This window comes from Notamacropus eugenii, chromosome 1 (genome assembly GCF_028372415.1).
Source record: "Notamacropus eugenii isolate mMacEug1 chromosome 1, mMacEug1.pri_v2, whole genome shotgun sequence".
Classification (NCBI taxonomy): Eukaryota; Metazoa; Chordata; class Mammalia; order Diprotodontia; family Macropodidae; genus Notamacropus; species Notamacropus eugenii.
In genome coordinates this window covers 691,423,535-691,495,623 of record NC_092872.1, presented here as the reverse complement: position 1 = coordinate 691,495,623, position 72,089 = coordinate 691,423,535, and the positions used below count along the sequence as shown (strand labels likewise).

General features: G+C 37.1%; 1 pseudogene; it reads right to left on the bottom strand.

Moving 5' to 3' along the window:
* Positions 1–71,107: 71,107 nt before the first annotated feature.
* LOC140528391 (adenosylhomocysteinase pseudogene) overlaps positions 71,108–72,089 on the bottom strand; it is a 1,295-nt pseudogene continuing 313 nt past the window's right edge.

The following is a 72,089-nucleotide window of genomic DNA, read 5'->3' as shown; positions in this document are numbered from 1 at the left end:
AAACATAACAAAAAATAGAATCAACAAGATTAACTACTGAGTGGATATTTGAACTGAAAGACAGGAAGTAGTTGAGGAAGTAGTAGAAGAAGGATGTGGTTTTCTTTAACAAATAAGAAAGTTCAGAAAAGGTATATAGGTAGGGAAAGAATTTAATGTATTCTATTTTAAGACATATTGAACTTAAGATACCTTTGGGACATCCAGTTGGGAAAGTCTACTACATAGCCATATATGCTGGAATAAAGCTTAGGAGAGAAAGACTAGAGTTCTACACATTGATCTGGGAGATGGTTGTATTAAATGTGATTAAGCCCATGGTACCTGATGAGATCAGTCATATAAAGAGTATAGAGAAAGATGAGAAGAGGACCTTGAATAGAGTATTGGGAGACAACCATATTAGGGGATGGAATGTGCATGACAATTGAGAAAAGGAAACTGAGTAAGAGCAATCATATAGGTAGGAGGACAGTCAAGAATCAAAAATGTTAGAACATCTCAGAGAAGAGAGAGTATCTAAGAGACAAGAGTCTACAGTGTCAAATGTTGCAGGAAGATCAAGAAAGCTGAAAAGGGTCAACAGATTTGACACTTTAACAGATTTCTTTGCTAAGAGATCTTTCATTTGAGTGAAGAGGTTGATAGACAAATTGTAAACAGTTGAGGCATGATCAAGAGAAAAGAAAGTTGAACAAATGAGGAGATCTTTTTTCCCCCTACAAGTTAGAGTAGGAAAGGGAAGAGAGATACAAGATGATGAAGAGAATGTTAGGATAAAGTGAATTTTGTCTGTTTGTTTGTTTTGTTTGTTATGAGCGCGACCTTTAAGCCGGTTAGAGGATATCTTTACAAGCAACCAGAAGTCCCCAGTAGATAGGCAGAAATTGAAGCGGAAGAGCAGTAATTGTGGTGTCAGTCTACTGGAGGAGATAGGAGAAGATAAATGAAAGCCAACATCGAGAATGGAGTTGGCCTTCACAGCGTGAAAAGCCATTTCTTCATCAGTTGCCAGAATAAGGAAGAGAGAATGGAGGGACAATCCCAAGATATTTGGGGATCTTGAGGAGAAGGAATTTATGGTGAATGACCTTTATTTTTCTCAGTAATGCATGGGGATAACCCATATATAACTAGGACTGATTTGGCCCCCATTGTCTGAAGTCAGGTATGTTACATTCCATCTCTCCCCAGGTACTGACATGGTTTGCCTTTAAGGGCATTGAGGGATTTCTACTATTAGTGATTGTTTCAAGCCCCCACCAACTGCATTGCTCCAACTTTAGTATATCCACAACAGCCTGGTTACACTGAACATCTAACAATCAAGTTAACTTTAACAGAGAAGTATTGACTTCAAAGAAAAACACTCCTCCCAACACCTGGAGCATATTCTCTCAAACATGACTTGGTCTCTGGGGAGGGGAGGGCATTTAGTATTGCAGCTTAACTGAGTTACTGTGTAGAATAACCCCAAATTCCAAGTCCAGAGCCTTCATTGGGTACTTTGGTTCCTCAGGGCTTATACCAAATCCCAGTTATATAAATAACAGGGAGATTAGCCAATGAATCCAATTCTTGTGACCATTTTCAGGGGCTCTGTTGATGTAGTCCCCATGTGGACTTCAAGGAATGGAAAGGCACTGTTTCTGAGCTGCTACCATGTGAAAAAGAGAAGACTTTTGATGGGCTTCTGAGCTGTAAGTGATAATGGATTCAAGAGACTCAAACTAGAAAAGTCCTTTTCTCTCTCGAGTGAGAGAAATATACAGTAACTCTCTGGATGGGGAGATGTTTCTCCACTTCCGTCAACCCTGAACTGAGGTTGACTTGCAGCCTATGAATATAGACTTCTGTCCTTTTTTCTTTGTGTCTTCCTTTCTTTTAGGTGAATGGGTGGGAAATGCCTATGACTTTGTAAGTTTAAGAGTTTCCAGTGATGAGCCACCGAAGACCCAGGAGCTGAAGTACATGACAGAGTTTATGGCCAGTCAAATCCAGTCCTCCTCCACTGCTATAGAGAGGTATTGGGACCCATCCCAGTGTAGTAACAGGAATATTGGAGCCAAGATGTTGGTTCTGTCTACTGCCTACGCCAAATTCAAAAGTGATCCTGGAGAAGTGACTGTCTTGTAGCAACGACTTTAAATTTAAGACCACTCCTCCCAGGTCATAAGTAGTAGTAATAGTAATAGCAGCAGCAGCAGCAGCAGCAGCAGCAGCAGCAGCAGCAATAACAATGAGCATTTATATAACACTTCAAGGTTTGCAAAGTGATTTGCATATATTAAATCATTTGATCTCCACAACAGTCTTGTGAGGTAGGCACTTTTATTATACTTACATTAAATATGAGAAAACTAAAGCACAAAGAGGTTAAGTAACTTGCCAAGGGTCACACAGGTAGTGAGAATTTAAGGTAGGACTTGAACTCACATCTTTCTGATTCCAAGCCCTTTGCTCTTTCCATTGTGAAGGTGACCCAGGATGGGGGAAATGGTTTGTACTATGGTTCTTGCTATGTTTTCTCAGTAAATATTCATTCATAAAAGCTAATTGTTGCTAATTGGTTAAATGACACTAAGGTATTTATCACTATAAGATATCAAAGATTTAAGTGAGACGAGGGCTTGAGTTGATCAATAATATTAGAGAAATATATTCTGAATCCTCAAGGATATCGTTAAGATCTTGAGAGAAAGGGTATAGCTAGTCATGCTTTAGGAACCTAGTTCATCAGAGTGGGAGTGGGAATATGGATTCCCAGAGTTTATGTTCATTCTCATTTCTGGTTCAGTAGACAGTCAAAAGGCTGCCTACTTACTCCACAGTTTAAGCATTACTATATATGACATGAAGTACATATGGGAACACATCAGCAGAGCATACAGCACAGGCCTAGATGGATCAGTCTCATTGGCCAGTCCCCTCTTTACATATAAGTGTAAAGTAGTAGTAAGAATATTGAATGTTATGGCAGAAAGAGGCCCTAGAGTCCACCTAGTCCAAAATTCACATTTTATAGATTAAGAAATTCACCCTCAGAGAGATCAGTTAATTTGCCCCAAATCACCCAGCTAATAAGCAATGTATTCAGAAGGAAGCAAGTCCAAACAAACAAACAAAATAACCAGGCATTTTTACTTTAGGTATAGTTTTCTTTTCATTTGCTGAAGAATATAGTCTCTTATTTCACTTGCCTGAGGACACAGACAAAATAATAATATTGAAAAGTAAATATACCTTAGTCTCATCATAAGTATTTTGAAGTATCCTATTAAAACAAAAAGAAAATCGAATCTTATTAACAGGATTAACTTCTGCACAATACGTTTCAAAATGCGTTAGAAAGGGAAGTGATTATGTCAGCCATAAGACTGAGAAATCATTTAATTAATAAGTTCTTATTTTCATCAGGGTATCACTTTTGCATTCATAGGACTTTGAACATTATGACCTGTCATAGTGGATAATCAATGGAGAACAACCATCACTTGCAGTATGTTTGGGATAGAATGTTCCCTGAAGTCATCTGTCCAAATTCCGGTCTATCTGGCACTAGCAACTTGATTTATACTTCAAAGAAAACATTTATAAAGAATAAGCACAGAAGTAGAGGAAATTAATACTATAAACCTGTCATGAAACATTTTAAGTCAAAATAGAACCTGGGTAAATTGGAGTCTTTACAGAGGGAGGTAAAAATTGCTTCTACCTTCCAGTCACGTAGACTCAGATTTATCCAAACAAATCTCCAAACAAAGACTAAGCTTCCTCAGTAGTTTCTGAGAAACAGAGAGAGCACATGGCCAACAGCCAGGAGAACTGTGTTGTAGTCAAGGCCCTACAATCCATTTCCAGTGTTTTTAGAGCTTTTGGCACATAATAGATAATAAATGTTTATTAATTGATTGTTTTGATTAATTAATCATGTGAAATTAGTAAGGTGACTTCTTGGACATCAGTTTCCTGATTTATAAAAAAGAGTTGTTCTAGAATATTTTAGAATGATCAAAAAATATGATTCCTTTTAGTCATAATGTTCTATGTTATGTGTTCGAAAATTCTATAATCTCACAACAAATGCAGGTAGTCCCTTACAAAGAATGGGTAGGATCCAGGAACTTGGTTTGAAGTCCATCACTTTATGTTTAAGTCCACTGAGGAGATGTACCCATGCTATTGCAACGATCTTCTAATTCTGTCCCTGACTCTTCTCTCTTCTCTTCATCCTGTACTTCATACAGTTGCCAAAGCAATTTTCCTCAAATGGGAATCTGACCATGTCATTCCCCCTCTCAGTAAATATGAGTGGCTCCATATTGCCTCCAGGAAATTAAAAAAAACAAAAACAAAAACAAAAAACAACAAAACACCTCCGTTGTTTGACTTTTAGAGCCCTCCTAAACCTGAACCCAGCTTATTTTTCTAGTGTCATCATAAATTAATTTCTTTGTCATCACTCTTGCATTTAGCAAACTGGCCTCTCTTTAAATATGGGACTCCATCTTCAATCCGAATTTCCCCCAGCACACAATACACATCTGAAATGCACTTCATCTTTACCTCTGCCTCAGGCTGTCCTCTTCCTTCAGGTTATAGCAGAAGGCTAACATGCTATCTGAAGCCTTCTCCATTCCCCCAATTCCCTCCCAAGTGACCTTGCATTCATTAAACTACTGTCTATGGTATTTGTATTCCTTCTGTATATATTAATTTTATATATAATTATATAGGCAATTGCTTCTTCATTAATGAATACATGCCCCTTAAGAACTGAGATTGCTTTGGCTAGGATTTTTCTGTTCCCAAAGTCTAGAAAATGTATCTGGTACATGGTCAGTACCTAATAAATAAACCTTTATGTCTGGTTGATCAAGTGGTTGGTGGAAGAGGTTCAGTATTTGTCTCTAACTCTGAGTCAAGAGTGGAGTGCATTTGATGGCAAGCAGGACTTTATGGTTTCCTTGGAAGTTGAATATAAATACCACACCCTCAGCAGGCTCCTGCATTTAAGCTTTTCAAAGCTGCAGATGCAGAAGCAAGAGGTGAAATGGTGACAAGCAATGAATAGCAATGAGCTTCAGCTGCAAATGTAGTATCGTGCTTCTGACATCACAAGGTAGTTTGGGTGCCAATTATTTGTCTCTTTGGAGCATTGCCCTCTAATTCGATCTTGCTTATTGGGTTTTGTGATGAAAGGCTTTTATTGATCATCACTGGGCACTACAAAGGTAAGTGTCTCTGCTGAAAATAGGGAATTAGATGATCATTATTTTTATCTCCCTTGAAAAGTGCAATTTCTATCCAGTCATCTGAACGAAGAACACCCAGGACTGCACAATGCCCAAAAGTGAGAGGAGATGTGTGGAATGGAGACTCAAATGCTGCATTTCAGTTTGATTGGATTTAATTAAACTCTTCAAGCAAACCTGGAGATGAGGAGCAAGGTCTCCTAGGAAATGGGAGAGGGAAGAGTTTTCTTTGATGATTTAGTCAGTTTAGGATAGATCAGATGACAGTAAACAAACCGGCTTCCTTGACCCCTTGGATAAAATGCTTGAATATGGACCAAGAACACATGGAATATGTCATAGTTATGTAATATTAGAACTAAAAGGGAACTCAGTAGTCATATAGTATAACTCTTGTTTGAACAAGAATCTCTTCTTTTACCCCTTAGACAATTGATCCTCCTGTCTGATTGAAGACCTTCAGAAATGGAAAACTTACTACTTTCCAAAATGCCAAAGAATATAGGACAATTCTGTTATTAGAAAGCTGTTCCCCAATCCAACTTGACTTATTTTGTCATGTTGATGAAGCACCTTGCTTCTTTTGTAGGGTCCTTACATCCTAGTATTTTGTTGTTCATTCTGAGTTCTCAAAGAGGACCAAAAACTTCACAAGGGTGATGTCTTGGCTTGAACGTGAATTGGATTTAAGTGAGGCAGAGCTGGACAAAATCCTAAGCCTCACTCTTTCCTCCAGAGTCATTAGAGTCCAATGACAAGACAAAAGTCATGAGGACTGTCCATGACTCAGGATGCAGTAGGTTACCTTAGACTTTTTAAACTATGATCTTTCCCAGGTCTCAGTTTGTTTGGGGCAAATGCCCATTCAGTGATTAAAGGCTAGGTAAGAATTAAGACAGAAGATGGCATAGTTTGTCATCACAAAAGAATCAAATCTGAGAGGGGAAGATCATCAGAGTTCTGGTCAGAACAGAAAGCAATTATTTTTACACTTGCTATGAGCCATCAGAACCCAAAAAATAAGCAAGAGAACCTTGTGTTGGAACCTAGTATTGACCATTCAGTGAAAGCAGGAGTGTTCCCTATTACCTCAAGAAAGAGGCACAATGTCCCACATGTGGTCTAGGCAATCGCAGAAGATAGCAGGACTGCCATCTGCCTGCTTTGGCTGCCCAGTGTCCTTGCACATAGCTGACAATTGAATTCTCTTTTTCAGTTTCTACGTCAAAACACTTTCTCATTGACCCTAAATGCCAATGGTAAATGAAAAAGAACCAAAGCAGGATCTGTCTGAAAAGGGTTCATTACAACATGATGCCCTCCATGGTCAGGGAAACCTTTTCAACTCCACTAGTGAGATGATGATGGTGAGACAGATATTAATTAATAACCAACCCTCCAGAAGGTGTTATCTAGCCTGATAAGTTTAAATATGCTTTATTATCCGACATCCGACATATGGTGCATTGTTATGTGGGGGATGACACTAGCTTTAAAGGTCATCATTACCAAAATGAGCAGATCTAAAAGAAAAATTAGTTATTTCTTTCATTGGCTGATTTAGTGTGAACAGATCTAAGACAACAGAGAAGCTCCAGATGGCTGGCAGCAAAAATAGCTAAGAAAGATAATGTGTTTTAGCTGTTTCTTAATGACACCCGTAGCTCATTGTGGGGAAGGAAAATGGATTTTTTTTCATACTTTGAGGCAAGATTACAGTTTCTTTTCACAAATCTTGGAGAATCAAATTTGGCTGCAGTGAAAAGGAGGTTGTCTAGGTGTGCCAAGGTAGCATCCCAGATGATTGAGTCGACCAGTTTAGCATGTCCATCCTACAAGGGAGCTTCATCTCAGTTGAAAACTGTGCTTGAGACAAAGCCATCATCCAATGATGTCTGGTTCCATACTCTTCCAAAATGTTGCAGAATGGAATTCTTATCAATCACTCACCCTGCTTGCCACTAACTTTTAGTTGTGGCTCAGGTCTCTATTTAAAACATAGAATGTTATCACTTAAAGATCATGGACTCCAACCCTCTCTTTAAAGATCATGGACTCCAACCCTCTCTTTCTATAGAAAAGAAAACTTAGTCACAAAGAAGAAAAATGATCTCTTAGGATCTTTTCCTAACTCAGTTAGGAAAGAGCTGAAACAAGATGGAACCAATGCTTCTTGATTCCAAACTATCCTAATATTTTCTCCTAAGGAGGCCCTCTTGTTTAACTATTTGGATTTATTTGCCCAAGTAAACTTTTTATCTTGTCTCTGGCATGATGATCTGTTGGTCCTTTGGGATCATTGTTTGGACCATTTCTCTCTTCTCCAAGGTATATTCTCTGCCCCACCTTTTTTTAACTGCTTAAAATCTCTGAGATCATGACCCATCTTCAGAGTTTTGATATGACAAGAACTCAATAGAAGGAACTATCCTGAAACTGGGGCAGCTAGGTGATACAGTGGATAGAGTGCTAGGACCAGAATCAGGAAGACTCATTCATCTTCCTGAGTTCAAATCTGACCTCAGTCATTTACTAGCTATGTGACCCTGGACAAGTTACTTCACTCTAGTTGCCTCAGTTTTCTCATCTGTAAATAATCTGGAGAAGGAAATGACAAACACCTCCAGTATTTTTGCCCAGAAAATCGCAGATGGGGTTATGAAGAGTCAGATGTGACTGAACCACAAGTGAACAACAACTCAGAAACCATTATCTACTGGCAAGTTTCACCTTCACCTGACCCTAGAAGGTCTGCTAATGAAGATCAACTATATGGATAAGTAGTTCAGTAGATAGAGTACAGGACTTGGGATCAAATCATGACTGAGATACTTATTGGGTCTATAACCCTGGGCACATTATGTTTGACTTGAACTCAAACAGATTCAATTTTCTCATCGATAAAGCAGGGATTAATAAAAGCACCTACTTCACAGTGTTGGAAGGATAAAATTAATATATATATATATATAGTTTTATATAAATACTGCTTCTACTGCTACCTCCACTACCACCACCATCACCACCTGCTACTACTACCACTACTGCTGCTGCCACCACCACTTCTACTACTACTACTACTACTACTACTACTACTACTACTACTACTACTACTACTACTACTACTACCACCACTACTACTATGACTAACACTAGTACTAATTGAAGTCCTAATCCCAATGGTGTTCTGGGCATGTCACTATCATTCCTCTGAACAATTCTGGAGTATGGACATAGTCCAGCCTCAGATTTTAAATGTAAAATTAATTTAGGCAAATATTCTTTAGTTCTTATTGGTAAAGAACCTAACTACAGGGGCATTTATTTATTAACTGATCCTTTTTCTGACATCCTACTAATGTAAATTTATTATTATTTGACATCCAAAAAGTAGAAGTCCGTTGAATGCCAGACTGACAATTCCTTGAATAGTATCTTTCTTATATTTTTTCTACATAAAATTTAGCTTTGCCCCTTCTATTTGGCCATTTGGAGTCCTTTACTCACAGTCTTTAAGTTGGGGGCAAATATTAAAACCACTAACTCCTTACATTTGCTTGGCACTTCATGGCTTCCAAAACATATTTTTTTACTACATCCATGTAGCATTTAGCACAGTGCTTGGCACATAGTAGATGCTTATTCCTTTCCCCTTTAATTTTTATATAACAAATATATGTACTGACAACATACATAATATGCACTATCTCATGTGATCTTCATAACCAGCCCATGAGTTAGAGAGTCCAAACATTATCCCATTTTTACAGGAGAAAAAAATATTAGAGAACCTAAATGTCAGTTAGTAAGAGGCAGAACTGTAATCAAACCAATGCCCTCTGACTCAAAGTTCAGTGAATTTTCTATGACACCACACTTTATTTCTGAGAGTTGCTACATTTCTCGTCATAACAAACTAGCTTCCATAAAGTTTCTTCTCCTTTGTTATACAGGCAGATTCTTTGAATAATTCCTTCTACCGTATTCTGGATGATCATAAAGTCCATCCCTTGTATCTTCTCTCTAGACCATCATGCACACTGTTGTAGAAATCCACATATACCAATTAATCAATAAACAGTGATTAAATGCCTACTATGTGCCAACCACTGTTCTAGGAACAAGAAATACAAATACCATAAGTGGAACAATTTCTCCTCAAAAAGAGCTCACACATTTTCTTCACTAAAATCCTAAGATGCCTTGTCATGTAGCAAAGGTGACCTTGACTCTTGAAATTGATTTCAACAGAGAACAGTTTCCAACAGGAAGAAAAGGTAATGAATATGGGTCAGCTGATGTACTGGGGCATATGGAACAGCTCAATTGACTATGAAGAAGCTCATTATCAAAAATTTGGCTGCCAGCAGTGGCCTTTGGGGGGGGGGGGGGAAGAGAAACAATCAAGAAAATTCTTGTAATATGAGGTTGTTATGGAATTTTTTGTTGGATGGAATACATATACTGATAAAATTGCAAATAAAATCTATAATCATATTAAATAAAATTCTAGACAGATAGATGGATGGATGAATGATAGGTGGATAAATGGATGGATAAAATTAGGTTGTAAGCTCCTTGAGGTCAGGGACTATCTTTTTTCTTATTTGTATCCCCAATGCTTAGCACAGTGCCTGGCACATAATAAGCATTTGATAAATATTTTTTGTATCATATTATAGGGGATGAATAGATATGGAACAGATTTATTATATTGATATAGGAACCTTCCAAGTGAGGAAACACCTTCAATAAATGAAATTCAGCTCCTTTCTCTTCTTCAGAGAGCTACTAGTATACCTACAAATCAAATAATGCCCAGGGTCTTAAGAACTTTTAGGTATGAGGAGTAAGACTTCAATCTTTCTAACTCTGAGATCATCTCACTAGATTGTACACTCATATAAGACATGTCTATACATACATGTATGTATACTATATGAATATGCACATATGTAGTTATAGGTTATAAATATATACTATATGCACATATGGTATATTTTTATATTTATTACCATATATATATATGAGTATTGGGATAGATGGATGTGATATTTTAATTACATTTTAAAAAAATCTTCATGAAAAATGAGGAAAGTTTAATTAGAGGAGTTGTTTTGTAGGAGTGTCCCAAGTATGTTTTGTTTTTTCTGTTGAGGCACTGGGTCAGAGGGTCTTGTCCCCTGGCTATGAAAAGTGTATAAATACTCTGAGGGTGAGGTTTACTTTGAGGCTTACTGACTGGAAGTATTTCTTTGACCAGATGAGACTCTGGAAAGCCACTATGGAGCCCACCGACTCTCTGGTAACTGTGGTCAGACAGATGACCATGTCTGTTGATTTGTGACATATGTGTTGATTATGGTCAGACAAAGGAAGCCATGTCTGTTGATCATTGATTTCTCTGTATTTTGATTTTCTCTAATACAAATGTTTGATTAAAGGAGATTATGGATATAATGTGTGCATATATGTATATATATATATATATATATGTGTGTATATATATACTGAAACATAAATCATATTGCACATATAAATACATATTGCTATAGTTTTAAACATTTCCTATAAATATATATCTGTTGTTCAATCATTTTTTCCTTCTTGTCCAACTCTTCAAAAAACCCTATTTGGGGTTTTCTTGGCAAAGGTATTGGAATGGTTTGTCATTTCCTTCTCAAGCTCATTTTACAGATGAGGAAATGGAGGCAATCAGGGTTAAGTGACTAGCCCAAAGTCTCATAGCTATCCAGTTTCTGAGGCTGGATTTGACCTTAGGAAAATGTGTCTTCCTAGATGTAGATCTGATGCTTTTATCCACTCCACTCACCTTGCTGCCTGAAGCCTTTGCCATCTGATGACTATTCTTTTAGTGATAAGATTTTATGAATTAGCATCATGCATGGTTGCCATAATTCCTTGGAACCATCCTTAAAGGTTTTTCAGTTGGTACTAGTACATACCATAATGTGTGATCCTCTGGAATTTTACTTGAGAACTTGGTGAATATTCTACCCTTTGATCAGTAGTACAAGCTTTTAGTAGGGAAGAGTCCCTTCAACACTTTAATATTTTGATGAATCTGGGATTTTGTCAATATTTGCCATTCCTCTGGCTCAAAGCTCACATCTCATGCTTTTAAATTCTTGTTTATGTGTTTATATAAAGATACAGGTCTACCCAATGAGCCAGTGGCTTCTTCCTATTTTTTTAATATAAAATATGCATGAGGGCATATATATATATATGTATATATATATATATATATATATGTGTGTGTGTGTGTGTGTGTATGTGTGTGTATGCATATGTAAAATTTAATATATATATATGTATATGCATGTAATTTTTTTCTTATATTTATACTCTGGGAACCTATTCTATCATTCTGCCTGGACAATTGCATTTTCTAGCATAATGGTAAATCCCACAATTTCAAATTCATAATATTCTCATTTTAAAGAATTTTTCCCTAAGGAAGGAGAAAGCATAACTTCACATGCAAAAATGCTCTTGATTCATCTGAAGCATGACTGAAAGCAACATAATCTCGTGGTGAGAAATAGTCTGGGAGTTCCCATTATGTCTTCTGCCTGAGTGAATTTCCATACCTGGAAACTCATATTCTTGAGGATCTTCTTCTAAGCCTATAAGAACTCAGCCACTTTATCCCTTTTAATAAAGAAAACTGTATTTCTAATCAGGATCTGGGTTCAAATTCTACATTTATTAGTTAATGCTTGTGTGACTTCAGGATTTTTTATGTCTATTTTTTCTCAGCCTTAAAATAAATTGGGTGGATTATACAATTTCTAAGGTTTCATCCAACTTTTTTTTCCAACTCCTATCATCTTTTATATGGAAAGTCATAATATCTAAACTTTTTTAGAGGCAGAGTCCTGTCCCTCCATATGTTAGATCATTAACTTTGGGAAAATCTCTATCTTTTTGAACCTCTGTTTCTGAATTTGTAAAACAGGGATAAGTCTTATAAGTTACCCAAATGCAAGAATCAGGATTTTTCTCTCTTTGTATCTTGACAAGCCTCTGTCAACACATTTTATAAACTGCATATTTAAAAAAAATGATTGAATTGAATTAAATAGGGATAAATGACTGAAATGATATGTGTAACACACTGTAAAAATAAACCACCACATAAATACATGTTGTCATCATTTATAATATTAATATTTCATTATGGAAAAATCTTCTAAAGTCAGGGGAGCACTGTCTATTCTTCCAAATAAGAAACTCATAGGCATTCTTTTTCTTCTTTTGGCAGAGAATGATCCATGGGTATTATACTAGGAATAGAAATAAGATTGATTCTTCAGGCTCTTCAAACTCTGCCCATTAGAAAATACAACCCAGATGACTGATAGAGCATTTAGTATCATTTTATTTATGGTAACACCTCATCTGTCAAGAAGTGAAACTTCCTGCATTCTCAACCATTTACAATATAGCCATGGACTTGTAAAAGGTTGAGTGTGGCAATCCAAAGAATCTCTCCTTCTATCTACTACCTACCCATCTTTTTTTAACCATCCTCCCTATAGCAGCTTGGAATTCTAGACCTAGCCTCCACATATCTACCCTCCCTCTAAGATCCTGACACAATTTTGTAAAAGATGGGCAGTTCTGTGTCCCTTGCTATCAAATTAAGAAACCAAATCTAAGGGGAGAGAAGGGAGAAAGAGAGATAGAAAGGAAGAGAGAGAGAGAGAGAGAGAGAGAGAGAGAGAGAGAGAGAGGATAAAGAGAGCAAAAAGAGAGATTTAAAAAGTAAATTCAAATTGATAGTAAATTGGCAGCACCCATCATTGAGGCAGAAGATTGTACGTATTTCAGTAAGTCTTAATGCCATTGCTGAATTAGGGTTTGAACATGAATGGATTTTTCTAACAATGCCCTCAATTTATGAGGAAAAGAAAAGAAAGAAAGGAAAAGAAAGAAAAGGAAAAGAAAAGAAAACAAAAGAACTAAATGCTATTTTAGCAATCAATGCAGTCAAGGCAATGCAATGTCCATTTTGGAGTCAAGAAGATGTGGATCTAAAAATGGCCTCAGTCACTAGCTATGTGAGCATAGGCTTAATCTTTATCTGTCTCAGTTTCATTATGTGTAAATTGAGGATGATAACAATAGTGCTTGTCTTCCTGGGTTGTTGTCATGATCAAAGGAGATATTTATAAAGTGATTGGTATAGAGGGATTCATTTTTTTAATTTAATGTTTTATTTTTCCCTAGATATATATAAAAATAATTTTAACATTCATTTTTAAAACTTTAAATTCCAATTTCTCTCCTTTCTTCCCTCTACACTCCCTCTCTCATCATTAAGAAAGCAGGAAAATTGATATAGGTTATATATGTGTAGTCATGCAAAACTCTTTCATAATAGTCATGCTGTGAAAGGCACTATCTTTTTCTCCATCCTATCCCCCCTCCTTATCCTAGTCTCTCTCTCCTTTCACCCTGTCCCTCCTCAAAAGTGTTTTGTTTCTGACTACTCCCTCCCCCAATCTGCAATCCCTTCTTCTCCCACCTTGTCTTATCCCCTTTCCCACTACTTTCCTGTAGGGTAAGATAGTCAACTTTAATAAATCCCTTATAGTTTCTCTTTCCTGTTTACCTTTTCATGCCTCTCTTTAGTATTGTGTTTAAAAGTCAAATTTTCTCTTCAATTCTGGTTTTTCTCAAGAATGCATGGAATTTTTCTGTCTCATTGAATATCCATTTTTCTCCTGACTATTTATACTCAGTTCTGCTGGGTAGGTGATTCATGACTGTAACCCCAGCTCATTTGCCCTCTGGAATATCATATCCCAAGTCCTCCAGTCCTTTAATGTAGAAATTGCTAAATCTTGTGTTATCCTGATTGTGGCTCCATACATTCAAATTGTTTCTTTCTGGCTGCTTGAAATATTTTCTCATTGACCTGGGAAGTCTGGAATTTGTCTATAATATTCTTTGGAGTTTTCATTTTGGGATCTCTTTCAGGAAGTGATTGGTGGATTCTTTTAATTTCTTTTTTACCCTCTGGTTCTAGAATATCAGGGCAGTTTTCCTTGATAGTTTCTTGAATGATGAGGTCTGGGCTCTTTTTTTTTGATCGTGGCTTTCAGGTAGTCCAACATTTTTTTTTTTTAATTATCTCTCCTGGATCTATTTTTCAGGTCAGTTTTTTTTCCAATGAGGTATTTCACATTATCTTCTATTTTTGTTTTTTTTTTTTTCATTCTTTTGGTTTTGATTTATAATTTCTTGATTTCTCAGAAAGTCATTAGCTTCCATCTGCTCCATTCTAATTTTTAATGAACTATTTTCTTCAGTGAGCTTTTGAACCTCCTTTTCCATTTGATTAATTCTGTTTTTTAAAGCATTCTTCTCATTGGCTTTTTGGACCTTTTTTGCTAATTGAGTTAGCCTATTTTTAAAGGTGTTATTTTCTTCCGCAATTTTTGGGTCTCCTTTAGCAAACTGTTGATTTCCTTTTTGTGATTTGATTGCATTTCTCTTTCCAATTTTTCCTCCACCTCTCTTACTTGATTTTCAAAATTCTTTTTGAACTCTTCCATGGTCTGAGATCATTGCATATTTATTTTGGAGGTTTTGGATGTAGAAGCCTTGGCTTCCTCTGATGGTATGCATTGTTCTTCCTCATCCAAAAGGATGGAAGAAAATATCTGTTCACCAGGAAGTAACCTTCTATAATCTTATTTTTTCTCTCTTTTTTGAACATTTTTCTAGTCAGTTACTTGATTTTTGAGTCCTTTGTCAAGAGGAGGGTTTGCTCTGGGGACATGTAAGTTCTCAGTTCCTCCAAGGTAGTATAATCAAGGGAGAGTTTACTCCTCTCCTGGCCTGTGCACTGCTCTGGGAGCAACCAAAAACTTTTCTGCCAGAATCCGTGAGTAGAATTCCCTCACTACAACTGCTTCCAGCTCCACCATGCAAGCACTCCTCCTCAGGACTGAGATTCAAATCAGCTGCTCAATTCCTCCAGGAGCTCTAGGTGGAGTGCACCAAAAATGAACACTTCAGGTGCAGTGGCTGCTTTGGTCCAGACCTCACTCCCCTCTCATGATTGAAGGAGCCCTCCCACTGACCTTAGAAGTTGTCTGTGGCATTTGTGGGTTGAGCAATATGGGAACTGCTGCTGATGGTGGCTCCCTGAAGCCTGCTCTGTGTCCTGTCCCTGCTTTGCCTCATGGCCATCTCTGAACTCTGCTATGCACCTAGTGTAATATACCCTTCTTGTTGGCCTTCCAGGCTTTTTGGGCTGCAAATCTCCTTTGATCTGTTGTTTTGTAGCTTCCACTGCTCTAGAAGTTGTCTGCCTACAGGTCTGCCTTTCTATTCCACCATATTGGCTCTGCCCCCTTCTCTTACCTGATTTTCAAAATCCTTTCTGAGATCTTCCATGGCTTGAGAACAACCTTTTTTTTTTTTTCTTGGAGGCTTTGGAGGTAGGAATTTTGATTTTGCTATATTCTCCCAAGGGTGTGTTTTGATCTTCCTTGTAACCAAAATAAGTTTCTATAGTCAGAGTGTTTTTCCATTGTTTGATCACTGTCCCAACAATTACTTGATTTTTTAACTCTTTGTTAAAATAGGACTTTGCTTTCAGTATGTAGGGCAAACTACCCCAATGTTCAGGGATTTTGTGTAGCTACTTTCAAAGATACTTCTAGGAACTTTCAAGTTTTTGGTTCTTCCAAGGTGGTTTGATCTAAGGAGAGGTGTTTACTCCTCTCCTAGCCTGGACTCTGGTCTGTGAATGACCCCAAGCACTCTTTTCTGTCCTGCAACTCTGGAGTTTCCGTATCCAATGTTGCCACAAACTTTCCTATGTCAATGCTCCTCCTCACCCCAGGACTGCAACCCAGGACTGCAACCTAGGTCCAAGTATGGACAAAGACACAGAGTCCTGCCTGAGTGGTAGAAAAAACCCCTGTAATCTCCAATTGCTCAATCCCTTTACAGTCTGTGGCCTGCAACCTCCAGAAGCAGCCACTGCAGCAGATTCAATCTCTCCCAATGCCTGCTCTTGATTTTTCTGAGAGTGGGGCTGTGCTAACAGAGCTTACACTGAACTGTGCTCCTCTCTCACCCAGATGTGACAGACCTTTCCTGTTGAACTTCTAAGTTGTCTTTGGTGTCTGTGGGTTGAGAAGTCTGGAAACTGCCATTGTTGCACATGATTCAGTTCCCTGAGGCCTGTTCTGGGTTTGCTGGGGCCAGTTTACAATGGAATGCACTCCTTTCTTAGTCTGGTGCAACAAACTCTTCCTGTCGACCTTTCAGGTTGTCTTAACTTGGAAATTTGTTTCACTCTGTCTTTTTGTGAGTTCTAGTGCTCTAGAACTCATTTAGAGTTATTTCTAAATGTATTTGAATGGGTTTTAGGAGAGAACTCAAGTGAGTCCCTGCTTTTACTCTGCTATCTTGGCTCCACCCTCCCCACCCTCCTCCCTAACCCCCCCACCAGAGGAATGTTGAAGGAAGTAGGTGAGTGAAGTATAGATTCAAAAACAGGAAGAAAATAAAGAAAAATACATCAACGAAACCATAAAAATATTCAGAAGAGAGTGAATGGTTTTGTTATTGCTGCGTTAAATTTGAATATCTCCAAATAATAGCAAAAATTCACAATTTTATTTGAAATATCTTTCTTCTGCACATAGTCTCTGGGCTCACTTTTCCAACTCACATCCAGACTAACAGGTTGGGTCCCCAAAGCAAAGTAATTCTTATTCCCCTTTCAAAAATTTCAGACGCATAGGGATATTTAAGCAATCAACTCAATGTTACAGAATCCAATTAAAAAAGGCTTTTGGTCCCCACACAATAAGCCACCAGCAAATAATTAAAGAATATCTGCACATACTTTGAATTAGGAAAGAGATTCCTTCATTCCTCATTCCTGGAAGCTGGCTCACCGAAGTGTCCATATGGATTGATACCAAAGTTTACTCTGAATCAAGGGGCTGATATATCATTGACCAGTCTTCCATTACATTCTTTTCCTTTTTAAAAATTTGACATTTTTATCAAATCATCCACTGTGCCTTTTAAACACACAGACCATACGATCAATCTAAAACATCCCGTTGGAGTCCCTAGGAGGAGTATTTTTCTTCTACTTACTTTCCTAATGCCATATAGGAAACAGTTCATATGCAGTTTTCCAGACCACACATGTCTCTTTGCAGGACCTGAGGATCTATGTGTAGTTCATAGGCTCTGGGCTTACTCTCCCAATCCACACTCGGTGTATTAGGTCTCTAAATGGTTAAGGGAATATAAGATCTTCTCTGCCCATTTATAGGCCTATGTGGCCACATGTATTACCTTTATTACCTTGTAATAGGAGCTGTGTTCCCAGGTGTAAAAGTACATAGACATTTTAATCATAGATGTTTTGCTGCTTTGACCTCTAGCCCAGTGACACCTTCTGTATTGAGTCACATAGGTTTTCACACCTTTTGGCACTGAGACAATTAGTCACTGAGTCATGTGAGTTGTGATGCTTTCTGGCTCTAAGCCTATTAGTTGAAAACTATATAAAATGGTGCTCCCTGATCTGGTGATTATATATCTTATTAGTCCGTTTAGACAGTTGAAGCCCTGTCTATCAAATTCTTGGTTGGATTCTCATTTCTCTCTATTTATACATCTTTCTCTTTGTTAAATTAAAGTAAGAATCCTAACCTCTTTGAATTTGTCTTTCCTTTAGAAAAATAAATCAAAAACCTACGTTAGCAGCCCTCCTGTGTGCTAGTATTATTGATCTTATACCTTCACAGCAGCTGTTAGTATCATTCCCACTACAGTCCCCCACAGCAATGTTGCTACTACTCCCCTTCAGTCTTCTAGATTGGGAGATTGGAAGTTTCTCCAATAGGATCATGCATGAGCCCCCATCCCATGTGTTCCCTGCAATATCAATAGCCAATTGAAATCTTCCCCTAATATCAATTAATCAAAGATTGCTACCTAATCAGTTATCATCAATACAAAAAGTTATTAATTATTAATTAGCTTTTACCATGAGATATTTATTTATGGAGTTGTATTAAAAACCATTTTTCTCAACCATGTTGGTTCCTTAAGAAAAGTAGACTTAAAATTATAGCTGTGACTATCCACCTTTCACCTCATTGAGTTCACTTTTGAATATGGCATAATGGATGGATGAGTCACTCCTTTGATAATAGAACAGGATGTCTTTTCCATGCATTGATTTGCTGCTAAGCTGTTTCCAAAAGGTATCTCCTCATGGTCCTCAAGACCAGCTTCTGTGGCAGACTCTGCTATGAACTCCAATGGCTGGAATTCCAGTGGTTCTTCTCACCTTCTGAATTTCACAAACTTGCTACATGATCTCTGATACCCATTCCCCTATGATCAGAAAAGAATAGGCCAGACATAGCAGAAGAAACTTCAGTACCATGCTTTCATAACTATACACCTTCCAGGTGGGGAGAGAAGTTAGCCTCAGCAGGGCATGCTTCTGTTGCCCCACTGCCTTTCCCTTGGAGACCTATATTTCTCACTCTAAAACCACAAGGAACAGTGATAGCATTCATCTGTCCAAGCCTACACTTGATTCCTGCTCAGCAGCCAAAAGGCTTCTCATCACCACACAACACACTGACAGAAAACAACAACCACTTGCTAATACTCTCAATCTGTGAAAAGATCCTCCCAATAGGAAGGCCTGGAGGTAGGCTCCACATCAGTTGGCACCAGCAAAAAAATATTTCAGGTTCTCTAAGGACTGAGCCTCATAGGCTAGCCCCCCCCCTTACATCTGTATTTTGAAATAGTAGTGTTTGCAGATGTTAATATTCATAATTAAAAGAACAGGAACGTTTTTTAAAAGAAAGCTCAATGATGTAGAACAGCTCATTTCCCATTTTTTTTTTATAAAAGGGATATCACTACCTTAGCTATTTTTGAGGAAAGAATGTTTGCAAAGAACACTTCAAGAGAGCACATAGGAGCGGGGTTTGGGTGATGGCATTTTATTTACCTTTTTTCTTTAATCGCTGTACTAAATGGCCTTTCTAGGCATGGTAGTGTTTTGCTCCCTGTGGTTCTTTCAAGATGATGAATGTTTCTATGCATTTTGCCTAATCAATTAAATAATTCAGTTCCATCATGTGAATAATAATTGTCTCATATTTATATAGCACTTTATAAAAATATGTATTTCACACAACTAGGTAAGACATTATTCTCTTCCTCTTATAGGTGATGAAACAACCCAAGATGTAGAAAATGAAGGGATTTGCCCAAGGTCATATGGATATGAAGGGTCAAAAGTAAGATTCAGACTTCAGTATGACGACCACACTAGTATTCTGTCTGGTGTATCACACTGCAGTGATGTCGGCATTGATAAAAGTCATGGATGATAATGACTAGCTACTTCACTACTCAAATACCTTTTACAATCTCAGGATTTCCTATTAAAATTATGTTTTGTTTTGTTAAATAACATGCCCATTAGGATAACTGTTGATTCTCCATATAACTGTGGCCAACTCTGGATTCATTTTGTTTCACTGATTCAAGTCTGTATACCATTAGAATGTTAAGAGCTAGAAAGGATTTTAGAATACAAAGTCATAAGAGTTTAAAGTGACTTTTGAGCATAGAATGTCAATAGCTTATGGGATACTAGGTCTGGAAGGGATACTAGAGCAGAGTGTGTTATAAGCTAGAATTTGAATTTTGGAACACAAAATGTTAGAGCTGGCAGGACCTTATAACACAGAGCATAGAATATTAGAGTTGGAATGCATCTTAAAAGACCATAAAATTGGACCTTTTCCGATAATATCAGTACACTACCTTTAATACCATACAATGCAGAAAAGATGATTTGGAAGTTCTCTCTCATGTCTGAAGTAGTCATTTACAAACCAGCTTCAATTATATTCTGGTTAAAAAAAAGAAAAGTCTTATACCAGTCTTTAGTATTAGAAGAATATGGCTTCTCTAATCGTATACTAACTTACTGATGAGACTGAAAACATGTGCAGTGAATTATGTTCCCGGAGGTCAAATGAAAGCGTGTGAAATATTTATTTTTTACTTTTGTTTTTCCAGGGGAAAAATGACATTTACACAAAATCTAGGCATTCACATTAATATTTATATATCTAAGCATTTTTTTTGTACAATGCCTATCAAACTGTCACATAATCAGGGTATTCAGTATATCAAAAAGCACTGGGGAGAGGAATTTGCCAGCTCAAGTCCCCCTAAATATTTTTCTTTTCTGCTGGATTAAGATTATCCTGATGGTAGGGGTCCTGGCAGAAATTCAAGACACTAGCATTTTTTAACAATTTTAAAAAAATAGACACTGAATCTTTCATGTATTTTTATGTTGAAGTTTAGTATGGAGAAGAATTTAATAACTGTTCCCATGAAGCTTTAGAAGTTTGTATGCCCTGAATTTATTTTTGTTAAACTGAGATCTGCTTTCTGGTGAGATAATTATTTGGGGTTAGGGATGTGGGTAGGGTAACAACCAAAGTCATTCTTTGTTGTCAGTAGAAAAAGTTTAAAAGTAATGGCTGTTACATTTCCCTTCTCTTCTCTAAGCTTTGGAATAGGTCTCTAATCTCTAAGGTACCATAAATTGCAAAAATTCTATATTCTATCATGATTTCTTCTAAGGTCCCTTCCAGCTCTAACGTTCAATACTGTAATAGTTTATATTAGAAACTTCCTTCCTACTCAGGTTCTGTTCCCCATGATCGTATGACCTCTGGCTAAAGAAGCCTTACTTTACGTAGCATGTTCCAATCTATCCCTTCATTGACATTCTCTTTTGAAAACTGCCACCATAGGTTTCTTAATTCACAGTTCTGATTAGGCTACTCACTTATTCCAACCCTTTTTGCCTGTGAAATTACCTACAAAATAAAATAAAACCCTCATTCCTTACCCAAGGCCTTCTACAATCTTGCCCTAATCTAGCTTTCTGATCTTGTTACCTAACACCCAACTAAAGCACTTTATATTCTAAATAAATTGAACTACTCACTGTTTCTTGTTCCCATAATATGACCAGAATATACTCCCTAAAGATCCCTGAAAGTTCTTAAAGATTTAATATCTCCATAGCTCTTTCCAAACGTTCCTTCTTCTTGCCATTACTCTGCAACCTCTTAACTCAGTCAGCTCAGTCCTATCATCAGGCTTTGTCCTTCTGTTCTCCATTCCAATTGTTTTCTTAAAAAATTCCACTGCTAGTTCAGCCTTCTCTGCTTTTCCTATTGCTATGTCTATGCTTGTGCTCATGAATGTTCTTGTAGAAAGTCATGCAAATATGCAGAATGCATTCATTTCCAACTTCAAGTGGTTCCTCACTGATACCAAGGTAATATATTCCTTCTTTCTCTCTCTCCCTTTCTCCTTTTCTTTTTTCTTCCTCCCTTTTTTCCTTCTTCCTTCCTTCATCTTTCTTTCTTTCCTTCCTTCTTTCTTTCTTTTTTCTTTCTCTTCTTTCTTTCCTTCTTCCTTCTCTTCCCTTCCTTCTCTCTTTCTTTCTTTGTTCCTCCCTTCCTTCCTTCCTTCCTTCCTTCCTTCCTTCCTTCCTTCCTTCCTTCCTTCCTTCCTTCCTTCCTTCTCTCTCTCTCTCTCTCTCTCTCTCTCTCTCTCTCTCTCTCTCTCTCTCTCTCTCTCTCTCTATTTTACTGATAAAACTGTGAATAAGTGATTTGTGCTACCTGTTCTTCTCTACTCCATACTCCCAAAACCTTTCTGTAGCATCTTCTAGCCTCTTTTCCTTTTCAAAGGGTTCAGATATTATCTCTGTTCACTTTCAAATCTACATATTTATAACCAATTTCTTTCCTGGACTCTAGTTCCATATACCAACTAAATTTGTATAATGAACACATCCCACTGATGTTGAATATACTTCTAAAACTGAGTCTTTATGGCATCATGGGGAGAGTCAGTCAGTGAGTAAACATTTATTAAATGCCTACTATATACCCAGCACTGTGCTAGCCTTGGAATCATAAAGACATTTTGTCTAAAGGACTTTGTAAATTTAAAATCATTATATAAATGACAGGGATCATCACCAGGATCATAATTATCTTTACCTCAAGTTCAGCTTAGCAAAAATAGTACCCATTATCTTCAGTTCAAATATATATATCACTTCCTAACTTTCTTACTTCTGTTGATGGCATGACCAATCTTTTAGGGACTCAAATTTGAAGCATCAGAGTCCTCCTTGATTTATCTTCTCTTCTTCCATATATCCAATTATAGATACGTAGCCCTGGAGCTCCATGGGACCTCAGAGGCCATCTATCATAACCCTATCAGGTCCAAGGATTTTAAAATGATTTGCCTAAGGTCACATATATGCAATGTCAGAAGTATGAGCTGAACCTAAATGCTCTTCTCTGGAGTCAACATTCTTTCCACCATGCTACATGAACCCCCTTCTGTTCACTTACAGGGCCATCACTTTAGTTCAAACTCTCATCAGTCTTTTTTTTTGTCTAGACTTGAATTAGCTTCTAAAAAAAGTCTCCACGTTAGACCAAATTCGATCTATCCAATACATCTTCCACACAAATGATCCTCCAACATCTTGGATTTCGATCAGTTGAGTATTTTTAAAAAAATTGTTGAATAAGAATGTGATAGAATATTACTAAGCTCTAAGAAATGGTGAATTATCAGAATTTTTGAAAATATGTAAAGACTATGAACTGTTTCAGAACAGAATTTGGAAAACAATATAAAAATGATTGCAATAAGGTAAATGAACTAAAACAAAGCCAAACTCTGAATGATTCTAATGACCAATTTTGTCCATTGAAAGTCAATGATAAAATGCATCTGTCTCCTATTGAAAGAGAAGTATGGGACTATGGGCTGTGGACACATATCATTGTATAATCCTTGAGATGTTGTTACTATTAGTTGGTTTTACCCAGTATTTTTATTTTTTATGGACATACAGTGATCAATGAGTAGGGAAGAGAATATATCTAGACATTACTGTGATTCAAAAGAAAAATGTAGCAATTAAATAAATTTGGGAAAAAAAAAAAAAACAGCCTTCCTAAGATAGTCGTCACTTTTTAGCTCAAAAATGTTCAATGACTTCTACTACTATTACTACTACCACCACCACCACTACCACTACTACTACCACTACTACTACTACTACCACTACTAATATTACTACCACTACTACTACTACTACTACTACTACTACTACTACTACTACTACTACTACTACTACTACTACTGCTACTTCTACTACTACATAAAATAAAATGATAATGGTAATAGTAATAACTTTTTACATCAAATACAAAGTTCTTAGCTTGGCATTTAAGACTGAGAGTTCATTGATAGCCTACATCCTCAGCCTTAATACATTTCCTGTAATCTTCTATTATATACTCATAGAAGTAGGCATACAATAACTTGGTCTATGTTTAACAAATTAATGGAAACTAGTTTATCAATTGTTTTTCTACTATGTTAAGCACAGGGTGACAGGATAACAGATGAAGACATTTTCATTTTGAAGACACTAAGAAAGATAAAAAAATTAAACAATATTGGAGGATTATGATATTGTTTTAGAGTGATGAGTAACATGTTTCAGATAAGAAGGTTGTTATTGCTACCAAGATTTTAATGTCCCCGAATGATTTCTAAAAGTATGCAATAAGATTTTTATGAAAAACTACCTACAGCATTCTATCATTAAACTGTGGCTACACTGATGACATATCACACAGTACACTTCTAAAACGTAAAAGGAGAATATTGCTTTTCCTCTATAGGGAAGCTGGAATTTCCATAAGAAAAGAAAAGAAAAAGATTCAGCAACCTCTCAGCTTGTAGGCTTTCTCTTCTTGACCTTTGTTGTAGAAATTAGGAGGTGACAGAAACAGGTTAGACATGATTAATTTCTTTAACCTCTTTAAGATCCACCTTCCTCATCTGTAAAATGGGATTATAATTATTAAACTACTTACCTCACACTGTGTGTGAGAAATACGCATTATAAATTGTAAAGCACTGCAAATAAAATAAGTAATAATGTTGATGACATTTCTAGAGCACCTTAAGATTTACCAAGCATTTTGCTGATAATAAGTCTATGAGACAGAGGATTCTAATAGTTTCGCTTTTTTAGGGGGAAGTGGGTAGATACAGATGTTCTAATGGTTGTTCCTTCAGCTATTCAGCTGAAAAGTGACAGTTAGGACAAGAAGAATCCACACTCAGAACTCCAGATTCAAGTCTCAGTAGCTTCCTGCTTCTTTTATGATATTCATGCACTATAGCATGAATATATTCAGGTGTTCAGTCCAAGGAAAGACTTTGAGATTCTGCTAAGTATACCCTTCAGTATATGGTACATCACGGAATTTTAGATTTAGAAGTCATCTGGTCCCACCTCCTCATTCTATAGACTAGAAAATCTATAAAGAGTCCCAGATAAGAGAGGCTACATGTTCAAGATTATACAGCTAGTGAATGGTGGAATTAGAGGAAGAACCCAATTTTCCTGATTTCCAGTCTTTTCATTATATCTATATCTATATCTATATATGGCTATATAGCTAGCTAGCTAGATATAGATATAAACACATATGCATATGTGTATATGTGTATGATATAAAGTAATATATATTAATAATATGTACACAAATACTATCAATGCATGTACACATGTCTATATATACATATATGTGTCTTTATGTACTTCTGAGTGTATGTGTATATAGATATATCTCATGTATACACACATATCTATTCCATAGCTATCGAAAATCTCATCTATCTCTCTATCTTTCTATCTCCCATGGAGTAGGAGAATGGAAAGCAATTTCCTCTGAGCCCTTGGCTTAGTGAAAGATATGACCTTTTTGTCTTTCCCTGGCACCCACTCCTCCCTGAACTGAAATACCTGGTTCTCATAATATAGGTGAAGAATAAACATCACCTTTTCTTAAATCAAACTGAACCATGGGTTGAATTGAAAAACAGTAAATGTGTGATGTTATAAATGCAGACTTTTCCTCCAAAGATGCAGATTAAAATTCATCCCTGCCTGCCCATTTTGTGGAACTATTATCTATGTCCTTCCATAAATGTAACACAATGAGTTCACCTACCGTGTTAGCAGCCTGCCCTGTATTGCTTTGATATTCCATGGATATCAATGAAATACCATCACTCTTGTAACATGACCAACTCATCAATTCAGTTTTACTTTAAAGTCATTTATTTTTCTGATGACATCCTTTATTTACACCGTATCTCCTGTGTAATTCCTCACTGGTAATGTGCTGCTGCCTGCTCACACTCATGTTTTTAAGTGTCAAAGAACAGAAAATGGATAAACTGCAAAAGTTTTAGATGATCAGGCTTCCAAAGGACACCCGTCTGACTCTGCTTGAAAGTTCCTACCCACAATTCCTCATCATCAATCCTGTGGCTGTTCTCTAAATCCAAGAAAGATGGAAGCTTTTTTCTTTCTCTTTTTTTTGCTCCTTTCTAATGCAGAGGGTTTCTTCCAGACTCAATATTTTGTCTCTTCCATTTCCTTCTGTCAACCTATTGGCACAATGTTTCTTTAAGGGATTAATTTTCACTGCCAGAGGCAGTTTCAGTGACAAAATGTATAACAATAATTATAATATCAATCACAGTAGCTAACATTTCTGTAGTACCTATATGTGCCAAGCATTGTGTTAAGTGCTTTATAAAGATTTTCTCATTTAATTGTTACAAAAACCTTACAAGTATTATGATCCCCATTGTACAGATAAGGAAACAAACTTATAGAGGTGAAGCTACTTGCCCAGGACCACACAGCTAGTAAATATCTGAGACCAGATTGGAACTCAGATCTTCCTGACTCCAGGTCCAATAATCTATCTACTGTGCCACCTAGACCATGGGACCTGGGAGCAGGAACACTTGAATTCAAATTTCATCTCTCTCACTTACTAGTTACGTGATCATGGATAAGTCACTAAAATTTTTGTTGCCCCAGTTCCTCAACTGTAAAACAGACAATAGTACTCACATCCCAGGGTGGTTATAAGGCTCAAATGAGATAATCTTTATAAAGCACTTAGCACAGTGCCTGCTACTTAGTAAGCCCTCCTAAACAAATGCATGTTTCCTTCCTTCCTTTCCCTTCCTACTTCTAGTGAGGGAAAATCAGCATCCCTCTCCTTCAAATGTTGTATCAGTAAGCACCCCAACATATATAGGGGAGGCTGCTATCACAGGCTCTTAGATCTGCATTCATGAGAGAAAAGGCAACTTTTAAGGGCTTAACAATTACTTTAATTAAGTACATACATCATTCACCTATTTCAGGTGATATTCATCACCCTGAACTTCAAAGAAAACAAAGAGAAATCAAACCAACAGACCAGCTTCCAAAATGTCTGACCATTAACATACACACATCCTTACCAGAGAGGGAACATCCCAGTTTTCAAAGTCCAGGGGCTCCTTAGTGGCTTCCAGAGTCCTCATCTGGCCAAACAAACACTTCCAGTAAAAGCCCCCAAATAAAACCAGTACTTTTATATACTTATACACTTTTTACAGTCTTTATACATTTTTTAGAGCCAGTGGGCCTCACATCCCTTAAGAATCAGAGTCTTATTAACAAAAGGCTTGAACCTTCTTACAGATCTTCCCAGGCTCACAATGGGTGGGAAAGATCCTCTTAATCACATTCAATTAGTATAGTATTAGTATAAACACATTGATTATACTAAAACAAAAAGCAAAAAATCCTACTTTGCTTGTCATACAAATGTTCATGAACTGAGTGGAAGAGATCTAGAAAGTAGAACGTAAAGAGAACTTGAAAACCATTTAAGTCAATAATCTTATTTCACTGATGAAGCAATAGAGGCTCCAAGGAGTTAAACCTACCTGGTTATGTAATATTTGCATCCAGATTAGGTTACTTCCAGAGTCAGACTCTGTCCATCATCTCATCTTGGTAGACAGCTTGGCATCATGTATACAGTATTCAAGCTGGAGATTTGAGTTCCTTTACTTCCTCTGGCACTGTATACCTTGCATATAGTTCTGTGGGCAAGAAGCCCAACAACTATGAGCCTCAGTTTCCACATCTCTCAAATGAGGAATGATAATGCTTGTATTATCATTTTCACAGGATTTATTTTGAGGTTCAAATGAAATAATGGATATCAAGGTCTTTGAAAACTTTGAGCCTTGAAGAAATACTAGTTATTGTTATGGCGATAGCAAGTTACTCTTGAATCAAGTACAAGCTTCTCTTTTAGGCAATCTGACAATTTCTGAAAAAAAGAAAATCTTATCTGAAAAGATAAGAAAGTAAAAAATGAAGAAACAAACAACAGTAAAAGAGGCACGAGCCTAGATGGTGAGAGCTCAAAAAGAAAAAAAAAATCTGATTTCTTGAATATCAGTGTCCTTCTCTGTAAAATGGGAATGATTATATGTGCACAAGCTCAAATGGAGGGGTCTTGTGAGCAAGGCACTGTGGATATCTTGCAGAGATGTAAAAATAGGTGCTATTATGATTATGACCATTTGTTTTTTCTGGGGAAAAAAAGGCTTCTTATTTGCAAAGCCCCACAGAACTGGCAGCATGGACTATTTTTAGATGAAATTCCTTGTGGTGAAAAGAACATTGAATAAGTTTTGTGTATTTTTTCTCTTTTGTTCCTCTGCTGCTCTTTTCTGGGTCACTTTGGCATGATGAAGGAACACAACAGCTTGCCCCAAAGATATATTTCTTTGTTTTACTACCTATAATGTGAGTGTTTTTTTCTGGCCTTAAGTTTTTACCTTCTTCCTACAAAATAAGGAAAGACTTCTCAAAATTCATTGCATTGAAATTCTCCAGCGGTACACTTTAAGCTCCCTGAAGGCAAGAGCTCCTTTCCATTTTGTCTCTGTATCATTAGTCCTTGTACACTTATACACAGTAAAAATTTGATCAACGTCTATTAATCTTGAGTCACATTAAAAGAGACTTCACTTCCGGGAAAAAGGAAGTGATGGTTTCATTACACTCTTTGCCTTCATCAGATCACATCTGGAGCAATGTATTTACTACTGGATATCATCATTTAAGTAGAACTTTGATAAGCTGGAAAGTGTCCAGAACAGGGCAAACAGGATAATGAAAAGCTTTTAAGTCTGCGCCACATGAAGATCTGTTAAAGGAATTTTGGATATTTAACCGAGGGAAGAGTCAGAAAGGATATGATAGTTGTCTTCAAATATTTGAAGTCCTGGCATGTTGAGGTAGTGACCTTGTTCTATTTGGCCCTAGAGGGTAGAACCAAGAGAAATAGGTCTAAATGACAAAGAATCAAATGGACTCTTGATGTGTCAGTTGGCAAAGATTGATTAAGTGCTTACTGGGCCCCGGACACTGTGGTAAGAACTGGAAGTAAAAATATGAAATGGTAAAGATTCCTTGTCTTCAGAGACCTTACATTCTAAGTAGAGAAGATGATGGATTTAAAGTAATCCAGAAATTGTTTTCCTTGAGGGATATGGGTTCAGACTTCTTAGATGTATTCAGGCAGAAGCTAGATAACCACATGTGCTGGATGTCAAAGTAGTTATTTCTCACTCATTATGGATTCGATTAGACTGTAGTGGAGTTTCCTTCTAAATTTAAAATTCTTTGATGCTGTAAATTATTTCTACAAGCAACAACATAGATTAATATGTTGAGCATTCATAATTTTATCTATATTATCTATAATTGTTATCCTTTCCCCAAATACAGAACAAAGATCATCTAACTCTCAGGATCTGTTCTTCTTGTGTTCCTATGGTTGAAAATATTCTTATGGCCAAACGTTTGGAAAGGAGTCTTTCTTACTCTATTATATACGAATACAAAAGAGACAGACTGAGCTAATGGTGAAAAAAGTGGTCCTTAATTATATTTTCACTTTGCCAGACACAGAAAGTACTTATTTTGGGGGACCCTGGACAGTTAAGTGATACAGTGGATAGAGTGTCTAGTCTGGAATCAGGATGACTCATTTTCCTGAGTTCAAATCTGGCCTCAGACACTTATTAGCTGTGTGACCCTAGGCAAGTCATTTAACCTAGTTTGTCTTAATTTCCTCATATGTAAAATGAGCCATAAAAGAAAATGGTAAACCATTTCAGTATCTTTGCCAAGAAAATGCCAAGTGGAGTCATGAAGAGTTAGACATAGCTGAAAATGATTAAATGGAAGGTGAGAAAAGAAGACCAGGAGACTTATCAAGGACAAGAAGGTAGAGGTAAAAGAACATTGACTCTGGAATCAGAATATCTTGGCTAAAATACCACCCATGTTGTAAATCATCATATAATCTTGGTCCAAAAACTTCACTTCCTCCTCTGTAAACTAGGGAGAGTTGGAATATATAGCCTCAGAGTCATCTTTAAGCTCTGAACCAATGATTCCATGATTCAAGGATATAACCAGATCTATTGATGCAACAGGACATCTGGGAAGTCTGGACTTCATAAATGAGGGTCCTAATCAAGGAGGAGGAGGAAGACAAGGATGACCATAAGGAGGAGGAAGACTTTTGATGGTGATAGGAGAAGACAGTCTGGATTCAAGATCCAGTTTATGTCAGACTCTTGTCACATTTTATACCATTGTGCCTTCAGTGTCCCACAGAACAAAGCAATTTGGTCATGCAAAATAGGGGGATCTTACTCAGATTCATGGAATTGGTTTCCCACCTGTAATGTTATGGGCAAATATGTGCCAATGGAAACTAGAAACTTTCCAGAGTGGCAGATGCCAGAAGTGGGGGTGGAGGGTGTTCTAGAGGAGGGGCAGAGTTGGGGATCAGGAAGGAAGAGGAACCTGACATGAAAATGGCTAGACCCACCACATCAGGATTTTATCTGAATAACCATGGAGTCTCTAAGTTCAACAATGCTTCCCCTTGGATAATAATAGCTCATTGTCAGGATCCATAGTCATTGTTATATTTCAATAAGACCCATTTGACTTTGTACCTTTCTGGCATGGAATATTGGAAATAAAGATAATTTAGATTCCAAGGACTGGGATTTGAATCCATCGGTCAATTAATATTTATTAAGTGCTTCCTACATGCCAGATACCATGCTAAGCACTGGAATCCAAGGTCTGCTATCTGTGTGACCTTGGGCAATCACTTAATCTCTCCAGGCTTCAATTTCTCCAACTGTAAAATGAAGGGGGATTAGATGGTTCCTAAGGGTACCAAAATACTATATTGCCTCTTGGAGGAATGAGAAGAGGACTTTAGATGTTTTAAGTTTCTGTTGTCCCACTAAAGTAAATTTGTGATATAACATAAATGTATAAACTTGGCTTTATTGCCTAAATAAATTCCACTTTTAATTTCACATAGCAAATATGGTAATTTTATGAACAAACCAAGTCATTCATGATGCATTTTTACATTCTAAAAGAGTGTTTTTAGAACTATAAAAGAGGCCACAAACATAAGAATTAAACATATTTCAATTTTCTCCAAAATTCTATTTTTTTTTTTTTTGCAGGAGGTGGGGGAAGGAGAGACAGAGGAAAGACATTTTGTTTTACTCCTACACCTTCTGAATTCCCTCTCTTCATTTTTCCTTTTTTGGCCAAAGTAGACTTTTTATAGCTTCTTCAAGCTCTCTTTCAATTGGCAGCTCTCTTGTGAACATTTTCCTCACCTCCCCATCTGGAAGTGATAAATTCCCCCTCAAGACTCATTTGACCCTTCATTTGTTCCCCCCATTATCCTTATCACATTTTGCCTTATAGCATAATTATTGATGTACAGTTCCAGAAAGTTAGCCACTAGATAGTGGCTAACCATAATTCTTGAAGACTTACCAAGGCAAGGAAGAGCTCATTAGATAACTTGTTGAAAGAAGCAATGATGAAAATGAAAATCTTTTGAAATATCGGTGTGTACATAAGCTACCATCCTTAAAATTATGAGGTCTCTGAGGTCAATAATCTTTGTGTCCTTCAAAGCCATGAACACAGTAGGTCCTCAATGAATGTGGGTTGAATTGACAAAGTATTGCAGGGAGCAACATGAAAGCCCCTGAAGGGACACCCCCAAAAAGGGGGAAATTGGTCAGATAAGAGATATGGGAAGTCACTGAATTCATTAAGTAGCATATCTGAAAAAGTCCTAGACTCAAATTCAGGAGTATCGGAATTAGAATCTGCCTCTGTTATGAGTTCAAAGCCTACCTCTAACATGCTTACCATCTGTGTGACCCTGAGCAAGTCCCTTAACTTCTCTCAGATTGAATTCCTAATTTGTAAATTTGGAGAAGATATAGCCCTTGCAGAATTGTCCTGATAGTAATGAAAGAAAATGCAAATAAAATACTTCGCTAACTTTAAAGTGCTTTATAAATGTTGGATGATATTGGACTTTCTCTAATCAATAGGCAGAGCAACAGTGTCTTGAATAATTATAATAACCCATCTTTCTATGGAGCTGAACATTCTCCCAGAGGGCTTTGCAAACATAAATTTGTTTTGTCCTCTCAATAATCCCTCTGTTGAGTATTACTATCTCTATAGTCTCAGAGTGATGAAGCTTCTACTTATTCAGTGTCCCAATACTAGGAAAGAACACAACCTAAGTCTCTGACTGACCCTAGACCCAGTGCTTTTCTCACCACATTTTTGGCTACCTAGAACACTCCATTGCACAGGGAAAATGAAGCCAGTCCTTCCTTGATCCTTACCATTTGATTCACACTTAAAGAGCCCTTCCTTCCCTGCTACTTTTCTTGTCATTCCATTAATGACATTGTTTACTACCCTGATAATTTCATGAGAAAGCTGATTGATGTGGCATTGGGAAAGTTCCATATCATAAACATTTAAGCTTTATGTCAAATGGGTATTAATTCCGTACATGAATGAATGAAATTAATTGAATTTCATTTAATTTTGTTTTACCTTTTTAAATCATGATGTTGGTTTTACTTTCCCTGCTTTGAACTCGATGGAAGGAGTACTATATCAAAACACAATGTTATTGTTATTAAGTCTGATTGTGATGTGTAAAACATGTCCATTAACTCTGATAGTTTCCTTTGTTGGAGTAATATGGTATTTAGTCATTGCTGTCCAGTTCTCACTAGACATGATTTTGCCTTGAATTCAGGCATTTTTGACCTTGGTAACTAGAGCTACAGGGAAGCATATATGGTACCCTTCTACCCTCCACCCCACTTCAAGAATGGGGAAGAGAAAGTAGGGATTATGAAATCATGTACAATAAGAATTACAATAAAACTCAGAGGTTTGAGAATCAGAATAGTACAGTCATAAAATTCACCAGACACAGAGCCTGAATGGGTCTAAGATATCATCTAGGATTATAACCCAAACATTGTCTGAAATAAGGATTCTGTAAGTATTTGTTATCATTGTGCTAATGTGTTAAGCCCTGGTTAGGGAGGGGTTAAAAAATGCAACAGCTCCTACCATCAAGAAACTTACATTCTACTATTGGGATTAACATAGACACAGACAAAGAAACACTAAGTATACACAAAGGAATTGGGAGACTGAACACTAATAACTGGGAGGAACACGAAAGACATTTTAGAAAATAGCACCTGAGTTGAACCTTGAAGGCAGTTAAAGATTCTAAGCTGCAGAAAGTGTGTGTGTGTGTGTGTGTGTGTGTGTGTGTGTGTGTGTGTGTGTGTGTGTGTGTGTGTGAGAGAGAGAGAGAGAGAGAGAGAGAGACAGAGAGACAGAGAGAGACAGAGAGAGAGACAGAGAGACACAGAGACAGAGACAAAGACAGAGACAGAGACACAGAGAGAAACAGACAGAGACGATGACAGAGAGAGGAGAGAACTGGAAGAAAGGGAGGGAAAAAGAGAGGATTTCATGTGTCAGAAGCAGCTTTTGAGAAAAGAAAATAGGTGAGATTTTGAAGTCACCTTGGAAATATGGTCTGTTTGTTCATGGAATTAGGAAAACAATCAAATATCCCACCAGATATCACGTCCAACTATGGTTTAGGAGGGGGAGAGGGGAATGTCCAGTGACAATTAAAGGAGCTAGAGATATTTAGCCTAGAGTTGAGTCTTTCTGCTTTCTCTGTCATAATCTGTTCCTGTCAAACTGTCTACTCTGAGCCATGGTCCTTTCCTTTCTTTTTATTTTTTTTAATCTTTTTTATTCCCAGTGTGGTTCAACGTAGTTCATTTTCAATTGCCTGAGTATTTATTTTTTCCCCACCAGGCTCAGTTCTTTCTTAGTTAAGCAATTCTGACACTATTCTTAAAATACCCTTTGAACCATACTAGGCAAGTGGTCAGCCAGACTCTTTTAGAAAAAAAAAATCAAAACAAAACAAAAAAAATGTCTGGTGAGAGTGAACTTACTGCCTGTTTGAAGTAACTTATTCAAATTCTCTTATTAAGCTTTTGGGGTTGGGGAACTTTTCCTTAAAGCAAGTGAATATCATCTTTCTTGAACTTCTTTTCAATGCCCCTGGTTTGACTCCCTGAGGACAAGGATAAGCCCCTTTGAGCATCACAAGATTTTGAGCAGATAGCAGCCTTAAAGAAGAACATGTAATCTAACCCTCTCAGTGTGTAGCTGAGGCCCAGAAACATGAAATGATTCACAACCAATCTCATAGCCAACCAGTGGGCAGATCAGAGACTAGATCTCAGACTTCCTAGTTCCCTCTCTGGAGTATTTTAAATGTTATAAAAACTCTGGAACTTTATATGTAGATATAAGCTAGAGGCATTAACTCAACATTATGTAGTGGAAAGAATATAGGAAGTCAAGCCAGTCATCAGTGCAAATGTTTCCTCTACCATTTATTACTTGTATTACCTTGGGCAAGTCCCTTGACCTCCAGTCTTCACCTGTTAAATAAGATGGATTAGATAGCCTCTAGGATATCTCCTAGCCCTAAATCAATGATCCCATGGATCACTCCATACCCATGGACTTTCTGAGTCCTCCTAGTTGGCCATGGAAATTTGCGACCTAGAGGTTGGCTCTTGGGGTCTTTTGAGGGGGCCCATTGAAAGGACATTACTCTTTTCTAAGATCATATTAGAAACCACCTCACATTTATACTTGCATCTCTCTTATTACTCATGGCCATAAACCAATTACCTGGAATATGACTCAAAATAAAATGAAAAATATGGTATGTTACAGGTAAAAGAAATCTTAGAATCCATAAATCACAGAATCCATAACTTTTATTTTATAGGCTATTGAATCTCATGATCACAGATCTGAATGAAAGTATTTAGTCTAACTCGCCCTACCTTCCACTCCTCAATACAGATGACAAAAGAGAAGCCCAGAAAACTGGAGATTACACCACAAGGGGATTAGTTGAAAGCACATAGGATCATTATTCTGGAAAAGAGAAGAGACTGCGAAACAATGATTGATGTTAACTGTCAAAGAATAGGGAAATTCAGATTTGTTCTACTTGTTTACACTAGATAGAATGAGGAGCAATGGGTAGAAATTGCAGGGGCCAGTTTTCTTTTGCCTAGACAATTTGATTTATCCAGAATTAGAATATGAGACTTTGGGTTGGAATGACTTCCTCATACTTGGAGATTTTCAAGCAAAGGATCCAGCCTCTAAACAAACTACAGTTGCCCCTTGTCAAGGTTACTATACAGATAATGACAATTCAGGTGTAGATAAGGCTAAATTACTTCTGAAGTCCCTTACAGCTAGGAAATGCCTTACCAAAATAACCACAGTGAATGAATAGCAGAGCTCAGTTTCAAACTTAAAGATCTCCTGTGATCGGTGTTCCCTCTACATTACCCTATCTTTCTTCCACTGCATGAAAAATAACTAAAACATGCAGTTATTCTAAGAAAAGGGGTGGGGGGAAACCCATGTGAGAACATTGCCAGAACAAGAATGAATGAGAATTTCTATTCCTTATATGTACATAGGCAGAGGATTCATAGATCTAAAGTTGGAAACAGTTGGAACTCAAAGTGTGGCTCTGGCAGCAGTGAGATTGTGACATGGGTGAAATCCCATAGACCGAGTTAGACACATGTTTTCTGTGAGGCCAGAAACAATCTTGTCATTTCAAGATTTGAATTCATAGGGTAGTAGCGTTAGAGCTGGGAAGGACCTCAGAGATTATGGAATCCAGTTTTCTCATTCTGTAGATAAGTAAACTGAAGCCAGAGATGGTAAATGATTTGCCAGGATCACATAAGTTTCAGCTATCAAGGGAGGATTTACAGAGGCAGTATTTTTTACACTGAACTTTACTACCTTCATTCAGGGCAAGATTTAAAGACCATCCACATGTCAACAAGTCCATGAGAGGCTTCATTTTGACTTGATTTGCATCTTTTCTTGTATTTAGATAAACCAATAATGAAATGCAATCTGGCCATTTCCTTATGATTCCATAGACCCTCTGAATACACCCCAATAAACCTCTCATCCAGGAATCTCTTAAACAGTATAACATAAAATAAAATATTCCATATATGATTACAATACTCAGGATAAATGATATCTATATATACACATTGGACAATTTTATGTTATAAACTGTATAGGTTACCAGGGAAGGCAATAAGGGTTAGAATTGGGAGTCAGCATGTCCTGGGTCTGATCCTCAACTGTGCCAGAAATTAGTTACATGACATTGGGCAAGTGACCTCTACTGTCAGGGCTCCAGTTTGACCGTTTGCAAAAGGAGAGCGTTGGGCTAAATGGAATTATAATCCTTCCAGTTCTAATATTATAAATTCTGTTCTAACATTCTGTTCTAAAAACCTTTTCAGTGCTAACATTCTATTATATATATAATGCACGCATGCCTGTATATGGATGTGTATATATGTGTATGTGTATATGCATATTCATGTATATGTATGTATATGTATGTTTATGAAAAAGTATGTATACATGTATAAGCATTTTATGCTCAATATTCTAACATTTTCTCTAAGTGCACTGTCAACTCTATGTTCCATTTTCTAATGTTATAGGTTCCAAGTTCTCTTGTAGTTCTAAAATATATTCTAAGTACCCTCTCAGCTCTAACTTTCTATGCTCACTATTGAAGCATTTTATAAGTGTACTCTCAGTTCTAATAGTTAATGCTGTATATGCTAACATTCCATGTTCTGAATTCTCTTCCACTTCTAACATTCTATATCTCTGTTCTTCACCATTTTGTACAATGAGATAGCCAGGTACAACTTGAGAAAAATACCAATTTAATACTCCTAATATTTCTGATATAAAGATCCAACAACTGATGAGATTGAAGGAACAGGCAAGAACACACAAATCAAAATAACAGAAAATAAAACAAAAGAAAATCACATTTTTAACCACTCTGTTATGAACACAAAAAAATGCAGAAGAGAAGCAATACTTCTAGTCCCCACACTCCACACCCCTCTCTTCAGAGAAAAAAAAATGCACACAAGCCAAAGAAAGTGAAGATGTTTTTTGGCTGTCAAGATCAGCATGGCAGAAAGAGCATAGCTGTATTTGTGAGGAGGATTGGACTAGGCTTCTCACTATGGCTGCAGTTTTTCTGCATTACTGAGATCACAGCAGGTTTGACAAATCCTTTTATATCCTATATTGAAAAAAGACTCATAAACATCAACCTTTTGGAAGGGAATTTAAAGATAGTTCTTCTAGGTCATACATCAAAGCAAAGAAGGTATCATCCTGATCATTCTGGTTCTTATTTGAAGGGTTATTATTAGACAAAAAAAGCATACCCTAAATCTGTGGAGTGTCTTAGTAGACAAATCAGTATCTCACCCCCAAAAACTGAACAAAAACAGAACAGGCTGCCAAAAACAGGCTCATAAGCGGGTTTGCAACTGTGCTTTGGGTTTCCTGTATTAAAAGTCCTACAAAGGCTAGAAAAGAATGATTTTGAAATAGTGGAGGTCCATAATAATTTTAAGATATGTATTCAGTTTGTTATGTCATTTTCAATTGTGTTAGTATATATCTTCCCACACTAAGAACTGCTTCTCTTGCATCTCAGAAATTTTGACATGTTGTTGTGTCTTTATCATTGTCCTTCCATAATTATTAATTGTTTCTGTAATTTATTTATTGACCAACCTGTTCTTTAGCATTTCTTTAAGTTTCCCTATAGGTTTTTTTTTTTATCGTGTTTTAATTAATTCTTGATTTAATTATCATTGGAATGATGTGATTTGTGAAAGATATGTTTAACATTTTTGTCTTTTCACATTTATTTGCAATTTCTCTCTGTTCTAATACATAGCTTGTGAATGTGTCATGTAGTATTGAAAAATAAGAATATTCTTTAATGATCTGATTCTGAAAGATCTATAAAATAAAATCCTCCAGTAATTTGTTTCATTCTTTATTTTCTTTTTTTTTAATTCATCTTTTAGATATATCCGACTCAGAGAGAGGGTCATTAAAGGTTCCTACTTGTATTGTATTGCTGTTTTGTTTTATTTTTTATTTTTGTAAATTCAGATGTTTAGCATCTGTTTATTACATTCTGTTATTTACAAAATATGTTTAATGTTGATATTGCTTTGCTATGTATAGTTCCTTTAAACATAATTTCTATTCATCTTTGTTTATAAGTCACATATCAATAGAGTTTTATTGTTGGAAATAAGAATTTACAACAAACCTATTAATAAACTGAGGATCAGAAAAACTCAATGATTTCCCAATAATCATTCAGATAATAAGAATGTGAACCTAGATCCGCTGATTACAAGCACCTTTCCCCCCTGTATTTCACTGCTTCTCCATGGATCTGAAAGATCTATATGTTTCTCTCAATTACACTACCCGCTGAAATAATACACTTTATTTCCAACCAAAAGAATTTACTATTACTATAATAAAAAATAAACATGAAATGGAACATTAACAATTGTTTCCAGCATTTGAAGTTACTTATTTTAAATCATGTCAGGAGCCAAGGACAATGAAAAAAGTAACTAGAATCATCTTGAAAATATAATATATAATGCACTCAGAGAAAGACACATGCTAGTGAACTGTGTTTTTACCCTGTTCCAACCAGATGCAAAGTGCTATGTTTTGCATTTTAGAAATGACTTTGATAAGGTGTGGAGCATTGTAGAAGGAGGAAGAGTCTTTATATGCTTTACAGAGAGTGGGTGAATAGCCTGAAGAAAAGAAAATGTACATGGAGCATGATAGATGTTTTCAAAAACTTGGAGGGTTTATCATAAAAAGGAGACATTAAACATATTTTACTCTGCCCCAGAAAACAGAGCTGAGAGCAATGGAATGAAGAAGGAAAAATGTGATTTTAAGTTCGATATGAAGGGGAAAGGGGGAAACTCCTTAACAGAATCATCCAAAAGAAGAAATAGATGGTTTAGGTGGTAGTGATTTCCCCTTCCCTTCTCTTCAAGATGTTAAAGAGAAGAAGGATTAGACTAGGGAAGGAGAAACTCATTTGCTCAAGGCAACTCATAATTCTGGGCTGGAGTTCATATACTTGGTTTCTTTATGAAACAGTATGCATGACAAATCACCCAACTTCTGTCCTCATCACTACTGTTGGATAAAGATTTTTTTTTTTCTATTGTTGTTTGTTGGTTTTTTTTTTGTTGTTGTTACTCTTGGGCTAGTGATACAGTACTAGGCTTTTTTAGTGTGGAGTCACGTTTGGAAAAAGAATGTACTACGTACATTTTCTCTCTCTCTCTCTCTCTGTCCCCATATATATGTGTATATATATATACATCTATATGTATATATGTCTATATGTATGTCTATATGTCTATATACATATAGACATACATATAATATATATGTATGTCATATATTATATATATATATATATACATATATGAAGCCTTTATTTTTACCCTTTAAGTGTAATAGTAGCTCTAAACTTGGGTCTTCCTCTTCTGCTTCCCCCTTAACTGTACACTGAAAAACAGTACAGGTCAGTTGTGTTTTTTTGTTTGTTTGTTTTTTTCCAGTGAGTGTCCATTCACAATGCCTCTCCTACAATCAGTGTTGCCTCCTCCAAAATAGTTATGAAGTCTTTACCTCTTTTACCACCCCTTTCTTAAGCAGTAAAGAAGAGTTAATGTAACATAGTTGGCCCTTCCTCGGAGATTTTTCTTTCTCTGGAGGAGGTGTAGATGATAAACAAAAGATATTTGGCCAATCGACTCCCAGAAAAGCAACATCTCTCCTCCAATCAACATAGCTCCTAGCAAAAAAAAAAAAAAAGTTGAAAAAAAATTTTTTTTTTTTCTCAGTCTTGACCTAACGATGAGCAGCTGGTATTTTTTTCCTTCTAGGTTCTGCGTTCTGTGTCTTGGCTTCTGATATTTCAGCTTCCGTCAAGAATCTCATTGTCTTATGTGACTTTTATTGCTGCTTTATTCCGAGCCCTCCTGAGCTTACAAGCTGAGATTCTAATGCTTTAAATCAGGGTTTCTTGATGAGTAGGGGCCCATCTTGAAGTCTAAACCCACTGTTCTACAAAGTGTGGCACAGAGAATACATGCATTTTCTCAGAGTCCGCAGTTAGTTCTTCGATTTATAGTTTCTCATCTATGACCTACAGCACACTAACAAAAACAACACATTTAAATATGTCATGAACCACAATGCACTACTGCCACTGCCAGTCAATCCTTTTACTTTAAGCTGCTTTCAAACGGTTATTTTCAGAACCACTTTCTTTTTTAAAGTAATTTATTTGTTTTCAGTTTTCAACAATCACTTTCATATGTTTTAAATTTTCTCCCCCTTCTTCCTCCCACCACCTCCCCAAGACATCCTGTGATCTTATATGGGTTCTACACATACTTTCTTATTAAACACATTTTCACATTAGTCATGTTCCATAAAAGAATTAAAACAAATGCGAGAAACCATGAGAGAAAACAAAACAAAACATAACACAAGAGAAAATATTCTGCTTCATTCTGCATTCCGATTCCATAGTTCTTTCTCTGGATGTGGATAACATTTTGCTTCAAGTCCTTTGGAAATGTTTTGGGTCCTTGCATTGCTGTGAGGGGCTAAGTTCATCAGAAACAGTCCTCACACACTGTGGCTGTTACTGAGGATAATGTTCTGCTGCTTCAGAATCATTATCTAAGGGGAAGTTTCCTCTCAGATCATCAGACCTATTTCAAGCTGCTTTTCTCACTTTTCTTTGTTTCTCCTTCAGCAAATAAAATGTTAATATAAGAAAGGGTCAGCACCCTATGTGATATTTCTTTATTACACACACACACACGTGTGTGTGTGTATGTATATCAATGTACATGTTGTTTACCCCAAATAGAATATAAGCTTCTTGAGGGCCTGGGTTATTTTGCTTTAATCTTCATACCCTCCACACCTATCTCAGTTATTATCATATTGGGATAATAGTAACACCCACCTCCCAAAGTTCTTCTGAGGATCCGATATCTGTAAAACACTTTAGCAAACCTTAAGTGCTAAATAAATGCTAACTATATAATAGTGAATTAATCAGTTCTTATTGAATTATATTGGAAATGCTGTAAAGATTAATTTTGTGTAGATACATCTTTGACTAGGTAGCCCATTAGATCTTAGGGTACTTACAACTCTAAAATTTTGTGTGCATATGTATGTTTCTGTGTGTGTCTGTGTGTGTATGAAAACAGACAGAAAGATGGATATATATTTATATACATATACATACACACATATACATAGAGGAGCATATGTATGCACACAGAGACATATACACACATACATGTAAATACACATATATGTGTATGTATATATCTGTGTATATTATATATCTGTGTAAATATGTATACATATACAATATACATATACACATGTATATATGTGTATATCTATGTGCATATGTGTATATGTGTATATGCCTATGTGTATATATGTGTATATGTATATATAAATACAAATGTGTGTGAACATATATGTACATGTATATGTTATATGTAACATATATATGTATGTGTGTGTATACACATATATATATGTACACACACATCCATATGATTGACCCGAAAAATACCTTCCATTGGAATGGGATAGTAAATGGGATAGCAAAATTGACAACACCTGTATATCTCCCTGAACTAGTCTCGACTCAGCTTCAAAAATAGATCTTGGTTGTCAGAGTTCCAGTTGGTAGTTGTCTGTTTGGCCTTCCCAGTGCATCCTACATGCAAAGCTTGCTCCAGACATGATCAGCCTTTCAAAACATAGAGATTAACATCTAATTGTCTCAATACACAGTTGTCATGACAACTAGATATGAAGTTTAGTCACAGAGGTTGACTCTAAACAAGCTCCAATCACCAGTTTTGAATGAAAATGTATTAAACAAAATGTGCACCCTTTTAAAATAGCATCTTGAAACTCTGGAAAGCCCCTCTATGCTCTATCTAACTTTGCCTTTCATTGCTCTTTAGAACTTGGACTCTTGTGTCCAGGCAGGCAAGTCGATGCCTCATTCACATATCTTATCTGGGTGTTTAATAATGCCGTTGTCCACTGCTTATACCACCACTTATATTCTGTTCTATCATTATCTATCCTTCAGCTGCCTTAGGACTAGATTCAAAATTATCTCCTCCCAGAAAGTTACCTTCACTCTCTCCAAACTCATTCATTCTGATTCCTCATTACGGTTTATGAGTATAATAGACAGAGTGTAATAGATATACATGCACCATCACTACACATTTTTCAGCCCCAGTTTCCTTATTTGCAAAGTGTAATATTTTGTTTTCATGATGGATACTCATGGGGTAGTTGTGAAAAAGTCTGTATTTTAGTTTTCAAAAAACCCAGGATTTTGTGGTTATCACCACTCCCTCCATATAAAGAAATCATAACCCTATGATTTAGTATAATAGTCTTCTAGTCTAAATTTTTTTTTTAATCATCTGGTGGCCAAACCTCTCGGGTGGAGTTTCTTCAAAATTAGGTTGTCCTTAAGAAAACAGACACTCCATTCTCCATTAATGACATTCTAGTTTGATACAGCCACCTGGGCTTTACTTTATTAGTAGAGTTTTCAAGAACCAAGAGTCCCTTCCATTCCTCAATAGTCCATCTTATCAAATGAGATAATGACGTAAAACACTACCCAATGTAGCACATATGAAAGCACTTTCCAGTCCTTATGTTTATGTCATGTTTGTCTCATGAGTGAAACTCATGTCTCCAAGATGAAATTTAAATTCTCTGAGGAAAGGGACCACAATTTTTTCCCTCATATTCTCATAGCACCAAGATCTGTCTTTCCAGTATGACATGAATGACAACTAAGTGAATGAGTAAATGAATGGAAAGTTGAGGACAAGCGAAATCTAGACAGAGAGAGACACAGAGAGAGAGAGAGACAAAGACAGAGACAGAGACAGAGAAAGACAGAGACAGAGAGAAAGAGAGAGAATGAGAGAGAGAGAGAGAGAGAGAGAGAGAGAGAGAGAGAGAGAGAGAGAGAGAGAGAGAGAGAGAGAGATTAGACTACTATCAGTAGTTCCTTCTGGTCTTGACATTCTGTTCTGCCTGGAGAAGCAAAGAGCTAGGGATGACATACTAGCTTCCTTGAAGTATTTAAGGATGGCCATGAGAATGAGAAAGAAGGAAGAGCCTTATTCTGCTCTGTCCCAAAGGATAAAATTATAATCAATGAATGGAACTTGCACTCATGTAAATTATGCTTAATATAAGAAAAAAGTTCTCTAGCAAATAAAGATGTATACACACAGGACTGACATCTCCAAAAGTAGTGTGACTTCTCTCACTCCAAAAAGTTAGGTGAACACTTGGCTCATTTCCTCCTTAACACAATGCCTTATACATTTAACAATTTTTTTTTTAACAGTTGTGGGACTCAGCAGTGCCCAAGGTCCCTTCCAGCTCTAAGGTTCTGCAATTCCAGAAATTATGGAATGTATTAAAGCATTAGTTATACTGTGACTCTTGCACCACCATGGAATTCTAAAACGGTCTGGATTTATCAAAGAGGTCCTGTTGTCTCTCAGTTACTGCGATGGTCTCGTCCCAGGAATGATGATCTGAATTCTTCTGCACCTCGTTTATGTGTTGAGTCTAATGGGTTCAGGGAAATGGATTTCTGGCCTTTTCACTAAAGGTCTACATTCTCGGTCAAAAAATTATGAAGGGTTTAACTCACTGGATGAGAAAACAGTTGAGCACACCCAAAGAGAACTAGCAGGATGCCACCTCAGGCAATCCTGATTCATTCAGAGGTGAAAGGGTCACAATCAGGACCCATATTATTAGTTTTGAAGTTATTACTGATAGCAATAATAATTGTTCATGACTCTAATGTTTAGTTGATAGAGCTGATAGTGTTCCCCATACTTTATAATTCTGGGCTCCTAGTCAGAGAGATTGGATGTCAAATCCTGCATCTGACCCTAGCTCTGTGGTCATGGGTCAGTCACTTAAGCAAGCTTCCCTTTGTTCCTCTACAAAATGGGAACAATGGTCATTTACCCTCTTCTGTCTTCCATCTCTTCCGTTGTGATCTTAGCACTTCCCAGGGGATACGTGTTTACATGGATGTATATGTATACCTGTATATACATTACATACATGTGTATGCATACACATGCACATGTACTGATGAAATAAATATACGTATATGTATATATGCATATATATTTACATACACACATGTATATAATGATATTATTGGGGCAGCTAGGTGATACAGCAGATAGAGTGTTGGGCCTATCTATTTCTAATATCACCTTAAACACTTACTAGCTGTGTGACCTTGACCAAGTCACCTAACCCTATTTGCCTTAGCTTTTTCATCTATAAAATGAGCTAGGAAAGTAAATGGCAAACCTATCCAGTGTTTTTGCCAAAAAAAACTCCAAAAAACAAACAACACACGGGGTCACCACGAGTCAGACAGGAAATTATATAATATGATGTATTTCCATCTATAATCTCTCTCATAATCTAGGCCCATTTCACAGACTTGAGTGCCCTATAGGCCTCTGAAACTCACTTTCAAAAATGGAATCCATTATCATATCTCCCAATCATGGTCCTCTTTTATGCTTCCATCTTTGTGCTTATTGTATTTGTGTACCTCTGTCCTTTTAATTTCACAAGATCACAATAGTGATGTTATTTTTAATTATTCTCTCACCCTTAACTCCAACTTACCCTTACTTTCAATCAGTTGTGAAGAATTATGAATTGTACCTATGAGTCATCTCTCACATCTGTCACTTTCTGTCTACTCAAGCAGCATCTCCTACCTGAACTATTACAATGTTCTGAATGGATTCCCTATTTTCAACCTCTCCCCTCTCTAATATATCATCCACAGAGTTGCCAAATTGATATTCTTACAGTATATCATTCTGATATTTAAAAAAATACTTTCTCTTTTATATGTCATCCAGTTCTATCCATCGCAGTCATCTTGCCCTCAGTCCTTACATTGATTCACTTCCCCAGGCCTAGAAGAGCAACATTTAACCAAATATTTAGAAAAGTGACCTAAGGCCCTTCGGGTATTAATTCCATCCCCAACCTTATGAGTTTCTTGACTGACAAGAGATTGATGGAAAACTCAAGTAGTCCATGAAAACTGATCTGCCCAGAAAACAAGACCACATTTCATATTCCATGTATCCATTACTGTCCTCATCTTTTCATTCATCGTTCCCTGACATATGTATCTATCTCCTTCCCCTTCCCACCTCTTCCTCCAGATTCCGTAACCAGATCAATACTACCAAACTAACATGCTTCCTGGAAAGAACAAGTCACTGTGGAGTAATTGAACCTCTCTGTCACTTCCCAGTCCTTCCGTGCTATGGTTAGTGATGCCATACATGTGCAATCTTCCTAACTTACACTCTAGCTTCTTGAGGATGGGACTGTGTCACCTTTACATTTGTATCCTTAGTACTAAGTACAGTGTTTGACAAACAATAAGCATGAAATATTGTTTTATTTTTTCATTCATTCATTTATTTAGGATGAAATATAAAATTCTCAGAGCACCATTTAAAGCCATAACAATAGCTGACATTTATATAGTGCTTACCATGTGCCAAGTGCTTTAGAATTATCTCATTAGATCCTCTCAACAAACAGGAAGGTAGCTGCTATTATTGAGCCCATTTTATAGATGAGGAAATTCAAAACCATAGAGATCAAGTGCTTTGGCCAGGATCACATGGCTGGTAATTGTCTGAGGCCAGCTTTGAACTCCAGTTCCAGAGATCTATCCACTGTACCACCTCATCGCCCAAAAAGTCATCCACAGAATGGTTCTCATCTGCCTTTACAGACATTTCTAATATGATCTCCATTCTAATTCTCTGTTCTAATCATATTGGTCTCTAGACATTACACTTCATCTCTAGCCTCCATGCCTAGAATTCTTCTCTCCTTTACCTCCTCTTCTCAGAATCCCCAGCTTCCTTACAACAAACGCACCTTTTTTGATCCTTCCTGTTTCCATCCCATACCTAATACTTGGTTTTTATTTCTCTCTACATGTGTTCTGTCTCTCCAGAAGAGTAAAAGATGTTTGAGGGAATCACCTATATCTAGCACAGTACCTTAGTCATAGTAGAACTTCATGAATTATTTTTAATCAAATATAGTTGAATTGAATACAGGATAAGACACCTGTAATGGCAGCTGGTTGGTATAGAGGATACCATGCTAGACTTGGAACCAGGAAGACATAAATTGGAATCCTGTCTTATGGCACTAACTTGCTGCATGACCCTGGGTGAACTTTTCATTTTCTCTCTCAGTATCTTCATCTGTAATTGGGCACAATAATGACATCTACCTCACAAGTTCATGTCAATATCAGATGAAATAACACATGTCAAGTACTTTACAGACCTTGACCTGCAATATAAATTCTGACTGTTACTATTAGTATCTTCCTCTTAGAACTGCTAACAGGTGCCAATAAATATCATGCAGGTAAGGTGCTTTGCAAGCTTTAAAGCCTTATTTAAATATCAATTATTGTTATCTTTATTTTGCAGATGAGGAAACTAAAGCTCAAAGTGGTTCTCTGCCTCATCTCCTGCCTACAAGTTCACTTCCCTCTACCCTACATCACGGTCCCATTCTGATAATTTCTTTCTGTCTCCAAAACAAATACATGAGACTATTTTGAGCAGTAATGCATCTAAGATTTGAGGTAAAGCTGGTTTCCACAAGTCATCCTCACCTGTCACTAGCTGCAGCAAAGGTTACTTGTGTGCTCCACCAAGGTCGCTTTCCTTTGATTACTGCCGAGAAGTAAACAAACACTGATCCAGAAATAAACATGCCCCTGCCACATCGACGTCTTTGCTCTAAAACTGAGATTCAAATACACACTCAGATCCCATTAATTTATCTCTATCAACAGAAGTTGTGGTATTTTAGGCCACTTAGCTCTGGGATAAGCTGTGCTTTAAATGATTAAAGCTTAACTGCTGAAAGCTAGCACTCAATCAAAAAAAATATATGTATATTTATATATGTATGTGTGTGTATATGTATACACACAGTTATATATGTGTGTACACATGTATATGCAAGTATGTATGTTTATATAAATCCACATATATAGTATGCATGTATAAAACACACAGTTGTGTGTGTGCATGCATTCTGTATACTTACATATGTGTTATATATGTATATAAAACATCTGCATATCCATGCATCTATGTACATGTCTGCATCAAGCTGTTCTGTAGTTTTTCAGTCAAGTCTGATTCTTCATGACCCCATTTGCTTTTTTTTGGCAAAGATATCAGAATGGTTTGGCATTTCCTTCTCTAGCTCATTTGACAGATGAGGAAATTGAGGAAGACATGGTTAAGAGACTTACCCAGTAACTTACTAACTTAACACAGTGTCTCAGGCTGGATTTCAACTCATGAAAATGAGTCTTCCTGACACCAGACCTGTCACTCTATCCACTATGACACCTAGCTGCCAATATATATCATATATGCATGTATACATATTTGTATGCATGGATATATTTTGTATGTGTTCATGTGATTCTCTGTGTTAGGGGCTGGGACAGGAGGTGTATGTATAATCCGGAGGTGAATTTCTTCATAAACATACTCCAAGTGGAATCATGGGATCTTGTTTGGTCAGGAAGCAGCTGAAGGAAGACATCCCACCTGTGGTTTCCTTCTTCCAGCTTCCATTTCAAGCATCTCCTATTGAACCAATTTAACTGGAGGGGTTTGAGGAGTAGGGTTAGGATGATGGGAGAAACTCATAGCACCAGCAGATGAGTTTGCTAAGGCAAAGAAAACATCTGGAAAGGATAGTGAGATCTATAATTTAGATCAGGGCCTTAAACTTCCTCTGAGCTATATCAGCTTCCTGGAGCATCTGTTTCTTCTTGGAACTATGCCCTTACCATTTGGCCTTTGAGCCTTCGCCTTTCATTCTTTAACCCCTCCATGTCACTGAATATCACTTAGAGGCCCTAAGCCTCCTGACCCTTTCTGTCCCCCCAACCAGTCTTCCTGACCTGCCAGGGTCCCTGGATTTAATGATCTCCCACAACCTATCCTTAGATCTTTCTTCCCTATTCTTAAAAGACTACTACCATCTTATTAAAGGTGTACTTAAGTACTCCTTTTTTTTTTTTTTAACTTATCTATCCCTTGTTACCTCCATATACACTGGCCACCAAGATTTCATTTTTATAGGCTTTGTTTACAATGCAAAAACAATTGAGAACACTCAGAGATAACTCGTCAGAACATGGTAAGAACTACCGATTTTCATAGATCTAATAGTACTTATGTTTTCCAAACAAAACTTTACCAATATTTCCTGAGACTACACGGTTCCACAATTTTCTCGCTGGAAGTATAGCATTCTTCATCTTAGGATGCCACCTTGCCCGATAGACTTGAAATTTGTCCAGCTAAATACGTTGGATTAGGGTTCATCTTTGCAAGCATAATGAATCATGCTGATTTAGCCCATTTGCAACCTCAGTCAAAAATATTTTGATTGTGATATAAGGATTGATCAAAAGAAATGGGATGTTTAGCCTGGAAAAGAGAAGAATCTGAGTGGACGTGACAGCAGTGCTCAAGTCTGTAAGGCATTGGCATATGATAGAGGGAAGAAACTAGCTTTGCTTAGGCCCAAAGAAGAGGACCAGAACTGGGAAGCTGGAAAGGAAGAAAGGAAGAAAAAAGAGAAGGAAAAAGGAAGGAAGGAAGGAAGGAAGGAAGGAAGGAAGGAAGGAAGGAAGGAAGGAAGGAAGGAAGGAAGGAAGGAAGGAAGGAAGAAAACTTTGTAACAATTAGAAATGCCCAAGAATAGAACAGATGACCTTTAGCATGGAGGTTGGTTACTCCTCTGTGAAGGCTTTCAAACAGAGGGTAGATAAGTTTGTTTGTTCTAGGGGGTGTTCCTTTTGTTTGCTAGTTTTTTGTTTTTGTTTTTTTAATAAAAAAGTTGGCCTAGAATGCCTTTGAAGTCACTTCCAACTCTAAAATTCTGTGATTTTATGGCTCTCTGTTGGCAGATTTTTATTCTCCCTCCCCCAAAATACTTACTTAAATATTTGAAAAACATGCTTTTCTCAGTGTGGGTACACCCTCTGACAATTCCCATCACAAGCCCTCTATGCCTTCTTTGGTGACTTTCAAGAGGATCTATGGCTTAAATTATGCTACTGCTCTACATATGTTACTACATGGACATTTAGCTAGCTAAGCTATCAACTGTCTCTCCACCCTAAGGGAATAGAATTATCAAATATTATTTACTATAACAACTAAAATTTATTATGTGCTGGGAGAGAATCAGCTTGACTTAGTTGCCCTTGAAGTCAGAAAGACCTGAATTCAAGTCCAATCTTAGGCAGATGTTGACTGTGTAACCCTGGGCACATTACTTAACCTCTCAGCGGCCTAAGTAATGCTCTGAGATCATTAGCTGTAGAAAATGTGCTTGTCTACAATGATAGAGAGAATTTCATCTCCCAGAAGTTTCCAGTAACAATGAAATCACAAATCTAGTCAATCTCCCCTGAGTGCCAGGCACTGTGCTATGAATGTGCTGGGTACCCAATGGGAAAAGTCAAATAGCATTAGATCTGAAAATGCACCCTACTTGAAGGATAAAATGTGTATACTGGAAATTATAATAAAAAAAAGTAAGAAGATCACTGAGTACATTGATAATCATTTATTAAGTACCTACTATGTTTCAGGCTCTGTACTAAATGCCAGAGATACAGAAAAGCGATAAAGACAGGTCCCTGTCCTCAAGGAGTTCATGCTCTAAAGGGAAGAACACAGTAACACAGTAATTAGAGGCATCAAAAAATGGTTTCTATTGGCAGAAAGAAGTTACTTGAAACTTGAAGAAAGGTCAGGATTCTAACATGTAGAGATGAGAAGGAACCACATTAAAGGCCTTGAGATGGTTTTGTTTAAACACAGTGCCAGAAGATGGAATGCCAGTTTCAAAGAATAACTCATCATCCTGTTTTATTAGAATACAGTGTTCATGAGGTAGAGGTAAATAGCACAAGGATGATGAGTTAGACTGGAGCCAGATTGTAAAGGACTTTGAAGGGCACATTATATATGTATCATTCTAGAGGCATGGGAAAGCCACTGTAGAGTGGTAAGTAGGGGAGTGACATGACCAGTCTTTTTTGGCAGGTAAGTTGAGAATGGATTGGAAATACAAAGGAATGGACTCAAGGAGAAAGGACTTTTCAAAGTCATTCAGGGAGCCACAAAATCTGTGGGATTTGAACCCAAGACTTCTCACTTCAAAGTCAGGACTCAAGACAAAAGGTAAGACATTATGGGGGTAGTATAAGTAGGCCTGGGCAATTTATTGTTTGTGGGAGGTGGTGGTAAAGAAGGGGGAAGAATCAGTTATGCATCAGTCAGTAAGCATTTATTAAGTACCTACTATATGCCAGGTACTGGTTGAGTGTTGGGAACAAACACAAGGAATGAAACAATTCCTGCTTTCAAGGACATTATATTCTAATTGAAGGTATGCAAGTGCCCTCAAAAACAAATGATAAAATTTACCATTTTTCCAAAAACAGAATACAGCATCTCACCGCCTTCTCCAATGCTGACTTAGAGATACCCTTTCCTATGTAGAGAGTCAGGCTGAGATCCATGGGAAGAGTTTTGGGAAGATAGCTCCAAGAAAATATTCAGGTTAAATTGTAAATTAAATATGTGGGAAGGGGGTGTAGGATGTGCTTAATACCACAGACTCACAGATTTAAAGATGGAGGGAACTTCGAAGGCAATTTAGTCAAGTCTCCTCACCTTACAGAGAAAGAAAAGAGTGTTGAGGAAAGTGGAATTATTTGTTCAATATCGCACAGGTGGTAAGTGACACATTCAGGATACTCACCCTGGTGCTCTAAATCCAGAGGCAGTATTCCTGCTGTGTATTATGATGCTTTCTGTCTACTTTGACTTCAGAAGACTCAACAAATAGCTCTGGAGCAAAGGGGAAAAACTGAATTGGGGATGGCAATAGAGAAAGGGAGAGGGAAGGGTGGACATGATGAGTTAATCAACCTTCTGATAGAGATCAGGAATTCTTCTAAATGTCAAACCTTCATTTATTACCTCCTGAATATGACCAGTGAGGTAACCACATTGTTAGGCTTATGAGATATAGATCCTTTTAAAATGTCGGATGGATCAGGACTAGGCTATTTCCCCATCTTTTCAAATAGAACCCTTCCCAAGTCCAAAAGACATACATGATTGTGTTTCAACTTGTCTTGGAAATGGATCTTTCTTCTAGATCTTCTACTCTTTCATGGCAATTCTGATCGAGAGAGGAAATACCTTTCTTGCTTTCTGCCCTGGTAAGGGCATGTCTAGAATATTATGTTCAACTTGGGGCACATTTTACAGAAAAATAGCAGTTTTACTCACAGAATGAGAGAAGGGATTCTAATCTAAAGGGAAACAATGAGGCTGAGATGATCCCATTAGAGCTTGTGCAATCTTTGGTAAACTTGAGCATATTTATTCCTGCTACAGTACTTATGGACCTAGAAAGAAATTTAACCAGGAAGGAAGCCACTAAGTGAGAATAGGAAGCTGGTATAAGAAGAAATCAAAGCTATCTATCATCATATAAAGATATGCTCTAAATCGCTATTGTTTAGAGAAATCTGAATTAAAACACTCCTGAGGTACCACTTCACAGGTATCAGATTGACTAATATGACATTTTAAAAAAATGACAAATGTTGGAGGGAGTGTGCAAAATTGAGATATTAATACACTGTTGGTATGTTTGTGAACTGATCCAACACGTCTCTAGAATAATTTGGAAGTGTGTCCAAAGGACTATCAATCTGAGCACAATAAATTTCTTTCTTAAGAACCATGACAAACCCAAATCACACTCTCATTCATTGCTCAACAACAGGTCTCAGCTCAAATCCACCTGGTCATTATTTGGGCCCTGATTGTCTCACAGTGAATATAAATAATGATTGTTTCTGTTTTGGCCACACACACACACACATGAAGGGCAAACAACAACCCTTTGACCAAGTAATACCACTTTTGAGTCTATACTCCATGGAGATCAAATAATAAGGAAAAAGACCTATATGTTTAAAAATATTTATAACAACTTTTTTTTGTGGTGGCAAAATTTGGAAATTGAGGAGATGGTCATCAGTTGGGAATTTGATGAACAAGTTGTGGCATATGATTGTGATGGAATACTTTTGTGCTATAGGGAATGACAAGCAATATATTTCAGAAAAACCTGGGAAGACTTAAACAAACTGATACAAAGTGAAGTGTGAAGAACCAGAACACTGTACACTGTAACAGCAATATTGAACAATCATCAACTGTGAATGACTTAACTGGTCTGATCAGATCAATAATCCACTACAATCCCAAAGGATTTGTGATGAAAAATGCTATCCACTTCCAGAGAAAGACTGAAGGGTATGAATGCAGATCTAAGCATACTTTTTAAACTTCTTTTTTTTCCTTTTGCAACAATGTTAATATTGAAATATATTTTACATGTCTGTACATTTATAATCTAGATGAAATTGCTTGCCATCTCAAGGAGGAAGAAGGAGAAGAAGAGAGAAAATTTGAAATTCAAATTAAAAGAAAAATCACTGTTAGAGTTTTTTTACAGATAACTAAGAAATTTAATTAAATATATAGGTAAAAAAATGATTGCAATCAATATTGATATCACTTCATGTGTTTATTTCTCGTATTGATTATGTGTCTAAAGAGTTTAGAATTAAAATGTGTGTGTTTATGAGACTCCCCAAGTCTTGTAGACTATAGAAAAAACTCATGCCTTTATATCATAAACATTTCCTTTGAGAAAAAGATACATTGATCCCGGAACATCATGAACACCAAACAGTACACAAAAATTAAATATATCATATTTTAATATGCAAAAAAAAGACTTGAAACCAACATGGGAATTATCCCTCAATAAGCTATCTGTGTATATCCACTGTCTTTTCAAGAGAAATATAATAATTAATAAAAAAGAATGACAAAAAATATGGGCACAAAAATAATTAGTTAATTGAAATATGTCTTTGAATGGAAAAACAAAAAAACAACAAAAGATAATTCTCAGGCTTTATCCCTAAAGGTTTTAATTGGATAACTGTGCATTTGTTTGCCAATGTTCTCCATATCTTGGGTTTTTTACATTATTAGAAAGAACCATTTCTTTACTTTGCTCATCCCACTCTAGGTCAGCAATCCAATATCAGTTTATGTTTAATATTTTATAGTATAAAAAATGCTTTCTCCCCAATTATGAGGTAGCCCTTGAAATTACATCATCATTCTCACTTTACAGATAAGAAAACTGATGCTCGAAGAGAGAAATGTGTTTGCTTGTGATACTATAGATAGTGAATGCTTGTTTTAGGACTAAGATTAAATCCTTCTAATGGTTTGTAAAATATCACTGGACTCCAATTCCAAGACTCTTTCCTCTATTCAAAACCCCTTCTCCTCAGTTTTTACCTTCCTCCTAATTTCTGTTTATGGGTTGGCTAACCTAACATCCTCTTCCTGTCTTCCAGTTCTGTTTGAATTCATGCTCTCCTCCTGATTCTGACCCACTGCTTACTAAACCTATATTTTGACCTCGGTTCCTCCTCTCCTTCAGGAATAAGTATGCAGATCACACCACTAAACAAAGAAAGGAAAGCAATTTAAAGCCCATCTCATAACATGCCGTGTTGCAAATTACAGTTATCATGGGTTCCTGCCTGTGAAGGTAAAAATGCATACAGACAAAAACATCTTAGCCAGTACCAAAGTAAAGGAATTGTGAAAAGGGGGTGGGGAGGGGAAGAGAAGTGATAATGAAGCTTATCTGGCTTCCTTTGGTTCTTATGGTTTTTCTCCTGAGTGATTTCCAAGCTATATTACCTTCTAATAGCTGCTGCCCTGGTCAGGACCACCCTCTAGCAAATGAACACAGTCCACTTGGCTACATTCTTCAATTCAGGGATTATGACACAACTATTTATTGCTTTAGGAAAGGATGATACAATCAGTAAGAAAAAATAATCTCAAGTCTCTGATTAGGATTTTCCTTTCTACAATTGTATTTCTAAAAAAATGACTTCCAGGTATTTCATAAAGGGGGCAGGGAAGAACTGAGTGCAACATATTAGAAGAAATGTTTATTCCTAAAGACAAATGCAGTAGATAACCCATGATTAAATAGGAGTTAGTGTGGTATAATGCAAAGAGCACTAGATTTCAAATGCGGGATCCTGGATTAAAATCTTGTATCTGCTACTTACCAACAATTCAACCGTGGATAAGTCAATTAATAACAACAAAAATAACAATTTAAAAATAGCACTTGAAAGTTTGTGAAATGGTTTCCTTATGGTATCTCATCTGATCCTTACAACAAAGAGTGGTAGGTGCTATTGTTATCCCCATGTGACAGATGAGGAAAGTGAGGCTCTGACAAGTTAAGTGACTTAGAGAACTCAGGTCTTCCTGACTTCAAGTCAAACACTCTATTATTTGTGCCATCTTTTCTACTTTTCCAGGACTGGTTTTCTTCATCTACAGAATGAAGGGGTGGTGCTAGATGACCTTTTACTTCCCCTTCCAGTTATGTCTAGTATCTGAAGATCTTTCCAACAGATTAAGCACCACTAACATTGGATCTCATATAACACCTGCTTCATGACTCACTTATCACATTCTACTTTGCATCACAGTTAACTTCACCTGTGGCTCATCCCTTTGACTCTCAGCCACTAGACTGTAAATTCCATGAGAATTCACATAATGTCATATTTGTCATTGCATCTTTCACAATATCCAACGTAGGACCCTGAACATTTGGTTAAAGGTTATTATTGGTTAGGATTAGTTTGCGATTTAAAGATACTCATCAAAGTCACTGGATTGTGACTCAGTAGATTTGACTTCTCATCATGTCCTTTCTCCCTCCAAGGGTTATGAACTTGGGCAATTCATTTAAATCATCCAGGGCTCAGGGGTGACTATATATACATATATATGTATATATATATATATATATATATATATATATACTTACCCCAGGACCAATGAGAGGATACAATGAGATACATAATGCTTTGTTAAACTCATAGCACTGTGTAGGTTCAAAGGCTCCTACATGGATTTAGAAGGGAAAGGTGACCATGCGTCTACTCTAACTCCTTTTGCACTGAGGTTCAGAGAAGTTAAATCACTTTCACACAGGTGGTATTCAGCAGTGCTAGGATTGGGTTAGCAATCTTTGTCATTGATCTCTGAAAGAATGACTTAATTATACTTGTATATACAAACTAATTTTTCACTTTGGACTTCAGAATTTGGAACAAATTTTTGAGTTGAGAGGGGTTATTTAACTTCATCGTAAGCCCAGTTTGCAACATCTGAAGTTCTATGATCATACATTCCATTCTCTAAGATGCTTTCTAGCTCTGCAATTGTATGCTTCATCATTTTCTGTTCTTAAGTTTCTTCCAACATTGACATTCTATCTTCTGTGCGTATGCTGTATTTCCTAATATACTATGTTCTAAGACACTTTCAATAGCCTGTTTTCTTTATATTCTTTAATTCCCATGATCCACTGAGTCACAACAGAGGGAATGATAATTTGATGAAGGTGTCACCATTGGTGCTAGGGTTAGAATACTTATCCAAAATCAGACCCTAATCACAACTTATCTTTTCCTTTTTTTCTCATCCTCTTAAATATGGAACCTGAATTTACTTTAAAATAAAATTCCTCATATTAGGCTGCTAGGGCACTTTAATTGGGTGGTGTCTGTCACATATTCCCTCTATTTCCAGCTCAGCAGCATTTTCAGCCTACGTAATTAAAGGGAGTAATAGTGAAAATATTGGGCACAGTTTACTCCTGTTAAAGATCAGGTTTAGGGGCTGGGAAGGATGTACTGTTGTATTTGATCCTGGGTAACATGAGAGCTGAGGAAGAATTAGCAAACTGAAAGCTTGTAAGACATCAATAGTGTGACATGGAAGTTTAAAAACAAGTTCTGATTTTAAGCTGCATTGATAGAGACATTGTGCCCAGAACAAAAGAGATTACTGTCCTGCTATACTAGAAACTGGTCTGATAACATCTGTTTATGTTCATTTCTGGATGCCACATTTTAGGAAAGATTGACAAGCTGGAATATACTGAGTGGAAGTTGATCTCGAATGAGCAAAGAAAAGGATCAGCTGTGAGAAGTGGGATTGTTTTGGATTAAAGAGTATGATTAGAAGGGACATCATAGCTGTCTTCAAATATTTGAAAGCTTATCATATAGAAAAGGATAAGACATTTTTTTCTAGGCTCCAAAGGAAAGAGCTAGAAGGCAAAAGTACAGACAGGTAACCTTTGGCTCAGCCTAAGAAATGATATCCTAATAATCCAAAAGTGAAAGGAATGGAGCATTGCATAATAAAAACAATAATAACATTTATACAGCAATCAAAGGTTTACAAAGTGTTTACACATGTTAACATGCATAAACAACTCTGAAATAGTTGCTATTATTTTGCACACATAGGCACACACATATATAAACATATATTTATACAATATACATATACAATGTATATATGCATACACACACACACACACATATATATATACACACATATACATATATATACATATACATATTTACAGAGAGAGAGAATCTCCTAGGGTAAGGACACTTGCTATAAAAGGAATTATAATTCAGGTGTGGATTTTCAATGACCTCTGTTATACCTTCTAGATCTAAAGTTCCGTAATTCTGTCAAGTATATTTATATCAAGGACTATCCTTGCCTTTGGGATAGGAGTAGGGTGAGAAACGGATTTCAGATCCAGCAGCCAGTAGAGGATAAAGGGTGAAAGCTAAGCCTACTCCTTCCAGTGAATTCAGATAGCCCACAGTTTAGGAATGAGGCTGTCTCAACATGAGTCAGTCAGTACACAGTCCTGAAATTTGAAGTTAACACTTTGATTTCCTTGCCTGTTAACTGCATAGAGCAGAGGTGTTGACTACACTCTGTATCTAGATACTCCTTTGTACTCAGACACAATCTAAATTAAAAAAAAAATTTCTGTATTTTGACTCTTCCTCTCTTCCCCTATAATTACTTCATTTCTATTAAATCACAGTATTATGATTTAATAACTGGAACAGTCTCTCAAGCTTTGAGATATATATATATATGTTGTTATATATTAGACACACACACATACACACACACACACACACACATATTAGCAAGGACCTTCCAGAGTTACCCACAGTAATTCTACTCTTGAATGTAAGAGCAATGAATAATCACTTAGAGCCCAAGATGAAACACTTCAAAGTACCCAGTGGTCAGTTTTGCTACCTAAATTCCACCCACACTGATGGATGCCAATAATCCATTAGGAACTCCGATGTGAAGTTGTTGTAGAAAGAGACTGCTGAGAAATATAAGCTTTTAAAAGCAATGAAGGGGTGTCATTGGAGTGGGGGGAGGAGTGTATAGAATGCCCAAGATGCAAGGGATCTTAAAATATAGAATGTTAGAGATAGAAGGTACATCTGGATACAAAATCTTAACATGGATAAATGTGAGTAATCCTCTCTTTATGTATGTGTATATGTGTGTGCATATATATATATATATATATATATATATATATGCACACACATATAAAATTATATGAAGAGTATATAAAGTATATTTCCATAGAATACTGAAGCTGGAAGGGACCTTAGAACATAGTGTTAAAATATAAAATGATAAAGGCAAAAGGGAACTTAGAACACTGTAACCAAAAGGAACTCTAGAATGTGTTGAGTTGGAAAGACTCTTTGAAAATGGAATGTTAGATGTAGAAATGGCCTCAGTGGTTTTCTAGCATAGCCTTTTGATTTCATGTGAAGAAATTGACACCTAAAGAAAAAAAGGTCACATAATTAGTCTGGGGCAGATCTGAGACTAGAGCTAAGGTCTCTTGACAAACATTAGAATATTTTCTACATTTGATCCAGCTTCCAATACTGTCCTGATTTCAAATGGCAGCCACTCATACTTCCAAAAGTACTCAGAATAGATTCAATCTTTTGTACAATGTAAGGCCATAAAAAATTAAAAGTAACCCCATTAAAATCCTCCATAATGCAGTTCTCTATTACTCAGATAGCTTTATTTCATAGTACTCCCCTTCATGAATTCTTCATTCAAAGCAAACTGGATTATTGGCTATTTTCAAAGCTCAGCACTCCATCTTGTCCCTTCATGCATTTGCCCAAATTGCCCCAAATGCCTCTCTTTTTATTTTGGCTTGGAATCCTTTCTTTTCTCAAGGCTCAACTCAGGTGCCATATCATCTAAGTAGTTCTCATTGATTCTTTAGGTTGTTAGTGTTCTCCCACATCTCATTTCCCTTGGTTTAGATTTATTTGTGTACATGATACACACCATCCCCCCCACCTACACATATTCTGTAATCCAGTGACACTACACTAATCAGTTTGCTCTTCCTCAAAAAATACACTCCATTTTTGGAATCTAGGCATTCTTATTTTTATTCCTGAAGTGCTTGTCCCCTCATCTGCACCACCTGACTTCTCTGGACTCCTTCAAGTACTAGCTAAAATCTCACCTCGTACAGGAAGCCTTTCCTAGTCCCCTTTATTTTTAGTCATTCCCTTTCTTGACTTCTCTACAATTTATCACTTATATAGTTTGTCCATATATAGTTTTGGGCATGTTGTTCCAGACTCCCCACCATCACCACCACTACCATTAGATGGTAAGTTCTTTGAGAATACAGAATGTCTTTTATCTTTCTTTGTAGCCCTGACACTTAGCAGAATACCTGGCATACACCTGGTGTTTAATAAATGCTTTTCACTGACTATTCATTTCCTCTTCTCACATATACTTCTTCCCAGTAGAATGTAAGTTAGTGTGAAACATGGACAGTCTACCAGCACCATGCCAGGGAACTGAATCGTTTCCATTTGAACTGTCTTAGGAAGATTCTGAGGATCACCTGGCAGGATAAGGTACCAGACATTGAAGTCCTTGCTCTAGCTGAACTGCCAAGTATTCAAACTATGTTTCAGAGAGCGCAACTCCGATGGGCTGGCCACGTTGTTCGAATGCATAATGTATGCTTGCCAAAAAGACTATTTTATGGAGAACTTGCGTGGGGCAGGTGATCACATGGTGGCCAGAAGAAACGATACAAGGACACTCTCAAGGTCTCTCTCAAGAACTCTGGATTTGACTGTGCAACATGGGAGACACTGGCAGAGGACCGCTAAGCATGGTGTGCCCACATAAGAAAAGGTGCTGTGCTCTTTGAGCAAAGCAGAATTGAGACAGCACAAAATAAACTCATGATGCTCAAATTTGGGATATTCACCCCAAATATTCACACAGACTATCTGTGCCTAACCTGTGGTAGAGCATTCTGAGCTCGTATTGGTCTGATCAGCCACATTCGGGCACACTGAAATTCCACCTTACAATGGTGATGTCATTTTGGTCCTCTTCAAAGACAAAGGACAACAACCAACCAACCAAGTTACTTGAGGACTGAAATTGCCCTATTTCAGTTTCTGTATCCTTCATAAGTAGGAAATTAAATAGTAGCCATTCAGTGATTCTTGAATTGAATTCTATTGATTGTCTCTGCTTTCCATAATCAGAGAGAGGAGCATATATGTATGTGAGGAGGCATTGGGGTTAGGGTAGGGATATGACATTGTAAAAGAACAAGAGGAAAATAGAGTGACTTTAGTAGCTCAGAGATAAAATATAATTCTCTGATGATCTCCACACTTTTTGCGGTTCTGAAATTCTAGTCTGTTTCAAGCTGATGTTTTTCTTTTTTGCTCTACAATGTGCATAAATAATAAAATATTTGTCAAGGGCAACCAGGGATTTAATTTTCAAAGATATTCATTATGGTGGAGAGAAAATGGACTCATCATTTTTTCCCAATAATTAGGGGATGGGGATAATAAAGCCTTAAACCAGTATTTCAATAATATTTCACCATTCCTGAGCCTACAATATTACAGATATCATTTTATTTGATGCTTACAAAAGAAAAAGAGTCTTTATTCCTCCTATTTCACAGATGAGAAAACTGAGGCTAAAATCAAAACTGAGAGATCATGTAGTTAAATTCTGTCACTGAGCAGCTGATTAAAATGAGGTTCACAGTATGAAGTAACCTGGCCAAGGCCATATAGCATCAGAATAAAAATGGACAAGAAACGAATTTTTCTGATTCCTATGCCAGTGACACCTCTCCCTTCCCCCAAAATGCCCCCATGCTGGCTTAAAATAACTTTATATTTCATATTTAGCTGCATGTCCTCTTACTTCCTAATTACAGGTATAATCAATCATCATTTGCAAGGAGCTCATTACAAGCAGTAGGAAATGAAATTTCTTATTGTGGCTTCAGGAAGATTTCCAGGGTCCCACTCAGTGGGGAAGTGAGATCCTGTTGAGGAATGTTGCCAATATGGAATCTGGTGCTCCATCCTACTGCTGCGAACTCCCAGTGGTTCCAGTGGTCAGCTGCCCATACCAGTTTAAAGCCATTGAAAAATGAACTGTATGCAGGTTTTCAATAAAGAGAATTTCTACTAGCTTATTACTGGAATTCATAACAAAATTAGAAATGTATAGGTATAAAAGATCTTCTATTTATATACTCTTTTAATTTTTATGAAAAAGCCTCACCAACCTTCTAAGGAAGCCATCAAAAGCATTAGTAGCCATCTTTTGCCGAGGAATAAACTGAGGCTCAGAGAGTTTAAATGACTCTCTTTCCACTATAATACACTGCTCCCCATGCTGGGAAGGGGCCTAGCTAGGTCTGACTTCACTCCTGACTCTGCTACCCACCCCCCTCACTTCTTTACCTCCTCCTCAGTTGATCTCTCATTCACCCTCATGGCAATTATCTACCCTCCTCTACCACTTTCCATTTCCTCTTCATTTGGTGTCTTTTTCCTTTAGAATGTTTGCTACTCGCACACACACACACACACACACACAAACACACACACACACACACACAGTAAGACCATGTCTAGGGTGGCCACATAGTTTGTGTCGAAATCTTAAAGTTCTGACCATTCTCACAACTCCGAGATCTTTTTGGAATCAGACCTTGACAATATGTTATACACACATACACACACACATATGTATGTATGTATATGCATATAGTTATACACATATGTGTATACATTTATATTTATTTATCATATTTATGTATAAATACATACATGCAACCACACACACATGTATGTATACATATATATACATATATATACATACACACTTTTATATGTAGTACACTCCCCAAAGTACTTTCACACATATAACATTATTTGTTTATCATAACAACCCTGTAATGTTGGCAGAATTGTGATGATTTATGTCCATTTTGCACAGTAGGATACTGTATTGCCCTCCTGGCACTTTCCCACACCTGGTTGTATGCAGAGTATACAATGCATTCCCCAAATCTTAGTACAGCTTTAAATTACTAAAGTCTGAAACAGGACCCAGCGTTTTGGGACACCTTGTATATTCAAAAGATCGATACGTTCTTGAATATAATTTTTTTGCCCTTGCCTGGAGATGTGAGAATTCAGGAAGATTTGAATTTAAATGCAGCCTCAGAAACTTCCTAGCTGTATGACCTTGGGGGAGTCAACTAATCTCTGTCTATATCTACCTTAGTTCTTCAACTATAAAATGGGGATAGTAATAATACCTACCTCACAGGGTTGTTGTGATAATCAAATGAGATAATGTTGGTAAAGAACTTAGCACAGTGCCTGGAACATAATAGGTGTTTAAGAAATGGTTGTTCCTTTCCCCCCACACCCTTCCCTGATGGAGTTTTGTGGTATTATTATACCTGGTCAGGAGGCAACACAATTTAGCCATATTTAGCCATGTGTCTAAAGCTACAGCTCTCATAAAATGAATTAGCAGCAGTGGTGGGGCCAATTAGAACCAGCTATCAAGAGCTGTTTGTTAAATTTTCAGTATGTGCATTTATTCCTTGGAAATCCCTCAAACACTTAAGTACTGTTTTATTGATTGTCTAGACTTAAGAAAGAGGTGACATGTCACTGCAGTGGAAAAGATTTCTGAAGTGGGAGTCAGAAGAATGGCGATCAAATCTTAGATATTACCTTGTTAATTGTATTACCCTAACCTAGTCACATAACCACAATAGTGTCTCGGTAAAATGAGTCTAGTACTTTTATTAACTGGATCTAAAAGATGTAATCAGAAAATCACTTTGCAGTTCTTAAAGTATCCTAGAAATGGCAAGTACTATTATTAAAAGTTAAAATTTGAGAATGAGTAAGAACATAAAATATTGACTCAGAAAAACACCGTAGATAAAGAACTTAGTACTTTACAGGTGATGGGAAAAACAAATATGGAGATTGAAATAAATTAGGTAGTTCTATCTAACATCAAAAAATTAGCTGTTGCCCCCTCAGTCTGAGTTAACAATATCTATAAAACTTCTGTTTTTAATTAACTAGTGCCAAATTCTTGATTTTCTTGAAATTTAATGACTTGAAAGCTCAGTTCCCTCCAATGTTTCTATATTAATATTAGTTTAATAAAGAATTTATTCCTCTAGGCTGAATATTCTTTACTTCAGGAAACAGGACCCAATGTGATCTGCTATTCAAAAGACACTTAATGCAAGCAGGAGCCATCTTGGATTAAGTGAAATGTGTAACTAGCATTCACCGCCCCCCCCTTTTATTATAATGGTCTTTTACAGTGAATATCTTTAAGAAGATTCCCTCCTAAGATAAATAATGAAAATACTTTCTGAAAGCTATGCTGCCATTTGAATTTTATCTCTACCAGGACGTGAATCATTTACCTTTAAAATTCTTGCAGCCAATATTAAGAGAGATAAGCCCCTCTGAGCGTATCCACCATCTCCTCACTAGTCTCCATCTCCACTCTGTATCCTCAGTAAATGTTAAGTGGTAACAGAAGATTTTGTGATGGTTTGTGAGGTACAAAGAGAAGAGAGATATTTTCCATTTATATTCAGTGTTAATCTATTGGCAAGAAATTAATATTACCCTCTTTTTCACTTTTGGCTTACACTTAATAAGGGAGAGGAGTGACAAGAATTAGGTTGTTTTTCACTCTTAACAATAAATTCTTTCAGGAAGAGAGGTAGAGGTCATATTTCATATAATTTTAGAAGATGAGTATTATGAGAAACAGTGAATAGTAGAAAAAGAACTGGCCTGAGAATTAGGAAGTGAAGGGAGAGCAAGCCCTGTGGCCATGGACAAGTGGTTTTTCTGAGTGCATGGGCAAGTGCTCTTAATACATCTACATGTGTGTATTGTATATATATATTTATACAGAAATAATTCATTAAGTACTTTCTAAGCACTATCCATTGTGCTTAGTTTTAAAAATTCTAAAATGCATTGAAAATATCTTTTGTGTGATCTCAAAAGTTCTTGGTGAAGAAAATGATTTATAAACCACAGAACACTACAGAAAGGTGTTATGTTGTAGCTAGGTAATCCCCTTTTTATTTGTGGAAGGCCTCCAGGTCAAAGTACTCAGGTTGGGTCCTACAACTAGGCATTTATTAAGCGCTTACTATGGACCAGACATTGTGCTAAATGCTGAGAATACAAAATCAGGAAGAAATAAAGACAATCTCTGCCTTCAAGGAGCTTATGTTCTAATGGGGAAGATAACACATAAAAGGAAAGTAAAAAGTGCGTTGGAGTGAGAGGGAGGAAATGATACCCCAAGTGTAGTAAAAAAAAAAAAAAAGATTGGAGAGCTAGGTGGAAAGCCTAGAAAGGAATAAAGATATACCTAGACTGGGATGAGAACATATTTCAGTGTTCCAGAAAAATATTTGACCTAGAGTTAGAAATGTCCCATTTTCTCTTTTATATAAAAATTAATTTAAACCAGAACAAAAGGTAAGCAAAGCAGGCAATGGCATTGTTTTTTCATTATGTGTATCTATCAATAGCAAATTCCCCTAGTTTTGCAGCTGTATATTACAGCTAGAAAAATATGTTACTGCCTTCTTAGAGGTCTTATGATTAATCAAGCCAGCTCACCTTATTGTGTTATGGAGCAGAAGCTGGAATCTGGAGGGACATGCTAATGGGAAAGAAAATCAAGGAGGTAGGTCTTCAGACTGGGATAAAAACACCCAATTATGGAATTTTTGTGCTTTGGCTTAGAATCAGTCAAAGTGGGTAAAGGGCTATCACAAGAAAGGTAGTTTGCTAAATGTTGTTGGTCAAAACAACTCATAAATGCTCTTTGCTAGATGTGTAGGGTTTGTAAAATGAGTGAAGGGAAAAGGTATCCACAATGTCAAAATGAGAGGTCTTTGAAACATTCAAGAATAACTGAATGTCAGACTCAGTTTTCTCATCTATAAAATGAGGGAGATTATGTTAGATGAGTCCAGTCTCTTTCAAAATTTTAAATACTCTGATGCTCAGTGTTTGGGAAAATAATATTTAGAATGTTAAGGACAAGATTCCATTTTGATCTCTTTATTGGACTTTGTTATTTGTTCTGATAATAGGATTTTAGAGCTGCATGTGGCCTTAAAGATAATTTAGTCAAATACTTTCATTTTTAAAATATGGAAACTGAAGTCCACAGAAGTTTAGTGATTTGTTCAGGGTTACATAACTAATAGGTAGCAAAGGTAAGCTGTGAAGGCAAGTCCCTTGATGCTAAATTCAATGCCTTTTCCACTCCTTGGGTTGATCATCTTTGATGTGACAGGAAAAATGGAGAGGCCAACTTTGATTTCCATGAATTATTCAGGATCAAGAAGGCAGCTGGCTTTGTTAGTCATTAAAACCAAAGATGGCATTAACAATAACCCCTGAAGAAGAGAAAGATAAAGGGATATAGACAGAAAGACAGGGAGACAAAGATGAGCAGAGAGATAGAAAAGAAGTGTAGAGAGAAGGAAGAAAGAAAAAAAGAAAGAAAGAAAGAAAGAAAGAAAGAAAGAAAGAAAGAAAGAAAGAAAGAAAGAAAGAAAGAAAGAAAGAAAGAAAGGAAAGAAAGAAGAGAGAGGGAAGGAGGAAGAAAGGAAGGAAGGGATAGAGGGAGAAAGGAAAGAAGGAGGGACAAAGGAAGGGCATCAAGCTGATCAGTGCATTACCCTAGTCTAGTAAAATGTCTCTGGTGACGAAACATTTCCAAAACATTCAAAAGAGCAGTCAATCCTTTCTCCCCCATTCACCTCCCCCAAACACCTACCTCTTCCCACAGCCCCCTTTTAAACAAATACATGAATCTGGCTTCCAGGATGCCTTAGGCACTTTATTACCAACAGAGAGCTTTGTCATGGGGAAGACATAGTCACCCATTGCATTAGAGAGCTTTTTCTGAAACAGGCAGCCACCTCTGAAGCGAGAGTGACCTCTCATTAGAACAGCTTCTGTGAAAGCATCCCCCCGGGCCATTTACCACTTGAGGCTTGCGAACAGAGCCCTGCTGGGGAAGTCTGAATCCTCAGCCTCCTCTGTTCCTTGGGGGCACAAGGCTTGCAGTACTCTGGGAGAACACAATTTTCTAGCCTTGGATGTTCTTGGCAGTGAATGGGAAATTGGGGAGGGCTGGGAGAGAGAAAGCAAATCTCTGGATGGAAAACTGGAGCCCATATTCAGATAACATTTTAGGGGTGCATCGCACATGCCCAATCAGTAGAATTCCAAAAACAATTAGGACATCAGAACCCACCTTTGTTCAGTCCGATTCCTGGATAGAAACTCCCTCCACTAGAGCTCCCTACAAATAATTACTTAGCCTCCATTTTTAGTCTACAGGTGATGGAGGTTTTTAAAGAGTCCTGGGATCTCTCATTTCATTATTGGACAGCTCTGATTGTTGTGAAGGAATTTTCCCTTATATGGAGCTGAAATCTGCCTCTCTGTGAGATACAGGGTCATGGGAGTTAAAACCAGAGGGGGCCTCATAGATAATCTACTTCTACTTCCTCTCTCTTTAACAAATGAGGTAGTTCAGGTTCCAAAGGGAAAACTGACTGGCCCAAGATTACAGTATTATTAAATGAAAGTATACAAATCTAGGGCACCTAATACCAGATTTAGAGCTCTTTCTACCTCCTCTTGTGGCTGGCTAATTAATAATAGTAATACTATTACTAATAATAATCATCATCATCATTACTTTTTTAATTAACATTAAAAGAAATATAAGAATGTACCTAGCTGCCTTCGATGAGCTCATGTCATTTGGGACAGATTAACTCTATCCTCAGATATTGAAAGAACTTGCAAATTTCACTGCTGACCTACTGTAGCCTATTGACTGGAACACTGGACTCAGAGTTAGGAAGATCTGAGTTCAAAATGTTTCCTCAGATGTTTATTTGCTGTGCCTCTTAGGCAAGTCTTTTAAATTCTCAATCTCCATTTCCTCATCTGTAGAATGGGGGTAAATGGTAGGACAGAAAAAGATTTCAAGGGTTTTTGAGCATCAAATTACTATGATACAGGTGAAGCACTTTGTAAACCTTAAAGCACTCTACAAATGCTATCTATCATCAGACATACACACTAGCTGTGTGACCCTGGACAAGTCACTTAACCCTGTTTGCCTCAGTTTCCTCATCAGTAAAATGAGCTGAAGAAGGCAATGGCAAACCGTTCCAATATCTTTACCAAGAAAAGCCCATATGGGATCAGGAAGAGTCAGATATGACTAAAACAACTGAAAACAACAAGAAATCATAATTTCTACCTTTACTTCCACTATTACTACTACCGTTACAACTATCATACTACTACTATTACTGCTGCTGCTAGTATTATTACTGGGGTGTTCAGGAATGAGTAACACCTCTGGGGTGAGGGATGTTGACCCCTTTTCAGAACTGCTCATCCACCTTTGGTATCCACCTTCATTCAACTGTTACCTGTGGTTACGAGAAGCTGTAGCATGCACAGTGGTCACATCCTGGTAAATTGTCTCAGTAGATAAATCAGGTTGACGTTAACTGATAGGCCTCAATTTTTTGGTGAGTTAGGGGAATGTCTAACCCAAGCATGTGAAGACTTTCCCAGTGGAATAGGAGAATGACAACAATTTGTTCTAAAGCCCATGAAGGTGGCTGAAGCAGGTAATATGGGATGCTTAGAGCTTGGTCAGGCATTGAAGGTGTCAAGGTCATCCACTGCACCCATCAATAATCTGTCTTGCTACTGAACTTCATTGACTCTGGAAAAGAGCAAAACTGATAATTTTGTGCAATTCTGCTGCACTTAAATCTAAGTCATGCTCACTCAAGACATTACCCCATGAGGTCACTGGTCCTCTTCCAATGGTGACAAACACTACTGCTACTGCTACTACTACTACTACTACTACTACATAACTCACAAGCTTAGAAGACTAGATATTATTCCAATTGTCTAAAAGAGGAAGAAAATGGAATATGTAAAGTAGAGACTGGTAAGCTTGATTTCAATTCCAAAGAAAATTCTATTTTTTCTTCTTTTTTTAATTAATTAATTTTTTGTTTTCAACATTCACTTCCACAAGATTTTGCGTTCTAAATTTTCTCCCCATCTCTCCCCTCTTCCCACCCCAAGACAGTGTGCATTCTGATTTCCAGTTCCCCCAATTTGCCCTTCTTTCTATCACACCCCTCCCTTCTCTTATCCCCATCCCCTCTATTTTCTTGTAGGGCAAGATAACTTTCTATATCCCATTGCCTATATGTCTTTCTTCCCAGTTGCATGTAAAAACAATTTTTAACATTCGTTTTTAAAACTTTGAGTTCCAACTTCTCCTCCTTCCTCTCTCCTTACTCATACCCATTGAGAAGGCAAGCAATTCAACATAGGTTATACATGTGTAGTTATGTAAAAACTTCCATAACAATGATATTGTGAAGGACTAACTATATTTCCCTCCATCCTATCCTGCCCCCCATTCTCTCTTTTGACCCTATCTCTGCTCAACAGTTTTTACTTCTAATTACCTTCTTCTTTCTATGATCCCTCCCCACCCCTCTGCTTATCTCCTTCCCTCCTATTTTCCTGTAGTGTAAGACAGATTTTCATACCAAATTGAGGGTGCATGCTATTCCCTCCTTAAACCAAATCCTATGAGAGTAAGGTCCTCTCTTTCCCTCACCTCTCTCTTCTTCCCTTCCATTGAAAATGCTTTTTCTTGCCTCTTTTAGGAGAGATAATTTGGCCCATTCCATTTCTCCCTTTCTCCTCCCAATATATACCCCTCTCTTCCATTAATTTTATTTTTTAAAATATCATACCTATTCAATACACTCTGTGCCCTCTGTCTATATGTATGTAATCCCTCCAACTATCCTAATACTGAGAAAAGTCTCATGTTATGAATATCATCTTTCCATGTAGCAATGTAACCAGTTCAATTTTAGTAGGTCCCTTATGATTTCTCTTTCCTGTTTAACTTTTCATGCTTCTCTTGATTCTTGTATTTGAAAGTCAAATTTTCTATTCAACTCTGGTCTTTTCATCAAGAATGCTTGAAAATTCTATATTTCATTGAATGACCATTTTTCTCCTCTGAAGTATTATACTCAGTTTTTCTGGGTAGGTGATTCTTGGTTTTAATCCTAGCTCCTTTGACCTCTGGAATAGCCTATTCTAAACCCTTTGATCCCTTAATGTAGAAGCTGCAAGATTTTGTGTTATCCTGATGGTATTTCTATAATACTTGAATTGTTTCTTTCTGGCTGCTTTCAATATTTTCTCCTTGATCTGGGAGCTCTGGAATTTGGCTACAATATTCCTAGGAGTTTTCCTTTGGGGATTTCTTTCAGGAGGCAATTGGTGAAATCTTTCAGTATCTAGAACCCTCTGGTTCTAGAATATCAGGGCAATTTTCCTTCACAATTTCTTGAAAGATGATGTCTAGGCTCTTCTTTTGATCATGTCTTTCAGGTAGTCCCATAATTTTTAAATTGTTTCTCTTGGATCTATTTTTCCAGGTCAGTTGTTTTTTTCCAATGAGATATCTCTCATTGTCTGCTATTTTTTTATACCTTTGGTTTTGTTTTATAATTTCTTATCTGTTCAAAAAGTCATTCTGTCTGTTCCATTCTACTCTTTAAGGAACTATTTTCTTCAGTTTTTATCCCTTCTTTTTCCATCTGCAGATCCAGTTCTGCTTTTTAGGGCATTCTCCTCATTGGCTTTTTGGATCTCTTTTGTCATTTGGGTTAGTCTGTTTTTTAAAGTGTTATTTCCTTCAGCATTTTTGGAGTCTCCTTTAGCAAGCTGTTGACTTGTTTTTCATGATTTTCTTGAATCACTTTCATTTCTCTTCCCAATTTTTGCTCCACTTTTCTTACCTGATTTTCAAAATCCTTTTTAAGCTCTTCCATGGTCTGAGACCAATTCAAATTTTTCTTGGAAGCTTTGGATTCAGGAGCTTTGACTTTGTTGTCTTCTTCTCTTTGGATATTTTTGTCTTCCTTTTCAACAAAGTCAGATTCTATAGTCTGATTCTTTTTCAGATTTTTGTTAATTTCCCCAGATATTTACTTGACTTTTGAGCTCTGTGTTAAGGTAATTCTCAGTTTCCAGTGGGGGTAGAGGTTATACTGTCTGCTACTTGCTCTCCCCACAATCTGTGAGCCTAGAGCTCCAGAAATAGTCACTGCCTCTGCCACTGCCCCTGCTGCTGCTGTGACTCCCAGAGGTTCCTCTGCCCCCTCCTCGCTCTGCTGCACTGGGGCTGGACCCAGAGCACTCTACTCTCTCATGCAGGTGCCATAGGTTTTTTTCACTTACCTTTCAATTTGTCTTCAGCATTTTGGGGTCATGAAGTCTGGAAATTCCATACTTCGTTTGCCAGAGATTCAGTTCCCACAGGCCTGCTCTGGTCCCTTCTGTGCTGGGGTGGCCCATGCTACATTGTGCTCTGCTCCCATCCTTGTTCAAGAGATGCTTCCCGTTGACCTTCCAGGCTGTCTTTGGCTGGAGATTTGCTTCACTCAGTCATTCTGTGGGTTCTGCAGCTCCAGAATTTGTTTAGAGTAATTTTTTAAAGGTATTTGTCTGAGCTTGGGGAGAAAGCTATAGAAAGCCCATGTTTTCCTCTGCCATCTTGGCTTCTTACTCTAAAATTCTAAAATATGTCAGGAAAGGGATGATTAATGAACAAATAGAAACAGAAACAGGGATACTGTGAGTAAAGCATGCAAAACTAAGTTCATTTCTCTTTTTGATAAAGCTACTAGGCTTGTAGATAAGATGAAAGATGTGTTTCTAGTTTATCTAGAGCAGTGATGTAGAGCAGTGATGTTAAACATGTAGCTGGGGGGCAGCAAGCAGCCTAGAGTACTACAGAGTGCTTCCTGAATCAGATTGAAATGTGATTGAGAATAACAAAATAAATAAAAGTGAAATAAAACAAATAATATTTATGTGTGATGTTCTAAGGGCAGGGATCCTTATGCACAGTTTAGTGACCCCTGTTTCTATTTGAATTTAAAACCACTGCTCTAGCATTCAGCAAGAGAGTTGACAGAGTTTCTCAGGCTGTTCTTCCAAAAAAAAATGTGGAAAAACTATAGACTGGACAGTATCAGGTAGAGGTACACATGGAAATTTGTAAAAGGCCAGACCTATTGTCAGTGAAGGTTTAATGTCAATTTGGATGGAGGTCTCTACTGGGACAGATCAGAAATCTGCTCTTTGTATTGTGAGGCTTGACATTTTTTAGTCAATTAATTAGAAAAAAATAAATGCCATGTGTTACTTTCTCGGGTGACACAAAACTGGGAGAGATTCATATTCACAACAATCTTGTTGACAGAGCCAGGATTTTAAAAGACCTTGACATGATAGAGTAATGAGGATTTTTTTGAAAATGAAATTAAATCAGTGTTGAAGTAAATTTTTCACACCTACTTTGTGAGTGTGCATCTGTGTTTTAAATATTAAGATGCCCTTTGTCTTTTTAACCATATTGCTTAAAATTCAGATTTTTTTCAAACCTAGATACCATTTATTACTCTGAGCAGGAAGGGCTCGAAAGGCAGAAAAATGTGGTTGGTCATTTGAAGTCCTTGAGCTGGGCAGGACTCAGTACTGATAGTGGTCAGGTTTGAAGGGGCCCTCTCTAAGGAGGCTCAGGGAGTGAGACTGCTTTTTCATCAGCTTGGTTAGCTACACATTCAGTTTGTAAGGTGGGCCTCAGCCACAGCTTCATCAAGCTTCCGTGGTAGGAAGTAGAGTCCCACAGGCTACCTGTCCAGGTGGGTCCATAGTTCAATCTAGGCCAACACATGGTTGCTGGAGGAATTTCTCATCACAAAGCTCAGATGGCCCATAGCACAGCTCAAGTTGACTAGGTGGCCCTCTGCCAGCAGGATGATTCGCTTTCCATTCTTCAGCTTATAATGGTCCACCTGAGGCTTCACATTCACCTTTTCCTCAGAATTTTGATTCAGACACTTTACATCTATTTCCACATCAAAGTGGCCAGTGTTACATATCATGGTGTCATCCTTCATCTGCTCAAAGTGCCTGTCCAAGATGATGTCTATGCATCCTGTGGTGGTGACAAATATATTTCCCTCCTTGCAGGCCTCATCCATGGTGGTCACCTCATAGCCCTCCACTGAGGCCTGCAGTGTATTGCTGAGGTCTATCTCTGTGATGATGACTCAGTCACCAAAGCCCTGAAGGACCTGAGCACAGCCCTTGCTCACATTACCATAGCCTGCCACCACAGCCACTTTGCCAGCAATCATTACATCTGTGGCTTGTTTGATGCCATAAATGAGGGATTTATGGCAACCATACAGGTTGTCAAACTTGGTTACAGAATCGTTTACATTGATGGTTAACATTTTCAGAACTCCATTGACTTTCATCTTGTATAGATTGTGGACATCTGTGGAATTTTCCTCTGAGATACCTCTGATACCCTTCAGGAGCTCAGGGTATTTGGTGTGAATGATGTTGGTGAGGTCCCCAGCATCATCTAGGATCATGTTGAAGAGTTGTTCATCCTTGAAATAGAGGGTCTGCTTGATGCACCAAAGGTACTCCTAATCAGTTT